This window comes from Sapajus apella, unplaced genomic scaffold (assembly GCF_009761245.1).
Source record: "Sapajus apella isolate SASKATOON/1434 unplaced genomic scaffold, GSC_monkey_1.0 scaffold3, whole genome shotgun sequence".
NCBI lineage: Eukaryota > Metazoa > Chordata > Mammalia > Primates > Cebidae > Sapajus > Sapajus apella.
Genome location: NW_022436943.1, coordinates 48,962,010 through 49,034,098, shown reverse-complemented (window position 1 = coordinate 49,034,098; position 72,089 = coordinate 48,962,010). Strand labels below are relative to the sequence as shown.

The 72,089-nt window shown below is 46.2% G+C and overlaps 1 long non-coding RNA gene across 1 annotated transcript; it reads right to left on the bottom strand.

The window, feature by feature from the left end:
• Positions 1–26,610: 26,610 nt before the first annotated feature.
• On the bottom strand, positions 26,611–54,327 carry LOC116533530. The gene is made up of 3 exons (XR_004261336.1): positions 54,317–54,327; positions 47,586–47,664; positions 26,611–27,055 (listed from the first exon to the last, which is right to left on the bottom strand). It is a non-coding gene; the product is annotated as an uncharacterized LOC116533530 (long non-coding RNA).
• Between the last annotated feature and the right edge of the window lie 17,762 nt (positions 54,328–72,089).

Below are 72,089 nucleotides of genomic sequence, written 5' to 3'. Positions count from 1 at the left end.
ATGACCTGAGCATGGTTCTGACCTCCTATCTCACCCTGTGACTTAGAATGCCTTAACCATCTGGGAATGCAGCCCAGTAGGTCTCAGCCTTATTTCACCCAGCTCCTATTCAAGATGGAGTTGCTCTGGTTCACATGCCTCTGACAATACTAAACAGCCGACACACTCAGTGTATATATATACACTTACATACATACGTGCATATACACACAGAGACACATATACAGTCAGCTCTCATTATTTGCGGCAGTTATGTTCCACAAAGTCGTCATGGACATTGAATTAGAGAATACTGAACTATTCTTCCTAGAGGAAGTAGAAGATTAGGTTCCTGTGAGTCTGGTCAGAACACTGCCATCAAATCATCCAGCGCAACCTTGTTTTATGTGTGTTTCTGTTTAGACACCTTATTTAGCAGATATTGTTGATTCATCAACATTGAGCTCATAACCAACAGCACTATAGCTTACACCTCACTGAAGCTTCTCTAACACATGTGTTTTCTTCATAAGACACATCACAGCCTTCTTGCACTTAGGAATACTAGACAGCACTTTCGCTCTATACTTGGGGGCATTGGAAACATCAAAATCACCCAAAAAAGCACAAAAGTGCCCCAAACATGATACTAAATAGGCCTCAAAAGGGAGACTTGTTTCCAGTATGAGCTGAAAAAAAAGAAGGCAAAGCCTCGCCTTGTTACACCTCTGCGGGGAAGAGGGGTGTTGGGTAAGTCCTTTGTTCTGCTGCTCTGCATGCGTTTATGACTGACTGAGAAAGTGCCGTGAGTATTGATTTGAGGGTTGCAAGCAAATATTAGCAAGTAGGCAAATTCACAAATACCGAATCTGCAAATAAGCAAGATTAACTGTGTGTGTGGGTGTGTTTGTGTGTGTACACATCTATCTCTATATATTTATCTGTGTGTGGATATGTGTGTGTGCACTCTATTTAGAAAACACTGGAAGGTGGTCCGAGGGTCCTGACCCACCTGCCCCTTTTCGTTCTTCCTGGGGTCCTCTAAGGAGAGGGGAACTGTAGCTGTGCTCAGCAACTCCTGAAGGGCAGAGCCCGAAAATCACTCTGGGCAGCACTGAAGCCACAGCTCATGCAATGAGCTCTTGGTCCACCAGTCCTCTGAGGCCCACATTCCAAACAGCCAACACCGCCCTCTCCCCAGAAGTCATCCCCACACACATCTTGCTGGTTAAGGACAGCTGAGGCCCAAAGGCTCACGCTACAGGCTCACCCCAACACCCTCCTCCTTGAAGCCCTGCCTGCCGCCTGTACAAGCTCCTGACGGATCCTGCCTTAGCACTTCCCCCGTGGGCCTTATGTGACAGCCCCATTCATTCACCCATCTGTTTCCACATTGACACTGCCAGGCCCAAAAGGCAGAACCCTGTTCTATTTTGTATTCCCAGCCCCTGGCTCAGCGCACAATGGCCGGGAGCTCTTGAATATTTTGCATCACTGAACGGCAGAACAGGGGGGAGCATTAAAGATCATCCACCAAGGCTACTCAAAGGGAGGTCGATGGACCAAAGGGCAGCATCTGCCTCACCTGGGAGCCCCTCCCCAGACTTCCTGAATCAGAATTCCTAGAGCAGGGACCCAGCAATACATATTGTAACAAGTTTTCCAGAATGTTCTTGTGCCTGCTAAATTTTAGAAGCTCTCCGTCTATTTTACTCCACTCATCCCTGTACTTTTACAGATGTGAACTGGTGACTTGGTGAAGGAATCTGTTTCCCCAAAGCCACACGAGTGGCTAAGGGCAGGGGCAGAACTAGAACCCATCTCCCAACTCGAGGTCCCATATGCTCCGGAGCATCTCACAAAGAGGCCAGCAGGTGCCCGCACTGGAAACAGCCCTTCCCGGTGTTTCTCCATACCACAGGTATGGTTTTTGCTCCTCTCCTTCCCTCCCCTCTCCATCCTTCTTCCTTCCCCTCCCCTCCCCTCCTCTTCCACTCCTCCTTTCTCCTTCCTCCTCCTCCTCCTTTTTCTCTCTCTCCTTTCTCCTTCTGCCCCTTCATCCTGGACAAATAGCTTCAGCCATCTGAGAGCCATTTCCTTTGAGGGTCAAATGAGAATCATCTTATCTCCCCTGGCCGGCTTAGTTCCACACAAAGAGAGTACATGTTGCCTCCAAGCGGATGTGTTCTGTCGTGGCTTGAATAGAACAATTTAGAGAAAAGGCCTTGCGAAATTAAAACAGTCCACTTAGAGCAGGAGTCATTTTCAAACTCTTCCCCCATTCAGTGGTCACCCCACCCCATTCCCATTCCCACCACCAGCCCTCACTGCCCCCACCACCCCTCCTTCAGCTGTGACAACAGGATTTGTTTTCCTCTGCAGTGCGCTCTGGGTTATGCATACAAACAACTAGGTGAACGTTCTGAGGCTGTCAGGGTTTCTCAGAATGAGTCATTTTTTCAAAAATAACAAAACCTCTCGACATCACTTGATTTCGGCATTCTCGCAGGGCTCTTGTAACCGCTTTTGCAATTGCATTCCAAGCACGCCTGACTTCTTTCTCAGGCCTGATGGTGAGTCCCTCTCCCAGGAGAAGGGCTTTGCCAACAGAAACCAAGCCTAGGAGCTACAGGTCCCGGTCCAGAATGCAGTTAGGTTTCAGATGATGGGAGGGAAATGTCTGAAGGCAAAAAGGGCAGCGGGTGTGAGAGACATAAAGTCAGAGAGACTGGCCTGGCTTCCAACCCACAGAACCCACTGGACTTTGACAACTGCCCTGCTACCTTACCCTCCCTATGCTAATGAAGACTGGCTAATAATCCCAAGAGTGATAACTGGCATTTGCTCAACCTGTCACAGTTTTACAAAGCACATTTCACTTCCATCACCTCACTGTATGGTGAGAGCATTCAAAGCTCCCACAAGGTTGAGGAAGTTGAATGTCTCATCCAAGCCCTTACACTTGGTGACGATGGTCCCAGGTTATCGACCCAGGTCCTTTACCAGTGGTATCTTGTTTACTCCGTATTCATCAGTGCTGATAGGTAAGTCATCATTTTCCTTTATCTAGATAGGAAAACTGAAGTTCCGGGAGGTTAAGAGACTTGTTCAAGGTTACACAGTGAGCGGCAAAACGGGAATCAAAACCTGGGTGTCTGGCTTCAAAGCCTGTGTCTTTTCCAACACCACATGCAAATACTGATCTCAAAGCGCTGTGCACATTACTCCAGTTGCACTGTGTGTAATTAACACTTCATGTACCTGTGTCCTTAAAGCAAGGAGAGTGCTCTGTTTCTCTCTATACCTCAGCACACAGCTTACTGACGTATACACATGTAACCATGATTGGATGAAATCAGTCATGGATTTAAACCCTGGCCCTCAGACTACAGGCCTCTAGGCCTGGCCTCTGCACACACCGCTGCTCCCATTCCAAAGCCCCCGGAGCCTGTGATACCCAAGGAGTCCCCAGATCTCAACCTGACTCCTATACTTCCTGGCCTTGGTAAAGATACCTCAACTCTCTAGGTTCTAGATTTTCTTATCTGTGCATGTGAAAGGAGAAGTGAAAGCTCACAAGTCCTAATTTTGGGTGCATAAAACTGTGTGAATAAAATATATACATACAGACTCAATGTAATTATTTTTGCTCCCCCTTGAAGATCCATGCCAGACGTCACTTTCCTACCAACCCCACTCTCTTCCTGTCACCCCAGGCTGGGTCTGTGACCCTCCGCCATGCTTCCCTTTGGGTAGTCATCATTTTCTCATTGACACTACCAGGTCATTTACCTATTTCCCAGGAGACTGCCAACCCTTGCTTCTTATTTTCCACCAGACTGTGTGTCTGGTGGTTCTCTGTATCCCCAGCCCTTACCAGGATGCAACTCAAACATGCCATGCAAGAAATCATTGATGATGACACAAATTCACTAATCCCACACATCTGCAGAATCCTTTGCTCTTCTCAGGGCACGTTCACATACACACTCCACACGATAACCCTGCGAAGTAAGTAGTTTCTGTCTCCTCATGCCCATTTTACAGGTGGAGTGAAGACTCAGAATGCTGACCAACTTCTCCAACACTATATAACCAGGATGCAGAAATGCTCACACTCCAATTATAAGACCAATGAGATTTAGGGGAGATCTTGAAGGTCACCTAAACAGAGCTCTTCCAACTTGCTCTTAACAAAAAATAATAATATTTTATTCTCTCTCCAATGAAATCTTACTCAAAATCCCAATTTAAAAGGTGGGGAAGGACCTGCTCTTGAGAAAGAAAAAATGGAGAAACTAAACATCCATCGGATGAGCCCCTCGACCTACCCTCAGGAGGAGGGGAGCGAGCTCCTGCAGCCCAGCCACCTGCAGCTTCACGACCGCCACTGGAGAGCCACTGATTCAAACAGACATTCCAGAACTCTTAGGTCTGCATTTTAATCGGCATTCCTTCAGCCGCTACACGTCACTTTCTTCATTCAAACACTCTTTCTTGGCCACCACTGTGTGCTTAATGCTGCTAATCGTGCCAAATAGCTCGGGTCTGAGGTCCAATGCTCCAGCTTGATCTCCATTTACAGTGTTTCCTGGCTAGGGACTTTGGGAAAGTCACTTAATCTCTCCTTAACCCGTGGCTGCTTCATCTGCAAACTGTCCCGAAGGCTTGGATTAAATCAGAGTGACTTGCTGCACGCACGTAAACACGCCGCACATGGATCTCGACGCCTGTACACGCTCCCCAAGCACTGACGACACTTGCTGTCTCAGGGCTTCCCGAAGTGTGGTACCTACACTGGAAGGACATGAAGTTATCATTCTCCCTTATCTAGATAGGAAAACCGAAGTTCAGAGGGGTTAAGAGACTTGTTCAAGGTTACACAGTGAGCGGCAGAACGCGAGTCAAAACCCAGGTGTCTGGTCTCAAAGCCTGTCTTTTCCAATACCACATGCAAATACTGATCTCAAAGCCCAGTTGCACTGTGTGTAATTAACACTTCATGTACCTGTGTCCTTAAATTTCTTTAGGATGTACACGATTTTTTATTTTCCTAATCACATATTTATTCTTACAGCAACTTGTTACTCACAAGGGAGTTGGGCTTACATTTAAAACAGAGAAGTTTCTGTTAAACATAGAGAGAGGGTGCGGGCGGTCTGGCTGTCACTCAGGCTGGAGTGCAGTTGTGTGATCATGGCTTACTGCAGCCTCCACCTCCCAGGCCCAAGCGATCCTCCCACCTCAGCCTCCTTGCATAGCTGGAACCACAGGTCTGCACCACCATGCCTAGATAATTTTTTTTTTTTTTGGTACAAATGGGGGTATTCCTTCATTGCCCAGACTGATCTTGAACTCCTGAGCCCAAGCTATCCTCTCACCTCAGCCTTCCAAAGTGCTGGGATTATAGGCATGAGCCACTGTGCCAGGCCAAAGATACGTATTTAAGAATGAAAAATCAGATTGACTTCAAATATCCGGGAAGCAATGTTACAGATGGAAGCCAGGTGAGCTGGCATCATGAGAGAGTGCCTGAATGACAGAGTTCACGAAACTCCAAGCATCAGTGAGTGAGTCGCAGGTGCAGAGGAGCATAGTGAGGGGAGGCAGGGCTCGGGCGGCAGCCTTGTGTGCAGCTTGTTTTCTACCTCCAGCCTCTTGTCTCTCAGGAGGTGATGACAGGTGCCCAGCGGCACAAATTGTTCTATCAGGTAGCACTGTATAAGTTGGAAGCCACTCAGATCCCCTGCAGGTCTCTAATAGAGAGAGAGAGAGAGAGAGAGAGAGAGAGAACCAGGAAGGAAGCCTCCAGGAGCAGCATTTCCTCTCTGCGTCTTATATCTTTATCTCAATCTGTAAGATGGCAGCTCACTGGCAGGGCTAAACACTGCTGGTGCCTCCAGGTTCCAGCTTTGAAGCCACTGTTATTTTGAAAAGGAATAATAATCCTCCCACATGAGTCTTGTCGACCAAGTCGTTTCACCAATTGCTCCACTGCCTTTTAAATCCTGTGCCTTATAAAAGAAGAAGGCTGGGCAGCAGCCATCAGACCTCCTTTCCAAATGAGAAAATTGAGGCTTACAGTTGCTAGGACCCCTTCACCCATAGGTAGCTGCATCTGGACTGGAATCTGGGGTTCTTGACTCCAACTCTGGCCCTCCTTCTAAAAACATTTTCCTTCTAGAAACACTCAGTAACCTGAGTGCTGTGAGCGGGTGGCAGGGAGGGATGCAGTGCTCCTTGCCTCACAGACAGCCCTGGTCAGCCAAAGGGCTTCTGGCCAGCATGTGGCCTCACTGCATGACGACATTGCCCAGGGCATCAGAACAGTCAGGCTCAGCCAGGAGCACCCTTGCAAAGTCTTGGCCTGGCATGCTGGTCTCTGGCCAATACACTGAAGCCTCTTTCCTTTCTTCTGTGGGAGAGTCACCGAGGGCAGTTCCCCTAGGACAACCCCTGCCTCTCCCTTTCTCTTAGTCCTGGAGCCTCTTGAATTCCCACGTGTTGTGGGTGGGACCTGGTAGAAGATAACTGAATCATGGGGCCAGTCTTTCACGTGTTTTTCTCATGGCAGTGAATAAATCTCACAAGATCGGACGGTTTTAAAAAGGTGTTCCCCTGTACAAGTTCTCTCCTTCCCTGCAACCATCCATGTAAGACGTGACTTGCTCTTCCCTTACTTCAGCCATGATTGTGAGGCTGCCCCAGAAATTTAAGTCCAATTAAACCTCTTTATCTTTATAAACTGCCCAGTCTCAGGTATGAATTTATCAGCAGCATGAAAACAGACTAATAGATGAGGCTAAGTTCAGAGGTCTGGAGGCCAGAGTGGAAGGGACTTCACACAATATTTTAAAGTGATGTGAGGCTGGAGTTCAGTGCTACCTAGGGAGCTTGTTCAAAATGCACACACCCACCATGCTTTCCTGCAGGCACATCACAATTTCTAGGTAAGCTGGGCATGCATTTAGAATGCCCTCCAGCTAATACACTCTTGCTTCACTGCAGAGCCTAGAGCCAAAGACGTCACTTCATTTTACAGAGAGAAAAACTAAGTCCTACAGAGGAGAAGTTTCTAGTCAGGGATGTTAGTATGTGTTTGCATGGATGCACTTTAGTTCTTAGTTTAGGAAATGGCAGTATCAGAGGAAAGGAAGGCTCTGTGACTCTGTGGCCCAGGGATTCTCCTGTCTGAGCCTTAGTTTCCACACTAGGACAATGTGACCTTAAGTCCCTTCCAGTTTTTGATCTGCTTCTGTGAGATATATCTCTAGCCTCAGCCTCCTAGAGGCCAGAGTCCCAGAGGGAAGAGGCGGGGCCCCCAAAGGAACAATTCTTTGGAGTTTTTCTGGCAGGAGGACAGGGTCTCACTCTATCGCCCAGGCTGGAATGCAGTGGCACCATCATGGCTCACTGAAGCCTCAGCCTCCCCAGCTCAAGCGTCCTCCCACCTCAGCTTCTCCAGTAGCTGGGATCACAGGCATGCACCACCATGCCCAGATAATTTTTGTATTTTTTGTAGAGACAGGGTTTCACCATATTACCCAGACTGTTCTCAAACTCTTGGACTTAAGTGATCCTCCTGCCTTGGCCTCCCAAAGTGTTAGGGTTACGGGAGTGAGCCACCATGCCTGGCAGTAGAGTTTTTCTTGTCCAGAACAAAGACCAAGCTTTCATGCCCAGCCCAAAGCCCAGCTTAACAGTCTTCATTACTAAAACAGGCATAGAGAACACAGGAGATAATAAAGATGATGAAGGAAGACATGAAGTGGGTAATGAAGAGTAGCTCTTCAGAACCTTCCTCTGTTCTCCCTTCCTGCTAATCTCCATCATGAGGTTCAGGGAAAGCTATTCCACCCCTATTCAGCTCCAGGAGTGTGGCCTTGACTAAGCTAATCATTGAGTTCCATCTACTTTCAGACAGTGATTGGTCCACGAGTAGTCATGCCATCTAAACTGGTCCAATCAGAGTGAATTTCAGGATGTTTGCCAGAAACAAAAGAGAAAATCATTTGTTTTTATCTGGCTAGGAATGAAGAGACACATAACCAAGGAGCTTCCAGCAGTTGTCTCACAACCATGGAAGGCAAAGAAAAGAAGTAAAAAATAAAAAATAAAGAGGTCATCAGAAGCACCTTTATGTGGCTGAACCATGCGCTGCCTAAAGCACACACTCTAGACTTTTATTTACATAAGCCAATGAACTCTCTTCATTACATAAGTTAGTTTGAACTAGGTTTTCTTTAGGTTTTATTTTCAACTGACACATAATTATAAATGTTTATAGAGGTGACTATGATGTTTTAGTACATGCAAACATGTGTAATGATCAAATCAGGGCATTTAACTTATCTATCACTTCAAACATTTATCATTTCTTTGCGGAGAGAATGTTCAAAATCCTCTTTTCTAGTTATTTTGAAATATATAATATCATATTGTTACCTATAGTCACTCTCTTATGCAATAGAAAGCCAGAACTTATTTATTCTATATCTGTAATTTGTACCCCCTGTCCAATCTATTCCCATTTCCTTCACCCCTTATCCTCCACAGCCTCTGGTAACCACTATTCTACTGTGTACTTCTATGAGGTCAACTTTTTTTATATTCCACAAATGAGTGAAATCATGTGATATTTGTCTTTCTGTGCCTTTTTTTCACTTAACGTAATGTCCTCCAGGTTAACCCATGTTGTCACAAATTACAGGATTTCCTTCTTTTTTATAGCTAAATAGTATTTCATTGCATATATACAAAACATTTTCTTTATCTACTCATTCAATGATAGCCACTTAGGTTGACTCCATATCTAAGTTGCAAATAGATCTGCAATAAACATGGCAATGCAAATATCTCTTTGACATAATGATTTCATTTCCTTTGAATAAATACCCAGTAGAGGGATTGCTGGATCACATGGTAGTTCTATTTTTAACTTTTTGAGGAATCTCCATTTTGTTTTCCATAATGGCTGTACCAATTTACATTCCCACCTATATAGGACAAGGGCTCCCATTCATTTCTCCACATTCATGCCAGCACTGGTTATTTTTTTTATCTTTCTGATAATAGTCATTCTAACTGGGGAGAGGCAATACCTCATTGCAGTTTTGATTTGCATTTCCCTAATGATTAGGAATGTTGAGCATTTTTTCATATGCCTGTTGGCCATTTGAATGTCTTCTTTTGAAAATGTCTATTCATATCTTTTGCCCATTTTTTAATCAGAGTATTTGTTTTTTGTTATTGAATTGAGTTTCTTATATATTCTGGATATTAACCCCTCGTCAGATGCATAGTAGTTTGCAAATATTTTTCTCAAATTGTGTAGACTGTCTCTTGACTCTGTTATTTCCTTTATTGTACAGAAGCTTCCTAGTGTGATATAATCCTATTTTCTATTTTTGCTTCTGTTGACTGTGCTTTTGGGTTCTTATCCAAAAAAATATTTGCCCAGACCATGAAGGATTTTCTCTATGTTTTCTTCTAGTAATGTTAGAGTTTGGGATCTTACACTTAAGTTTTTAATTCATGTTTAGTTATTTTTGTATATGGTGAGAGATAGGAGACTGATTTCTTTCTTCTGCATGTGAATTCTGCATGTGAATATCCAGTTTTCCCAGCACCATTTATTGAAGAGACTGTCCTTTCCCCCAATGTGTATTTTTGGCATCTTTGTAGAAAATCAGTTGGCTGTAAGTGAGTGGATTTATTTGTGCGTTCTTTCTTTTGTCCCACTGGTCTGTGTTTATTTGTATGCCAACACTATGCTGTTTAGATTACTACAGTTTTATAGCATACATATTTTGAAGTCAGGTAGTATGATGCCTCTAGCTTTGTTTTTATTGCTCAAGGCTGCTTTAGCTATTCTGAGTCTTCTATAGTTCCATAAAAATTTTAGGTTTTTTCTATTTCTGTGAAAAATGACACTGGTATTTTGATCAAGATTGCATTGAATTATAGATCACATTATGTAGAATGAACATGGTAATAATATCAATTCTTCCAATCCATGAACACAGAATGTCTTTCCATCTATTTGTATCCTCTTCAGCTTCTTTCATCAATGTTTTATATTTTTATTGTAAAGATCTTGCACCTTTTTGTTTAAATTTATTCCCAGATATGTTTTGTAGCTGATGTGGACGGGATTGCTGCATTGATTTCTTTGTTAGCTAGTTTGCTATTGGTCTATAGAAACACCACTTATTTTTGCACGTTTATTTTGTATACCACAGCTTAACTAAATTCATTTATTAGTTCTAAGAGATTTCAGTGGAGACTCTGGAATTTTCTACAAGATCATGTTATCTGCAAACGAAGACAGTTTGACTTAATGCTTTCCAGTTTGGATACCCTTTATCTTCTCTAATTTATCTGGCTAGTACCTCCAGTACTAGTTTGAATAAAAGTGGTGAAAGTGGGCATCCTTGTCGTCTTCCATATTTTAAAAGAAAATCTTTCAATTTTTCCCCATTCAGTATGATGTTAGCTGTGAGTTTGTCATATATGCCCTTTATTGTGTTAAGGATATGCCTTCTATGCCTAGTTTTTTGAGAGTTTTTATCATAAAGAGATACTGAATTTTATCAAATGCTCCTTCTGTATCTACTGAAATGATATGGTTTTTGTCCTTGATTCTGTTGATAAGACATATCACATTTATTGATTTGCATGTGTTGAACCATCCTTGCATCCCTGAGATGAATCCTACTTGATCATGGTGAATGATCTTTTTAATGTGCTGTGGAATTTAGTTTTGCTAGTGTTTTGTTGAGGATAAACTAAGCTTGTATTACTTTCAACCAACTGATACTGTTCTAATAGTACCCCTCTGTCTTTGAAATGTGATATAATAGCTTACCTGTTTATGGCATGAAGCAACTTCATATGCAGTGTCTGAGCTATCAGCCATGTAAGTGTTGTTAACCTCATTAAAATCAGTGCAAAATAAGAATGAGACTTTACTTTATCTTCCCTACCGCTCATATCCACCACCATCTGACTCATTGCCTGCCACATGATAACAACTCGCTACAACGAAGGGTATGCTGGTTTTAAAACATGGTTTTAAAACAAAGTTCCATCTTTTGATGGGAGGAGCACCTAACCAGCCTAGGATGCAGGAAGCACTTCCTGCAGAGTGACATCAGAGCTGAGTCCTCAAAAGGATGCAAGTTTGCCAGGTAGAGATGTAGTGGAACCACCTCCCAAGTCAATACCCAAATCCCCAGCTCCGTGAGTGTGACCTTGGCTGAGCCAACGAAACTCATTTCATCAAAAGATAGAGTATAATTCTCCTCCTCATGAATGTGGTCCAGGCTTGGTGACTCTTTTTTAATAAATAAAATTAAGTAGAAGCCACGCTGTCTAATTTCTGGAACTAGGTTATCTTATTGCCTCTCCCTGGTGCTCTCTCAGGGTGCTTCTGGGAATCCAGCTGCCAAGGTATTAAGGGAGCCACATGAAGAGGCCGGATGAGATGTTCTGCCTACAGTCTCAGCTAAGGTCCTAGCTGATAGCTGCAGCAACTACTGGACCTAGGAATAAATAAGCTTTCGGATGACTCCAGCTCATGCCTTTATGCTGCCATAGCTGAAAGTGAGTAGAGCAGAGATGAACAGTTCCCTCCCAAGCCCTGCCAAAACCGTAGTCTCAGAAGCAAAATAAAGGTTGTTTTACAGCATTAAGTTCTGAGGGGTTTTTTTGGTTTTTGTTTTTTTGAGATGGAGTCTCGCTCTGTCTCCAGGCTGGAGTGCAATGGCGCCATCTTGGCTCACTCCAACCTCCACCTCCCAGGTTCAAGCGATTCTTCTGCCTCAGCTTCCCAAGTAGCTGGGATAACAGGCACATACCACCACTCTTAGCTAATTTTTTTTATTTTTCCTAGAGACAGGGTTTCACCATGTTGGCCAAGCTGGTCTCAGTCTCTTGATCTTGTGATTCACTTGCTTAGGCCTTCCAAAATGCTGGGATTACAGGCATGAGCCACCACGCCCAGCCCAAGTTCTGGGGTCTTTTTATGCAGCAACGGGTAACCAGAACAAAGAGTTAAACACGAAATAGTTAAGAAGTATGTGTATGTTTTCATCTCATCTGATTTATTCCCTAGTACAACTTTGTGATGACATTGCTATTAATACCCCTACTTTATAGACAAGAAAACTGAGATTTAGAGAAGAGACCAGCCCAAGATTCCCTCAGATAACAAGTTATAAAGCTAAGAGTGAACACCCATCTTCCATTCTTTCAGAAACTGCATCCTTTTGACAATAAGAACCTCAGGAGGCACTTTCTCACTCACCCTAGGACTTGTAGGGAGGAGGGAGCAGACTGAGGCAGTGTGGCCTGAAGTCTACTCCTGCTTTACAGAGAATGAATATTTGTCAGGTCACCTCCTCCAGCCATAACAAAGGTCATAGTGACTATGCCCGTCTTCCCCAGCCTGGCCTGACTTTGTCCACCTGTCAATCCTCATGTCCCATCCTTCTCTCCAGTCAAGCTGCATGTCAATCATAAACAACTTAGAGAGTCCCAGGTCCACCGCACGCTCTCTCACCTGGTGTGTTGTCTATGTCCTCCCCTCTCCCTGGAAAGCTCTTCCTCCCCTCTGTCTGGCAAGGTTGCATGCTTACTGAGGACTCAGTTCTGATGTCACTTCTGCAGGAAGTGCTCCCTGCAATCCTGGGCTGGTTAGGTGCTCTTTCCCCTCTGGTTTCCCAGAGTGTGTATATGCATGTGTATGTGTGTATGTGTACGTGTGTGTGTGTGATGGGGGATCAAAGCAAAAAGCATTTTTAAATGAGGACATGCATTCTAGCTCCTAGCTGTGGCATCTCAGGATTTTACTTGACCTTTCTGAACCTCAATTTCCCATCTACAAAATGGGAATAGAAAAGTTTCTCATGGGGTCACTGGTAAGATTAAATAAAATAATCTATGTAAAATGTTTGGCTCACATGTTACTGTTTATTAAACTATCACTTTTTTTTTTTTTTTTTTTTGAGAAGGAGTTTTGCTCTGTCCCCCAGGCTGGAGTACAGTGGCATGATCTTGGCTTATTGCAACCTCTGCCTCCTAGGTTCGAGCCATTCTACTGCCTCAGCCTCCTGACCAGCTGGGATTACAGGGACACACCACCACACCCAGCTAATTTTTGTATTTTTAGTAGAGACGGGGTTTCACTGTGTTGGCCAGGCTGCTCTCAAACTCCTGACTTCAAGTGATCCGCCCCCATCAGCCTCCCAAAGTGCTGGGATTACAGGCATGAACTACCGTACCCAGCCCTAAACTATCACTTTTACTGTTGTTACTTATGGTAAGTTCTTCTTTTTCTTCCCAACAAAATCCTGAGCTCCATGAGGACAGGGCTTATTGTCTTTTTCATCAGATTTCTCACTGCCTGGGTCCTAGTGGGCACTCAGTAAATAAGCACTAAATATATAACAGAGCAAAGTGGAACTGGGCTTTATATTCAGATTAAAACATGTACACCCACTGGAGGCACTTGATTTCATTGGTCAAGAAGGCTTTAGCTACTGAGATGCCTTGAGGCCTAGAACCACCAGCATAAGCATCCAGTTAGCTGAACATCGCACCTATTAGTCCCCAAGACCCTCCTCCTCCTGGCTTAAGGGATTACCATTGTCTCACCGTAATCTTTTCCTCTTATAAGAATATCCAGGAAAGCACTTTAATGACCAATGAGTTCTATTGATTCCATGGTCTGTGCCCTTTCAGAGGTCCAGGCTCTGCTCCCTCGAAAGCCTAAGATGCTCCCCATCTTGATAAAGGAAAATCATAATGTCCCCAGAGGCAAGGCCAAGGTGAGACCTTGAGTGGGAAGTTCTATTCTGGGATATGTTGGGAAGCTGGAAGGATGAGGAGGAGGAGAAAATCTTAGGGAGCCAAAAAGACTTGTCTCCCTTCCTTATGAGGAGGGATTTTACAGAGAAAAGGATGATGGGTGGAGACAGAAAGATTGGAGGGAGGAGGGAAGAATTGAGATTAATCTAAGAAGATATTTTCAAAGTATTAACTATGTCCGCAAAGTACATGGACAAAGTCCACAAAGACTGCTCAGACAGTAGTAGGCTTCCCATCCCTGGAAGTATTCCAGCAGAAGCTGAAAGGTCCTGTATCAAACATTTTGAGTAGGGCAAAATAGCAGGTGCTGAGTCTGTGTGCTACGTTCTCTACAGACAGGGAGGGTCTCATTCACTTCTGATGACAACCACATGTAAGATACTCTGTGTGTTATCCTGGTGTATGACTTCCTGCCTGCTTTCATTCTGCAAGGTCTTCCCTTTCAGCCTTTTACTTCAATTCCATTTCCATCTAGTGTCTTCCTTGGATGATAACAGCAGCATTACAACTAGTCTCTCTACCTCCAACCCATTATGCTCAGCCCAGCCTCAGAGTAGTGACCTGTGAAAAATGTAAATCCATCCATGGCTCTCATTGCCCTGCTAACACCCTCAATGGCTCCCCAGTTCCTCAACACAGACTCCCAGTCTTCACATAATATAGTGAAGTGGTTCCATTAAATCATTAAAGTCCTCAAATGGAAATTGTCCTGCCTATGATCATAGAGACCACGACCTCTTCTTTCCAGGCCATAGCTCATTGGACCAGGAGATGACACCTGACTAAAGGGCAGTGAAGCCAACCCATTCCTGGAAAGGGGCCAATGAGATGTCCCCGTCAAGAGCACATTGCCCAGTAGAGATGAGGGTGACCAATGAGATCCAGCAGATTCATAGCAGGGAGCGTTCACAATTATCAAATACTCTGTGTGATTTCCTCTTTCCCAGCTCCCTTGCAATTAGGTAGGGCCATGTAGCTACTTCTGATGAATGGAATGCAAAGATAAGAATTAAAATGTTAAGGACTTGTGTGCCTTTGTCCCTGTCTTCTCTTGCCCTGGGGAACTTTGAGGACACATATTTCAGGTGGCACTTCATGTGATTATGTGAAGCCCTGATGGTTTTAGTTTATCTGTTATCACAGCAGAGCCTATTTCATCCTAAAACACACTCTCGAGGATTTGAGCTAAGGATATACACAGAGAATTGAATACAAAAGGGTTTCGTGTTAATATCAGACTTTTAGAGCAGGAACCATTGAGTTTTTGCTACTGAGAGGAAGACAAGGAAAGTCAGTTACTAGAACTGGGTTTGACTCTGAACAAATTTATGTTGTCAAAGTCCATTCCAATCTCCATAAGGTCTGAATGTTCTGAAGTTTACATTCATTCTGTGGTGTTGGTTGTAGTACAGTCCCAGTTCACTAAGAATCTTTGCCCTAATTCCAGAGCCTCCTTTATTCCCATATGTATCTTCACAATGACCTCATTACTGGAGCTCACCTGGATGACTCTGTTCTCTGCAACCCAAAGAAACTGCTAGTGTACCGACCCTTCATGACCTGGCCCCTGCCAACTATTCTAACCCTGCTTCGCTTACATGCTTCCCAAGTTCTCTAGGCCCCAGCCCTGAGCACCAACCACATTTCCCAAACTCACCTAGCCTTCCAGCATTTCCAGCTCTTGCTTCAGCTAGAATGGTCCGTCCATCACCTGCTGCCTTTCTCAAATGCCTGTTCATCCTTCAAAACTCAGCTCAAACCACCCCTTTCATGAAGCTCTCACAGTTTTAATTATTCTCTTAGCTTGATGCAAAAGCAACTGCGGGTTTTGCTATTAAAAGTAATTAAAAGAAATAGCAAAAACCACAGTTTCTTTTGTACCCACCTAATCATTTCCACAGTACTTAAACTCTAAGACTTTTTTAACCTATAAATGCGGATAATAATAATTCTTATTTTACGGGATATATGGGAGAGTCAAAAGAAAACATTGTGGTCGGGCACGGTGGCTCTCGCCTATAATCCCAGCACTTTGGAAGGCCAAGGCAAGTGGATCATGAGGTCAGGAGTTCAAGACCAGCCTGGCCAAGATGGTGAAACTCTGTCTCTACTTAAAAAATACAAATGGTGGAAGGTACCTGTAATCCCAGCTACATGGGAGGCTGAGGCAGAGAACTGCTTGAACCTGGGAGGCAGAGGTTGCAATAAGCCGAGATCATGCCACTGCACTCTAGCCTGAGTGACCAAGAGAGACTCCATCTCAAAAAAAGAAAGGAAGGAAGGGAGAGAGGAAGGGAGGGAGGGAAGGAGGGAAAATACTGTGAGAAAACTTAAAAATGTAACAGACAATGTCTACATGAACTTGCATTGTGACCATCCTCCTCCCCGGAGAACATACTTTATTCTGTCTGGTGTTGTGGTTTGCTTTGTATCATCATCATATTATTTTCCTTTCCTTATATCAATTGAGGTTTTTTAGTTGCAAACAGAAACGCTGCCTACCTCAAGCACACACCCTGTTTTTAAAAGTGCAAAGAAAGTGTGCAGATCATGTATCAGTGAAGAAAGAGGTGAATTTGGCCACAAGTAACAGAAACCACGACGGAGGTCTTCAGCAAGGAGCCCAAAGGGAATTCCATGCCTGCCTGACGTCACTAAGCAGTGTCAGGCTGGTGCACGCAATTCTCTTAAGCTTTCCATCATGCTTTACCTCATACCTTAGTATCTGCCACAGCTGCAAGCATCAGGTCCACATCCCAGCAGGAAGAAGGGGAAAGGGGATAGACAGCCCCAGCAGACTTACACTTACATCCCACTGGTCAAGTCTCATGGCCACTCCTAGCTGCAAGGAAGTCTGGCAAAGTGAACTTTGAGCCTTCCACGTTCTAGAGTAGAGAAGGCATGGCTTGAAGGGAATTGGGATGGGTGCTGAGTGAACCAACCTACAGTAGCTGCCATAAGGAAGTTCTCAGAAAGAAGGAAAGCTGAATAGCCAGATGGCGAGAACCAATGGGCAGCTATCTTTAGGATGCTGCTAGCCGGGTTAATCAGCTCTAGCCATTTTCCGATTTGGGGGGCATTATTTACTTCCCTATAGCCTGATTTTCCAATATGAGTCAAGCATTCACTCCTTGGCCAGAGGAGTGCTGGGATTTGGTCTGGCAAACCTTCCACTTGGCATGTGAATTGAGAAGGGGAGATCCCAATATGAAACGAGGAAGATGGGCAGACAAAAAAACAAGGTAATCCTTACACCTCCCTTGTAAGGACATGAGCATCTCCAAGACAGAATCTGTGACATTCTCATCTGTGAATCTGCCTCTGTACCAGCAAAATGATGTGTTCCACCTCTGCCCTGTGGCTTGAGCAAGTGAGCGCATTCTTTAGCCTGCAGGCCGAGGTTGCCTCCTCCTGTCTGTTTTGATTTTTTTCACTATTTTCATCCTCATAGAGAGGTTGGGTCTTGAAGCTGGCAGACAGGGTTGGAGTTGCAGCTCTACTCTGTCTTCTCAGTGTGGCTGTGGAGAGCATACTTTGTTTCTATGCCTCAACTTTCTTATCTGCTAAAATCTAAAATCTTCTGTCTAAAATAGAAGAATTAAACCAATCTCATGAGGTTGCTGTAAGCATAGAACGATAATGTACATGTAAAGAATTCACCTAGTCCCTGGCACAGAGAAGACACTTCATCACCAGGGGTCTCTTATTATTTTTTGTGGGAATTTTAAGCAGTAAGAGTGCAACAAATAGCTCTCTATCTCCGATTCTTCAATAGCTCCTCTCTGGATGTCCACAGGTTGGAGGTTTGATATTTGAGAAGAGAACAGACTTCCAATCTTTCTAGTTCACCCTAAAAATAGTTAGTTCTTCTCTGTACATTCTGTTGGCTCAGCAAGTCCCATCTAGAGAACTGGGAGATTGTGAAAGGCAATCTTTCTAAACAGGGGTCAACTGCTCTTTACCCGAGAGGAACTCACAGAGGATGCACATGAAGATAGAGAGTTGGCCCAGTGGCATGGGGCTCTTCCCACCCAGGCCAGGATCTGGTGTCTAGAACCTCAAGAATAAGCAAAACTGGTGCACTGAGTTTCCTAGAAACAATGGATGTTTATCTCATATTTATTTACTGAGCCATTCAAGTCATCTGAAAGGCATCTATCAAAAGTTACCGGCTCACAAACTGGCTGTGCAGAATATGCAGAAATAATTAAGTGTGCCTGCCCTTAGAGTTCTCATGGTCAACTATTTGCTGAAATCCTCATGTATTCCAGAATAGCAGAAATAATGATAAAAATGACTAACATTTAATAATCACTTAAGTGTCAACCACAGTTCTAAAGCTTTATATACATCATCTACTTATAATTCTTAACCTTATAAATTAAGTACTTTGTCCCCCTTCTGCTGATAAAAAAAAAAAATGAGGTACCAAAAGTTAAATAACTTACCTGGGTTCCTTGTTTAGAAACTCTTTACCTAGAAAGCTTTCCATTACCGTCAGATGTTAAAAGAGCATCTAACATAGGAAAGGTCCCCAGTTGTCCTAGAAAAAACCAGGGAACTTAGATTTAGTGCCACTTTGCCACTGACAAGCTAATAACACCCTCTAGACATCCTCAAGTCCTTCTCCTTGCTCAGGAAGTTTCTTCTACCAGGTCTTTTCTACCAAATTCTCTGTATAGCTACATCTTACTCATCTTTCAAAGCCCAACTCAACTGCCCCTTCCATCAAGAAAACTTTGCAGGCCTACCTATCCCAGCACATGGTTATGAGCTCTCAAACCTCTGTATTTCTCCATCCCTGTCAACCTTGACTGCTAAATTCTGCCAGAAGCTTAGATTGACTTATTGGCTTATTCCTGTCTGTTCCATTGAGTTCTCCTCCAAAGCAGAGATCATGCTTCATTCATCTCTGTATCTCCAGGACCTTATGAATGAATGAATGAATGTGTGAATTAGAAGGATTACTAAAGCCACAGTGCCTGACTCAAAGCAAGACCATAGGAGGTGCTTAGTAATCATAGACAGAGTAGAATTGAATATGAAAATTAACCAAATGAGATTCTGCAAGGAGAAAAACCTTACATGCCAGAGTTAAAGTAGACTGAGAAGATCTCTGCAGGGGCTGTGAGCAAGAAAATCAGCAGATTAGACAACCAAGACTTCTAAAGATTTATAAGTTAGACTGCACCTCCCCACAACTTAACCAGTTCTGCCCTCTCACCAGGTGCTGGATTCCCCACTTGCCACCCAGAGAAGAAGAAGAAGTCAGCCAGGTGTGGTGGCTCACACCTGTAATCCCAGCACTTTGGGAGGCCGAGGTGGGCAGATTCCCTGAGGTCAGGAGTTCGAGACCAGCCTGACCAACATGGAGAAATCCTATCTTTACTAAAAACATAAAATTAGTCGGTCGTGGTGGCACATGCCTGCAGTCCCAGCGACTTGGGAGGCTGAGGCAGGAGAATCACTTGAACCCGGGAGGCAGAGGCAGTGGCGAGCCAAGATCATGCCACTACACTCCAGCCTGGGCAACAAGAGTGAAACTTCATCTCAAAAAAAGAAAAGCAGAAGTCATATTATTCTTTTGAGCAACTTTTAGGAAAACCCACGCTTTTATCCTATGGTTTCCACACCCTATTCTGTCCTTCTCGCCCCATCCAACATTTCCTCCTGTCCATAGGAAAAAATCCAAATGTGGCCTGCTTTAATAGCCTATTTCATGAAAATCCAGACTTACCAAAAGTATGGATCAGTTAGGAGAAGTGATTTGCTTTAACAGAAATCATCTACTTTGGGAAAAATTCTCGAAATGGCAAATTACCAGTTTGGCGCACTGAAGTGCACTGTCCTTTCTGGAAACTCGGTACATATGTTAGCTTCTCCCTGAACGTATGTCAGGTGTGTAGCAGAGCCAGCACAGTCATCAGTAGGGTGATGATGGGGTATTTGGAGGACAACTGGAATGGAGCAAGAACTAAACAGAAACTAGAGCTACGAACCCTTCCTCCAAAAACCTTCCCACCTAGAATGCCTCTAGAGCCAATTTCCACAGAATATGTGCCCTGAGATGATGCACCGCAAGGAGAGAGTCCCCACGGTCAAATGAGCTTAATGCAAAGGCCTGCTCCATCCTGCTCTTGAAGATCCTGATAACCATTTGGCTCTTCGAGAATCTAGGAGGCCGGGTACAGTGGCTCACACCTGGAATCCTAGCACGTTAGGAAGCCAAGGCAGGCCAACATGGCAGAACCCCATCTCTACAAAAATACAAAAGTTAGCCAGATGTGGTGTCGTAAGCCTGTAGTCCCGGCTACCCAGGAGACTGAGGCAGGAGAATCTCTTGAACCCGGGAGGCGGAGGTTGCAGTAAGCTGAGATCATGCCACTGTACTCCAGCCTGGGCAACACAGCAAGACTCCCTCTCAAATTAACAACAACAACAAAAAAAAAAAATTTCAGGAGTATACAGACTTTAGTTTTATTTATTTAACCTTACTTGTACAAACTTATTTAACCGTGCAACCCTTTCATTACAGAGTCTCTAAATCATTATGTAGAATTACTATGCAGAAGAGGCAATCTTGAAAAAGACAGTAAAGTGAAGTGAGTAGAAGCCTGATGTCTGCGGGCAGACAGCCTGGGTCTGAATCCCAGCATTGCCTCATCACGTTCTCTGTGTGACACGGGCACATTATCCCAGCCATGCTCTGTGGTTTCATTTCCTCATCCGCAAAGTGCAATGAGAGGAAGGCCCACCTCATCAGACAGGGTTGGTGTGAGAAGTAAAAGTGTTAGCACACATCAAGTTTTTTTTTTTTTTTTTTTCATAATTTCAAATTTTATTTTAGGAAGCCAATGCCTTATCCATGAGGCGACTGAGGCGTCTTCAAATTTTATTTTAGATTCAGGGGGTGCATGTATAGGTTTGTTACATGGGTACACCGTGTGATGCTGAAGTTTGGGATATGGATCCCATCACCCAGGTAGTGAGCATAGTACCCAATAGGTAGTTTTTTCAATCCACACTCCCCTCCCTCCCCAACCCCCAGTGGCTACTGTTTCCATCTTTATGTCCATCACACACATAAAGTTCTAAGGATGGACCCAGTGTATAATAAGAACTCAATAAATATCAGCCATGATTGGAATCACTTAGAATATGGGACCCACATATCATCCAACAATATGAAGACATGAGTATTAAGCATCTCTGAATATTCTTCCAGCTCGGCTCTAGATTTCCAGAAACATGAAAGTGTGACCTGATGATACTAGGAAAATAGAGTTAAATCCACAACGAGATGGGTGTAAGCAAGAGATGACCAGCTCTTCGTGATGACTCAGGATAACCCAAAGGGTGGAGGAGAGAATACGGAAATGGTCCAATGCTCTTGGTTATTAGCGTGGCCTGTGAAGGATAACTCCTGAGGGTGAAGCCCCACCATGCCACATTCATGCTGTGTGACTGAGGCCGGACACCTCACCTCTCTGTGCCCGGGAATAAGAGCAGCACTTAACTGTTAGGGGATTAAATGAGCTATTAAATGAACAGGGTCTGGTTTCTAGCCAGTAAAGGTTATCCCTTATTATTCTAAGGTAGTGATGTCATCCTTTGGTTTTCAGTTTTGTTTTTGTTTCAGGGTTGGGTTTTCTTCTTGGAAACACACAGACCCACAGAGTCTTACAGCTAAGGGATATCTGAGAGGCTGTCAGAGTACATCTTTATTTTGCTGACAAGGAAAAGGGACTCAAAAAGAAAAAGTCATTTAGCTCAGGTCACATGGCAAGTGAGAGGTGAAAGAAAAGAAAAACCTTCCTCAATGACCTAGTAAAAAAGTGAGCAACCTTTCCCTCAATGTGCAGCTAGAGAGGTGCAATGGCAGAACACAGCTCAGAAGGACCCAAAGCTGGTGATTCCCGACTCTAAGCCCTGATCTGGGGAACCAAGCCATCTGCACCCCATGGCCCATGCTCCTCTCCCTCCATTTTCAAAGCTCGTGATGGTCAGGTGAGTCTTTCTCTGAGTCTTATTCTCTCCTGGCATCTCTCCCTCTGACCACAACCAGGAAGGGTCTCTACTTATAAGAACTCGTGTGATTCAATCGAGCCCATCAGGGTAACCATCTCATTTCAAGATCCATCGCCTTAATTCCATCTGCAAAGTCCTTTCTGCTACATAAGATAACACAATCACAGGTTCCAAGGATTCAGATGTGGACATCTCTGGGGGGTCTCTAACCTGCCAGCCACTTTGCCTAGGACCACATTGCTAGCAAGCCCAGAAGTCCCAGCCTCCTTCCAGACCCATCTGATTCCAATCAGTCATTCTTTCCCTGAGCTATTCTACTCTCCCCATGGTGCCAAGTCAGCACCATTCATTCAGCCAAATAAATTAATTAGTCATCTAATTAATTAGTTATTCCATGCATGAATATTTCATGACCAAGCTGGAAACAGAATAGAAGAATAAGCAGGGGATATTCGCAGAGGGAGCACACACCTGGGTTACCAAGTCCTAGATTCAAACCCCGGTTCTGCCCTTCACTAGGAACATGACCTTGGGTTTCTAACCCTCCATTTCCTCACCTGTAGCATGCAGATGAGAATATTAATCTCATAGAATTGCTGTGGGGTTCAATGGGATAGCATGTCTAAAATGCTTTGCATAGTACCTGACTAGAAACTACGGAATCAATTGCCATTATTATAGCGTCTATTCATCGCCACAATGCCTCTGTGAGAAACGGAGCACAGCGAAGGTGAATCTGTCCCTCTTGATGTGATTAACTGATTTCAGAGCCAACAGGATAGACTTGTGAGTTTGTAATGGTCAAAGAAGTAGGCTTCTGGGCCTTCCTTGGTCACTGGGGTAAGAACCTAGAATCTATTGGACTAGAACAAAAGGATCTTGAGCTCACCTTAGTCACAAAGGAACAGAAAACACAGACATGATACATCTCTAGGTTAGCCCTAGATTTGGGGGTGTTCCCTTCTGATAGGCCTGAATGTTTAGAATCAGATGAGCAGGGTATAACCTTGGTTAAGTGATGGAGCCTCAGTTTTCTCATCCCTAAAATGAGAATCATAGTTATCGCATTCACTTTCTGTGAGAATTATATACCTGAGCAGCAAAAATCCTCACAGCAGCCCTAAAAGGTAGATATTATTCTCCCCATTTTATGGATGAAGAGCCTGAACCTTGGACAGAAAAAATAACTTCCACAAGTTCACACACGGCTGGGGTGATGACGATGCTGTCAATTACAAGAACAGCAGCAACCCACACCTCATGTGAACCCTGCGTTATGTCACACTGTGCTGTAGCTATGCCGCTGCTGGCAGGGAGGCAGGTCTTACTGTCCTCAGGACAGTCCCTTTCTGATTTTCTGCTTCTGCTCTTGCCTACCCTCCACCTTCTCTGCACAACAGCCAGAGTGATCCTGAAATCTTTATTGCTTCTCTATTTCTGCAAAGGCCTCCATTTCACTCAGAATAAATTCCAAAGTCATTCCCATGCCTCTGAGGCCTTATAAGGTCTGTTCTGTGCCTCTGGGATCTCATGACCAGACACTTCCCTCCTCATCCTTCCTCCGATCACTCTTCCTGCAGTCCCCCCACAGGCTCCCACTTCAAGGCCTCTGCACCTGCAGCCCACTCTGCCTAATGCACTCTCTCTTGGACATCTGTGGGCCTCTCCCTGGGGACACACCTCCCAGTCTCGGCTGAAATGTTACCTTCTCCATAGGCCTTCTAAGACCACCATGCATGAAACAGCTCACATACCCTATGCCAGCATTTTTTATCTCCTTTGCTTTTTTTTTTTTTTTTTTTTTTTTTTTTTTTTTTTTTTTTTGAAACAGAGTTTTACTCTGTTGCCCAGGCTAGAGTGCAGTTGTGCAATCTTGGCTCACTGCAACCTCCGCCTCCCAGGTTCAAGCGATTCTCCTGCCTCAGCCTCCCAAGTAGCATCACGCCAGCTAATTTTTGTATTTTTAGTAGAGACAGGCTTTCACCATGTTGGCCAGGCTGGTCTTGAACTCCTAACCTCAGGTGATCCCCTCGCCTCAGCCTCTCAAAGTGCTGGGATCACAGGTGTGAACCACTGCGCCTGGCCACCTGTTTCATTTTTCATCTAAGCGTGCACCACCTGATCTATTAGGATTGTGCATCTCTCTGTTTACTCTCTGTCTCTTCCCACCAGAGTACAAGCTCCATGAAGGCAGGTTGCTGGCGATGCTCACTGCTGGATCCTCAGTGCTCAGAGCAGGGCCAGGCACAGAGCAGGTGCTCTACACATATCGACTGCATAACACGATGAACTAGAAGGCTCCTTTTGGCTCTCTGGCAGTTGGGGGTCAGGAGGTGCTGAAGAGATGATGCAGAAAGCAGCTGAGTAAGTGGGAGGAGGCTGGGGGAGGCAGAGCAGTTCTGAAGGAGGAACTGCTGGGGCTGCTGACAGCTGCCCGTGGGTGCCCCTGGCAGGGCACAGCTGGATGCAGATGCTGATCTTCCCCCTCCTCCCCCACAAAGTGAAGAGCATTCTGGAACCACCCAGGGCAGAGCCCCCACCCCAGAGCAGGCAAGGGAACAGAAAGCCAAATCTAGAATTTTCAAAATTAAAATAAACCTCAGAGTCTCCTGTCTGGTGATTTGCTGTTTTTATGACAAAAAAAAAGAAACGAAACGAATAAAGAAAAGAAAAGAAAAAAGAGAAAAGAAACAAAAAGGAGGCTGGGAATGCATCCTGAGAAGAAGACACTCCAGCCTGATTGAACAAGCAGCAGTAAGCACATTGCCAGATGTGTAAGGATGCAGCAGAAAACAGAATTCACCTGACTGTGCGAATGAACACCATTTAAAGAAACAACAATTCTTGATGCTGGGGCTCCCAGAACTAGCAAGTAGGGGCCCCTCACTCAGCTGGCGGAGCAAGGGGAGGGGATGGCGTTACTGGAGGCTTAGAAGAGGGGCCACCTGGCAGGAACCACAGCTGTGGAGGAGGGGCCCAGATGCTGCCCAAGATGTGAGCCTCCCTCTCCTTTTGCCCTTTGGCGTCCTGCCAGAGCCCTCCACCGACCGGACTCAACCAGAAGACAGTGACAGGGAACCCGGGGCGCAGCTGGCAGGGTCAGCCCCAGGGCTCCAAGCAGGGGGAGGAACGAGGTTGCGGCCCATGGAGGAGAACTGCAAAAAAAGGTGCGCAGTAACCAGCGATGTCCCCACGCATGGCGCAAAACCCAGCACAGACGAGACCTCAAATATGTATTTGCTGAATGAATGAATGCAGCTTGTCCGGCATCCCCTAACACCTCCCAACGCATGCTCAGCAGACGGCTCCGCCCTCAACACACGGCACCAGCAATCACCAAAGGCACCTAAAATCCTCCGCGCTCACACTCACAACAGCCCCCCACACCTGACTCACACACACACATGCACACACAGCCCCCTCACACCAAACTCTCACACACACTTGCACACATTCATAGACACCTATGTCCCCCCACACACACACACAAACTCTTCCTCACACATACACACAGACCACACATACTCAACTCATACACACACACATGCACATACACCACGTACATGCAATTCTCTCACACACATACACACTTATGCTCAACCCAACATGTAGACACCTACATTTACACACACATGCACACACCCAACACATGCACACCCTCACACAGATACCGATACATTCACATGCACCACACTCAACTCTATCACACACATATTTACACACCTATGCTCAGACACACATCTACTCACATACTTTGGCTTACACCACTCAACACATACACATCCTCACACACACACACACACATACACACACACATCTAAAAGTAAGTTAGGACTCTCTTGTTTTCCAAAAACTCCCCATGTCTACCTTCCCACAGACTGTGAGAACCCTGACAGGGACCGTGTCATCGGATTCTTGGCATGCACCTGTGTGAACACAGTCTGGGCCTGTGTAGTGTGGTCATGAACACAACATGCACGGAGCCGCCTCTGGAGCTCTTACTGTTCACCAAGGTGTCTCGAGCACTTTACAATCGTGGTATCACTTACTCCCTATGAGGTGAGCAAGGGTCCCATTTTTCAGATATGGAAACTGAATAGCTTTCCCAAAGTGACACAACTAGCAAAGGGAGAGCCAGGGTTCTCAGGGGGGCAGGGGGAACCCTAAGTCAAAGGTCATCCCCTCAGCCATCATGTTGCTCATCCCTGAGCCTTGCAAAGGGTCTGCCAGGCAGCAGGGGGCTAATGGCCATTAACCAAAGCCAGCTCTTCCTGCAGGATCCACGCCAGTGGAAGATTATCAGCCCAGCTCTGAATGTCAGCTGTCTCCCATGCAAAAATCACTAAGAATAAAAAATTTCTCTCTGCTGGTTTGAAATGGCCTCCACAAGTCTGCATGGAGGCAGGAACGGAGTGCATGACATTTTTTTTTTTTTTTTTTTTGAGACAAAGTCTCACTCTGTTGCCCAGGCTGGAGTGCAGTGGCATGATCACAGCTCACTGCAACCTCCACCTCCCAAGTTGCTTGAAGCAATTCTCCTGCCTCAGCCTCCTAAGTATGTGGGATTACATGCACCCACCACCATGCCTGGCTAATTTGTTTTTATTTTTTCTTTTTGCATTTTAGTAGAGATGAGGTTTCACCATGTTGGCCAGGCTGGTCTCGAACTCCTGACCCCATGATCCACCCACTTCAGCCTCCCAAAGTGCTGGGATTACAGGCATGAGTGCATGACTTCTTATGTCCTGGGTCACTCTGCCTCTGGCATGACTGGGGAAGCCCTTGACTCCCTCCTCATTCCCTACAGATTCATCATCAGGGAACTCTTTGATGCCAGCCCAGACCCTGCACAAACTGATTCACTGAAAGTTCCAACTCCTGTGATGAGAGCTTGGGGAAGCTGGTGACCCGGGAGCACAACACTGTATTTGTAGAAACCAACCTCTTCAAAAGTCAGAAAATGAACCCAGAAGAATGCTGCATTGATGGTGCAACTCTTGTTTGCCTACCATTTGACTTCTAGCAGGAAGTGTTTGTAAAGGGTATTTTTCTCCCTTGCTGGTCAGTTCCTCATTGAGAAATCCTCCTTTGTGACACTTGGACATCTCAGCTCCCAAAATGATGATGGGACTTTTTTAAAAATATCCACTTCCAGGTTTGGATTCACTTCTTCATTCATCTGGAAGAGTAGAAAGGATTTCCAAATGCTTACCAAACATCTCCTCTGAGCCCAACGCTGCCCCTATCCCTAGACCCTCACGCATATACACAAACCACACGTGCTCACCTGGAGCCTGACTATCACCTCCTGGAGTCATGCAGCACAGGATAGGATGTCCCCATCTCCTCTTCCACTCCCCCATCCCCTGCTTACACACTCAATAAAGTTTATCAGCCTCCTCTGTGTCCCACCATGCGTTATGAAGCAACATGATAAAATCTCCTGTTAGCTTTGGTAACAAATAGAATGTAACCTGATGGTGAAACCTTAGTGGGCTTCAGAATTGAACAGACCCACACTGATGCTGGAAACTTCCTTAAGCTCTCCCTTCCTGGAGGCCAAGAAAGCAGAAACCATCACCTGCTATGGTGACCCATGGCCAGGGTCATTGAAATCTCTTACACCCTACATCCACTCTACCATCCACCTGCCAGGTCCCTCTGTGCCTCAGTCCTTTGGATGACAATGTGGTCTGCACTCCTGCCTACTCTGCTGGCTTCACCTTTTCCTCAACTCAGACTCCCCGCGCGGCAACACCAAGCTCCTGGCATACACTGCCCAGGCTGAGCTGTTTCCTCAGCCTACCTTTGCTCATGCTGCTCCCTCCATCTGGGATGCCTTCCCCACCCCCCGCCCCCCGTCTTTATCTGGCAAGCTCCTACTTATGCTAGAAGCCTCAGCTCAAAATCACCCTGAGCATCATTTCCTGACTCCAAAGCTAAGCTATGCTTCCCTGGAGCCCTGGGCTTGCTCTACTGCTACATTCTCTATCTTGTGTTGAAAACATCCAGCTGCAGGTCCACCTCCCGCAGCAACCTCTGAGTTCTGGGAAGAAAGAGGAACATGGCTGGCTCATCCCTAATTCCCAGAGACCAGCACAGGGCCTGGCACATCATAGGTGCTCAGAGGAGAACTTTCTTAAATCTGGCTCAACACCCTTCATTTTTTTCTTATCATCTAAATGCGCACGTGGATGGGCTCAGTCCCAGCCTAGAGAAACAGGAACTTAAGAGATATGCACAAAGTGGCCAGATACCCTCAGCCCACAGGCTCTCCCACCATTTGCAGTGGGTTGTGAAATACAGAGAAAGCAGCCCAGAGTGGGGGCCCCAAGAAGCTGTTGGTGGTGGAAGTCTCTGGGGTGAGATAATTCCAGAAGGGAAGCAGGTGGTCTCCACAAGATATAGGGTTCTTGGGTATACATGTCTGATGCCCAAAACCATCCCATCCCACTAGAAATTCAGCAGTAGAGCAACCAGCAAAGGAGGCAGATAAAACTTCCTTTAGCTGAAATCTCCCACCCTGATTAAAACAGAAAGCCTCATGGCAAGTATTTCTAAGCTGTCTTTATCTCTACAGCATTCTTTTATAATTATAAAGCAGTATACCAGAGCCTCTGCCCATCATCTCATTTAATTTCACAACTCTGTGAGATCAATGTTACTTTCCCCATTTTATGAATGAGGAAGCTTAGGTACAGAGAAACTAAGTTGCCCAAAATCATCCATCTCAGAAACGGTAGAGCTGGAATGTGAACCCAGCTCTACCTGGCCCCAACGTCCTCGTCTCTCTTACCTAAAAGGTTAAATTGTCTACCGGGGCAAAGGAAAAAGTATCCCCGAACAGGAAACAGGACACCTGCCACGTGACCTTGGCCTGATCACAATCATTCTGACCCTTGAATTCCTCAACATTCATTTCCCTCTGAGCCCAAGTCTACACATGGCTTAAGACACATTTAGCATCGCTTCCTCTACAGAACCTCTCCCAACCATACCATGTCATAGTCAATGGAGAGTTAACCAATCCTTCTTCGTGCCCTCACCTGCCCCTTTATTCCAGGACCTATGCATCAGGCAGCTAGCACTGTGTAACAGGCTGCTCCAAAAACTGAATACCTCTAAACCAGGGGACAGCACACATTTTCTTAAAAGACGGCATTTTAGGCTCTGCAGATTACATGATCTCTGTTGCAACTACTCAGTTCTACCTTTGTAACTCAAAAGGAGCCACAGACAATACATAAATAAATGTCACGACTGAATTCTAATAACATTTTATATCCAAAAACAGGTGGCTGGTCAGCCCACAGGCTGTAGTTTGTCAATCCCCGCTTGGAGAAATAAGCATTTATTATTGCTTGCAAATCTATGAGCTGGCTGAACCCACCTGCTGACTGGAGCCAAGCATGGCTGATCTTGGTTGAGCTCACTCATGCATCTACAGTCAGGTGGCCAGATACCCAGGGCTTAATTTGTCTAAGATGTTTACTTTGCATATCTGGTATCTGGCCTGCTCTCCGGTAGAGTAACAGAGATGGCTGGGCCATGTGTCTCTTAGCATCAAGAAGGCTTACCTGGGTTTGTTCTCCCAGAAGCTCTGCAAGGTTTGTAGACATGGTAGACGCACACAAAGCCAACTGAGGCCTGGGCTCAAAACTGGCATACATCACTTCTACTAAATTATATCAACAGAAGCACATTATAAGACCAGCCCCCATCCAAGGGATAGAGAAACAGCTCCAGTCTCTTGCTGGGAGAGCTAGGAAGTCATATTGCAAAGAGTGTGGGTACAGCACAGACCAAGATATTGTGGCCGTTTCTACAGTCCTCCATCACAGCCAGTTGCATTTGTATGTATGTGTCTGTTACACGTGTGCCTCCCTCTTGGTAGACTGTCAGCCCCTTGAAGATGGGTTTCTATATCCTATGCATCATTGTATCTCCAGTTCCTATAGTGCCTGGAACGGGAAACAGTCTATTTAGCTCCTGAAGAGCTCACAAATCCATCTATCCAGCACCACCACCTCTACCTTGGCCCCAGGTATTGGCGGCCCTTACCTGGCCCACATCCATCCGTAGCCTTCTGACCTGTCTCTTTGCAGCCACTCTAACCTCCTTCCAATCCACTCTCAACAACAGCCAGAGGGATCTTTTACAAATACAAACTCAATGGTATGAATACCTCATCCTTGCCACCTCAAATTAAAACTCTCTAGTGGATTCCCTGCTCCCCTATTATTGAAACTCACTCTCCTAAAATGGCCCTGGCCCCCTCCAACCTGATATCACATGTCCATCCCCTTTGCCCTCTGCATTCTCACCCAACTAAAATGTCAGTTCCTCCACAGGGCCTTTGCACCGGCTGTTGCCAGGCCTGGAATGCTTTTCCATCCTCCCTTCACTAGCTCACTCTCACTGCCTTCCAGAACGCAGCTCAAACACCACTTTTGAGTGGCTTAAGGAAGCCTTCCCTGACTCCCAAGTTGAGATCATTTTTTCTTTATTACTCAGTCTCCCCAAAGCTGCATTTGTTTCCTTCAGATAACTTACCTCAGTGTGTAGCTGCGCTGTGACTCTGATTACTATCAGTCTTCCCTGCTGGACTCCAAACCCTAGGAGCTGCAGGGCTGTGTCTGCTTGGACCCACCATTGCATCCCCAGCAGCTAGCACGGCAGGGACACTCAGAACAACCACCCAGTAAGTACACAGGGAATCCAAAATAAATCTATCAATGGGAATATTGATCATCCCGATGCTTATGGAATCCTATGGGGGGAGAGTTTCAGTGCTTTGTCAGCCCCTCAGGTCCCCCTTGCTGAGGCAGTGATTCATTAGCAGGTCTTGGAAATAAGTTCACATACATCGGAGAGGAAGAATAAGTCAGATGCAGAAGAAGGGCACCCAACATCTTGCAAGGCAGGTTGGAGCCCCCACCAATATGGGACATGGGGCAAAAAGGAAAGCCTAGGAACACTGACACTCCTGTCATGACTCTGCCCAGTGTCAGTCCAGGCAGCATCTAACAAGACACCTGGGGGTCAACAATAGCAAGAAAGTCCAAGGACTTGGGCATATGGAACCAACATGGCACAGCCAGGAGCAATCCAGATTTGGCATCGGAAGCACTGGGTCAAAGTCCCGCTCTGCTTCTTTACCGGATTTGGGACAAACAACCTCTCTGTGCCTTGTTTCAACATCTGTAAAATTAAAATTAAGATTTAAAAATTCCTCTCAGCATAAATATGAAACCCAAAATGAGTTTACATGAAAGGATGTCGCAATAAGAGCTAACACTCAGGGTGTGCCAGAAGTGACTCTAAACATTTCACAGGCTTTAGCTCACTAACTTCCACTGCATCTTTACAAGGCAGGTCCTACTGCTATCCCCATTCCACAGATGAGGAAACCAAGGCTCAGTAATTTCAGAAACCTTCCCAAGGTCACACTGCTAGGAGGATCTGGATCTGAGGCTTGAGCTCATGCTCTTTTGTTCCAGAGTCTGTCCTTGTTACCACACAAGGACACTCAACAAACCCCAAGGTGGTGTTACAGTTAAAGCTCTCAGCCCTCCCCAGGGTCAGGCATGCCTTCCCCCTTCCTTCCTGTCTGCATTCACCTGGCTAAATGGCAAAACAGAGGCCCATGCCCTGTGCTTGCCTCTGCCATTCCCACTCCACCTGACCTTGAGCTAGCAAGGCTACCTTTCTGAAACCCAGGGTATCCCTTTCCATAAAATGGATCTAATAATCCACACCACCTTCACAGGGTCATCATGGAGGAATAATAGACACTGTTATTATTAGACAGCATTGCCAAGCAACACTGAACTTGAAGAGGCTCCAGGGCAGGGCACTGCCAGGCTTGAAGAATGTGGACACTAAAGGGCCCAAGTGCCCGTGGGGGAAGAGCTCTTACAGAGCGGGCTGCCCCCACCCAGAGGCCACCTTGTTTATGCAATGATCAACTCATTCTGAAACCCAGGAGGCTGCCATCTGCCCTCAGAGCAGGCCCAGACACTGCTTTCCTGTTTGCTTCGTTGGCTTCACATCGGGGTGGTTTTTTTTTTTTTGAAAAAAAAAAAAAAAAAAAAGGATTTTGGCAAGAGATGTTGTCCCTAAAATTTTAAGTGGTTTGTTTTTCTTTTCTCCCTGCTCCCCCCGTCCAAAGCCAACCCCTGATTTTTTTCTTTCTTTGATTGCATGGAACCTCAAACAATGGCGTCATTTACGGACTCCAAGCAGCCTCCTGCCAGGGGTCCCACGCTGAGCTCTGCTCTCTAAATCATTGGCTGCTGTCACCCTGACTCTGAAACCGCAGCTCTCCTTTGAGGTTGGGTCATGTGGCATCTGAGCGCTCCATAGCCTTGGAGTGGCAATGTGAACTGACCAGGATTCTGATTTTGTATTTTAAACTCATCCACTGTTATTAAATGCTGGTGACACATCTCCCCCTCTCTTACCAATATGTCTCCAAAGTTCTTAGCATTCTGTTCAATGGGTCTAACCCTCACACTCCTGACTCTGTTTCCTGGGACACCTGATAAATAGGGCTGGCCAATGTCTGCTGCACTGAGAGGTGCAGAGAACCAGGGCCACGGAGAATATTGACATGTATAGCATGTGGTTTCTGCCCTCCTGGATTCCCTAGACTAATCAGGACACTTCATGTTAAGACAATCATTTTGGAGAAAAAGCACATTAGACTCTATCAGTCATTTACACAAGAGTATGAATCGGCCTTTTTGACAAATCCAAAAGCATTAGTTGTTAGATGGTGAAGAGGAAGATAAGACTTCACAGGGCAAAACACCACAAAAAGTGAAAGGCGGCATAGACATGGAAGGTGGGAACACACTGAAAATGAACTTTACCTTTGTCTTGAAGTTGCCTTGTGCTAGAACCATGCCAATGCTTTACTCCAAAAGGAAGTAATCTTCTAAGACACTACCACACTGTTTATGAGACTTATTCCTGATTTACTTTATCTGGCACATTTTATATAGTGCTTTTATGTGTTTAGGGATTATTCAGACTAATTTAATCCTCACAACATCATTAGATAATTTTTATTAGAATCTTAAGGATGAGGAAACCAAGGCACAACAACATGATTTGCCCAAAGTCATACAGCTTTGAGTGACAGAGCTGGAACTCACATATTCAGACAGTCTGCCTCCAAAATCCATGCTATTAATTTCTATATTATAACAGCAAAAGAATACAAAGCTATTTGTATAAATTTATTTTTTGGACCAATAAAAGAATAAACTCCTGTGATGAGTAAGCCATTTTCAACACTCAACTGAAAGAACACTCAACTTAAAAAGCATTACCAAGACTGTCACAACCAGCAATCTGAGGCTGACTTATGAACTTGATGATGACATTCATTAATTCACCTTTTTGACTCATCCAATAAGCATTACGTGGAGGACCCTCTATGCCTGGGGCCAGTCACTGAGTATACAATTGTTCACAAGACAGTCCTGGTCCTTCTGGCCTGGAGCTCACCCTCTGAACAACAGCTGGAGACCCAGCTGGTTACTGGTGCTTTCAGGAGGCAGGTTGCAGGTGTGGGCCAGCTCCTGTGGGAGGACAAGATGCACCTAACTCAGACCAGGGGACTGGGGGCAGGTTCAGAGCAGTGACATCTAAGCTGAGGCCTGTCAAAGGAGGAAGATTCAGTTAGATGCCAAGGCAGGGGCAGAGTGAATGAGGAAGTGGAAAGAGTATGTGCAAAGTCCCAGAGGTGCCAAAGAGCCTGGGCTGCAAGAAAACAGAAAGTTGGGTGAGGCTGATGTGTAGAGTGTGAGCAGGTGATCAGCGGAGGCTGAAGATGGCCTGACAGCAGGACCCAATGCCATTAGTCCACGTGGGCCTCAATATAGATACTAGATTTGTGCTGGGGTCAAAAAGAAGTGGGTCGGAGGAGCCAGAGACTCTGATATAACATCACATGGCAGGTAACAGTCCCTAAAGGAAATCAAAGTATTTCACCTCCAAATATATTTCTTTGACATATTTTGAAATGACCCTTGCAAAGCCACCCCTTGTGAGGAAAATTTACATTCTGCAGAGAATCCTCTTCCCTACGTCTTTTCCTGATCCAGGAGAGATTTAACTAAGAGTCTGACACCTTTTAAGGTCTAATAAGATATTTACCATCTGTTCTGTCTGAAGTCTGCTACCCGGAGGCTTCATCTACATAATAAGAACCCCAGCCTCCATAATCCCCCTTATCTTAACCCCAAGCGTTTCTTCTACTGACTCAAACTCTTTAGGCAAAGCCTAATACTTTCAACCAATTGTCAATCAGGAAATCTTTGAATCTACCTGTGATCTAAAAGCACCCACTTCAAGATGTCCTACCTTTCTGGGCCAAACCAACATGTAACTTACAAATATTGATTTAGATTTTTCCCTGTAACTTCTACCTCCCTAAAATGTATAAAGTCAAAGTATAACCCAACCACCTTGGGTATATGTTCTCTGGACCTCTTGATGCTGTATCATGGGCCATGGTCCTCGCACTTGGTTCAGAATAAACTTCTTCAAATTTCAGAGTTTGCCTTTTTTCATCAACAGAATGAACTGAATGCTTGTGTGTGTCCCCCTAAATTTATCTGTTGAAGCCCTAACCCCCAACATTATATTAGGAGGTGAGGCTTTTGGGGAGTAATTAGGTTTAGAGGAGGTCTTGAGGATACAGCCCCAGTGATGGGATTAATGCCCATAGAAGAAGAAAAAGAGACAAAAAATCTATTGCTCCACGATGTGAGGACATAGCAAGAAGGCAGCCATCCGCAAGTCAGGAAGAGAGCCCTCACCGGAGCCAAATCTGCCAGCACCTTGATCTTGGACTTCTCAGCCTCCAGAACAGCGAGATATAAATGTCTGTTGTTTAAGACCCCAGTCTATGGTATTTTGTTATGGCAGCCTGAGCCAACTAAGATGACCTCAAGTTAAATCTAAAACTTTGCCTCAGACGTCAACACTTAGGAAGCTACCACTTCTCCTTGAAACAATACATATGCAAAGAATATGCAAAGAAAACACACTCACAAAAGAAATAATCTCCAGTGATAAGGGAAGCCAAACTGAAGACTCTTTAAAGTGACCAACCCGAAGATATTTCTTTCTGGTTAACTTTCGTTTCCTCAGGACTTATCAGTCCAGACAGCGTGGACACAACAGAAACTAAGGGATGCCCGTGGCTTGCCCACCCCTGCCAAGGATGCACTGAAACCTCAGCCCTTCCTTTCAGATTTTGGGAGGTCTTGGGGAGTCTCCCATGCACAAGACAGTTCTGCCCCTTAATTCTTTGATTACCGTTCACATTCCCTCTGCCACTCAACTTGTGCTTCCTGTCATTTCCCCGGGGCGCTGCCATCATTCTCTAAGGCTGCTCATCCTGCCAACATTTCTGAGGCTCATACCTCCTGGCCATGGACACAGACCTGTTTCCTAGCTGCTCTTTCTTCCATGCTGTAAGTCATCTGGTATTAGAAATGCTTTAAGGTAGTCATGGGGCTGAGTGAACACACTGTCTTAGACCCATGCAAACCTTCATTCCCCAACAAGTTTATTCTGAGTGCTTACCAAATGCCAGGCACTGGGGAGGCAAGGATGAAGGAAATCCAGTCCCCGCCCTCATAGAGAGGCTAGATTCAAGAAGAAGGAGGCTCTTATGTTGGGCTCTCCCTTTGAAAAGCTTCTTAAAGCCTGTCCCACCAGGCATCTGCACAAGGAGGGTGTCACCAAGTGAAGGTCTGCAGGACAGCATTCCAAGAAGAAAGCAAATGCAGGGTATGGACTCTCAGCCTGGGCTGCCACAAGGGCAAATCTCCTGCTGTAGTCACGTAGAATCACCCTCCACCCTGAGTGGAGAGACAGCGGCAATAACAGCAGGAGTAACTGTAACTGTAGGAAGACTAACATCACAGAGCCCTTACAATATTCTCCACCAGCTCTGTCTAGGAGAATTATCTGTGATGATGGAAATGTACTATATCTGTGCTGTCCAATATAGAAGTCGCTAAGAACTTGAAATGCAGCTGGTCCAATGGAAGGATCTCAACTTTAATTTTAGGTCATTTTGGTTATTTTAAATAGTCATCTGTGACTAATGGCCACCATATCAGACAGCACAGGACAAGATATTGTGCTAAGTACTTTATGGGTAATATGTTAATCCTAACGATAAGCAATGAGATAAGCATTTTTGCCTCCATTTTACAGATATAGAAACTGAGTCCCAGAGAGGTTCAATAATTTGTCCACGTCACTCATTTAGAAACCCCAGCAATCTGACTCCAGAAAGAAGTGAATTCTGCATCATATATTCATTCATCCTCCATTCCAGAACCGCACATTTGTTGTACCTGTTATGAGTCAAGCACCGCTGTAGATGATGGGGATATAGAGATACATGGGAAGGGGTCCCTGGGCTCAGGGAGCAGACACTTTATGAGGAAGACAGTCAAACTAAAGGAGCCCTCAACACCAAAGAATAGCCATGTTAAGGTCAGCTCATGGTAAGGCCCTCTGCTAAGGCCATTAAAACTTGCATAGGAATACTGGGCGGTTGCGGGGGGGCATGTCTTAAAGATGGTCAGAACTCTCTAGTTTACAAGTCCTTCCTCCTGCCTGAGCCCTGGCCAGGCCCCCCAGCTTTCCCCTAAAGGTGTTCCCCATCCCCCAACTACAATGAGAAATGTCTGCAGGGGTTATGGGTGGACAGTCCCAGGAAAGGAGATCAAGTTCCCTCTCTCCCACAAGGCTCATGGGACACTTAACAACTTGAAACCTCCCCTGACATGCCCTCAACTGTCTGAATTGAACACTAGTAAACCACTTGGACCACAGCTTCTAGAACTTTCCTAGTTTAGCATGCCCAGAGGGCTAACAATAGGCTTGCAACAAAGCCACTTTGTTTTAGAGTCCCCTCAACCATGGTTCAAGCCCCACCTTCATCACACACCACCCCAGAAACCTCGGGCATGCTTTTTAACCTTTCTGTGCCTCCATTTCCTCATCTGAAAAATTGGAATAATATTTACTTTCCAGGGTTGTTGTGAGGATTTAAATGTGTATGAAGTCCCTGATACATCGTAGACATTTAACTGATGGCTGCTCTTCTTCTTAATAGTTATTATCAATTAAAGCTAAAAGGAGACCATGTTCCCTTGCTCCTCTACCCTTTCCACCCGGGCACTAAGGCAAAAGAAGGCAAGCAGAGGTGTGGAGTGAGCGTGTGACTGAGTGTTAGGAGGCCTGGGATCTCATCCGAGCTGGGTCACTCACATATGTAAAATTGAATGAGTCATACCCCCACTGTTTCCTCATCTGTAAAAGGAAAGTGTTGGGCTAGACTTGGCAACCTTACATACAAATGCCTGCTGGGATGGAGCAGAGAAAGAAAATGACCTACTGCTGTGGTTTTTGTTGAATTGTTGCTGATGGTTGCCACATGGGAATGCCAGCTACTGTTCTCAGATACTCTGTGTCCACCAGAAGCTGGACATCTAGATTTTTTGTAAGAAGTCTTTAATTATAAAAAGAGGGTATCTGTGTCTGTAGTCCCAGCTACTCAGGAGGCTGATAGGAGACTCGCTTGAACCCAGGAGGCAGAGGTTGCAGTGAGCCAAGATCATGCCACTGCACTCCAGCCTGGGCGGCAAAGCGAGACTCCATCTCAAAAAAAAAAAAAAAGAGGGTAACTATTTGCATCTTTTTATCATATCAATGTAAAATTAAACAAAGGAGATCTTCAGAGAAAGTCCAGTCCAACTACTGTCATTTTGTCATCCAAGAGCCCGATGATCCCTCAGGGCGTCCCAGCCCTGACAGCCAGCAATTCTGCTCCTCCTCCCCTGCTGCCTCTTGTGCCTGTTACTGAGAAAACATATCTTTCAGGTCCCCTTTTCAGTTCCTTCCCCCACACGCGTCACAGAGTTTTGGGGCCACAAAGGGTGCCCCGTTCAGCAGCAGGCCTCCCGGAACCTGCTGAAGTGCTTTCTGGCAAGTTCTCCTTGCATTTCCAGGAGCCTCTCCATCTCTCAGTTCCCAGTTCTAGCTGATGAAGATTGATTTTCTACTGACCTCACTCCCACTGTGCCCAACCAAAAGGGCTGATGAAATGATCATCTCAGCCACTCGGTGGGAGAGCAGGTGTGAATAGCAAGCCTGAGCCGACAGCCAGAGTTGCTGAAGCGCCATTCACAAGCAGAGTGCTGTTCAAAGCATGCTGTAGAAATTTACCGACTTAGTCTCTGAGGCAGTCCTCTAAGGAAGGTACTATTGCCATCATCATTTTGCAGATGAGAACACAGAGGTTCCAAGAGGCTAAGTAACCTGCCAAGGGTCGCCCAGCTGGTAAGTGGCCCTGCTGAGTTCCAATGGGCTGGCTCCAGGGTCCCCATGTGTATCAGCTGCATTCCCTCAGGGGCTCCCCAGCTCTGCTCTCCAGTCATTTCCCCCAGGGAACTGTTTGTGCCTCTGTGCCTTTGCATATGGTGATCCCTCTGCTGGGATTCTCTTCCCTCCATTCTCTGATTGCTGTATGCCACAGCTGACCCTCCCAAGCTCTCCTCCATGAAGTCATCTGGACAACGGACTATTCCCTCCCTAGGCCTGTGTCTGTGTTGTGTCTGTTTCGTCACTGTGTGATTCACACAAGCATTCCTCACTGTAAGTCTGTCTCCCCTGTGGAATCAGGGGCTTAAGGGTAGGGATAGGGCGCACTCATTCGCCCCTGCTGCAAAGCAGGCTCAATGCACATTGTTCGAGATGATCCACGCTGAGCCCCTCCCCTCACCTCCCATATTCTTTGTCTAGTCTGACCCCATAGGAACCAAGGTACTGTGGCGGGAGGACACCGCAGTTGGGTCAGCCTATGGTGTCACCTTGCACTGGTTTCCTGGGGCTGTCAGAACCAAGTACCACAGACTGAGCAGCTTAAAGAACACAGATTTATTTTCTCACAATGTTGGAGGCTAGAAGTCCAAGGTTAAGGTGTCAGCAGGCTTGGTGTCTTCTAAGGCCATTCTCCTGGGCTTAAAGATGCCCGTCTCTTCCATGTGACTTCATGTGTCCTTCCTCTGTAGGTGTCTATGGCCTAATATTCAATTCTTGCAAGGACACCAGTCATATTGGATTAGGACCACCACAGTGACTCATTAAACCTGAGTCACCTCTTTAAAGACCCTACCCAAATACAGTCACATTTGAAGATACTAAAGGTTGACTTCAACATATGAATTTTGAATATATAAATTCAGCCCATAACATATCCCAATTTCCCTCCTGCCTTCTGCTCCCCACGATAACACCTATGCAGCTAGAATTATTAAAGAATACACATGCTCACATGGCCTTCGTTAGCATCCAGTCCAAGCTTTACATTTCACAAATGGAGAAGCCAAGGCCCACAGAGGGGAAGTGAGTTGCCGCTGAAATCACTCAGCACATTGAGTCGAAGTCCCTGCCTGCTAGTCCCGGGGTCTTCTTGTGAACCCCTCCTCCATTTGCAAGCCTTGTCTGGATAGCCTTTGTCGTCTCCCTCCTCACTGTCCAAGGTAGAGCAGAAAGGAGGCTGGTGCAAGACAGAGGAGCAGATTTCCTGGCAGGAAGCCTCATCCCTGGCCCTGCCTGATGAAGGCCAGGACCATACTCATGGCCCACCTGAAGCTTGGGCCTCTAGAGCTGGAGCCCTTCAATGGTCCCTGCGGCCAGATGTCCCGGATACCTGCAGGGTTTCTGAAAGCTGCTCTCCTCAGCCCAGCTCAGTCACAGAGCTCCCGAAGGGAAAGTTGATTTGCCAGTATCCCAAGTGAATTAACGCAGAAACAGAAAAACAAATATCGCATGCTATTGCTTACAAGTGGGATCTGAAGCCTGAGTACACCCAGACATAAAGATGGGAACAAAGGATTTTGGGTATGCCGAAAGGAGGAAGGGAGGGAGGCGAGGCCTGAAAGACCTCCTGTTGGGTACTGTGTTCACTGTCTGGGTGACAGGATCAATAAAGGCCCACACCTCAGCATCAAACTATACACCCATGTCAATAACCTGCACATAGACCCATCAGATCTACAATTTAGACTAAAAAAAAGAAAGGAAACACCAAGCAATTGATGTTCTCCATCTACTCCACAGCATTGATTTAAAAAGAAACCTGCCACCTTCTCTCCTGCTCGGCTTGGAGCAACAAATCCTGTCTCTAGCACTGTAACCTTGGACAATTTACTTCATTTTTCTGTTCCTCAGTTTTATAATCTGTAAAATGGAGCCAATGACAGTACCTTCCTTCTAGGATTGTTATGTATATTCAATTAGTACATATGGGTACACCATGTAGAATAGTGCCTAAAATATACTAACCTCTATGTAAATGTTTGTTGAATAAATACTTACATGACTCCCGCCCTTCCCAATACATCCAGGATAAGCTTTCCTAAGAATTCACAATGTACAAAAGCACAGTTCCTGGAAGAGAAGGGCTTATGGATGCAGATGTATCTGATACAGGCCTTGAAGGGCGGGGAGAAAATCCCCAGCAGGGTGGAAGGCCAAGGGGGAAGGGGAGCCATCCAGGCAAAGGGAAGAGCATGGCCTGAGTCACAGTGGTTGAGAGCACAGAATGTGTTCGGGGCAGGGCAGATGCTGGTGGGGTTGCAGCTCTGAGTTGGAGGACAGGATGAGGAGCTGATGCTGAAAAGAAGAGAGAGACCAAATCTGGGAGAAACTGGACACTGGAGCAAGGGACCTTGAGAATGTGGTCCACTTGTCAATCCGGGAACCCACCAGGCCACCATGCATGTGCCCCTCTCTGGGCCTTGCTTAGCCCGGCCCTGTCCCTACCCCTTCTGCCATGCAACAAACACTGAGTTTCCACTACGTCCCAGCTCAGTGCTGTGCCCAGAATCTAAAACCAAATAGGGCGTGTGTAGTCTCTGCCCTAAAAAGAAGCACAAGTCAAAAAGGAGCAAGAGGTGGCTATGTAGACACTTCAGGGATGGTGGAAAGAGGAAGGGGACCCTAGGCAAGGGGCAGCTCCCGCTGAGCTTGGGATGAGCTGGGGCGGGGGCGGGGAAGGTAAAGAACAGATGTTCCCGTCTGTGAGAAGGCATCAGACCGTGACACTGTAGGGCCCTTCAGAGAACTGCTATGGCCTGGCATGGCTGGAGCAAGGGGCACACAGCAGGGCTGAGGGCACGGGACAAAGCAGCAGGGAGGAGCTGACCAGAGGCAGCAGCCAGACCAAGGGCTCCCATCATCACCCAGGAGCCTGTGGGCTCCAGAGGGACTTTTGGAGCGGAAGGGCTTGGATAGAGCTACATTTCCACTCCCCAGTGGCAGAACCTGAGATCAGAACATTTGTGGAGGTGGCTTATCTGAGAGTTGACTCCAGAAAGCAGCAGTGACAGTGAAGAGAACAAGATGGGGGTGGGAGAAAAGATTGGAAAGGGTGTGTGGTTGGGCTAGTCACCTCTGTGGGCAGTCAGAGCCCAGTCCTGCTGGGACCCTCCGAGAAACCATGAATGAACTCCGTATCATCACAACTTTCATCTCCCGTTCCTTGAGGGCTGGCTGTCGAAGGCATCAACTCTCCCCTAGGACTCAACGGGAAATCTTTCGGCCCTGCCCCTCTCCCCACTCCTTTCTTTTGGGCTCCTCGTTTCTCTCCTGGCTGTGCCTGGGCAGGGGCTGACTGTGGCTTTGAACAAGCCCTATATGTTTGAATAGGACACCCACAGCATACACGGAGCTGCCCTCACAGCTGTGCTCAACTCAGTGGCCCAAAGGGCACGCGGGGCGCAGACACACCTGCAACAATCCCCTTGGGTACGACAGTTAGAATTTAGAATTTCGTGTAGCTAAAAATAACAAACAAAAAATCACAGTGGCTTAAATAAATTCAAGCTTTATTTCACCTTTTATTTTTATAGACAGAATCTCACTCTGTCACACAAGCTGGAGTGCAGTGGCACGATCTCTGCTGACTGCAACCTCCACCTCCCGGGTTCATGCAACTTTCCTGCCTCAGCCTCCCTATTAGCTGGGATTACAGCCGCCTGCCACCTCACCCAGCTAATTTTTTTATTTTTTAGTAGAGATGGGGTTTCGCCATGTTGGCCAGGCTGGTCTCGAACTCCTGACCTCAGGTGATCCACTCGCCTAGCCTCCCAAAGTGCTGGGATTACAGACATGAGCCACCACACCCAGCCAGCTGAGATACTACTTAAAGTTCATCCTTTCAGCTGTGGAAAGTGATTACCTTCCACATAGTCCAAGGAAGTTGCTAGTGCTCCGGCCATCATCCATGTTCTAGGAAGCAGACAGAGCCAGGAAAAAGAAAAGTGTGCCCTTTCCATTTTAAGGAGACTTCCCAGCATTTCCACAGGACATTTCTGCTTATATCTTTGTTTTTCTTTTTGTTTCTTGAGACGGAGTCTCACTCTGTCATCCAGGCTGGAGTACAGTGGCACAATCTCTGCTCACTGTAACCTCCGCCTGCCAGGTTCAAGTGATTCTCCTACTTCAATCTCCCGAATACCTGGGATTACAGACACATGCCACCACACCCAGCTAACTTTTGTATTTTTAGTAGAGATGGGGTTTCACCATGTTGGCCAGGCTGGTCTCGAACTCCTGACTTCAAATGATATACCCACCTTGGCCTCCCAAAGGGCTGAGATTAAAAAAACCTGGCCCATATCTTCTGATAGAACTTAGTCATTTGGCCAATTTTAGCCACAAGAAAGTCTGGCAAATTTGTCTTTTAGATCACTGAGCACATACCTAACCAAAAATTGGGTATAACTAAGGAATGGAGAAAGAATGATGGGCCTTAAGAGACAACCAGCAGCCCCTGACATAGGATGTGAGATAGGAATCGGGAGGTTAATTAGGAAGTGATTGTGGTGATCCAGAGTGCAGGAGATGAGAAGAACTTAAGCAAAAGCACACGGAGTGAGGATGGGAGGAAGGGATGCATCTGTCATCTCTGGGTGTGGATTGGACAGGACTTGGCAATGGCTATAGAGAGTAAAGAAGGTACTGGAGCAGGAATGAGTCCCAGCTATTGACTCAGATGACAAGGAGAATGGCCATTCACACCGACAGGGAACACAGGAGATAAACAGCCTGGGGAAAAACCATGACTTCTGCGGGAGACTAGGCCTGTGACATATAAGGGACAGCTGCAGGGGTCCAGTGAGTAGAGAGTTGGGTGTTCAGGTAGGTGGTCAGGAGGGGAGTCTGGGCCAGAGCTAGCAACTCGGGGGACATCAGCCACTGGAGTAAAGGAGAGTCCTCAGGAGAGAATGTGAGAAGAAAGGAGGGGCACTCTGAGCCAGCAGCAGGCCAGTGTCACAGGAAAGGACACAGCAGGCTGACCTCAGGGAGTCACATCACCGTGGGGAGGAGAGTCGAGTCCGGTGTTTACACCCCTTGTTGGCCGTGTCCCCAGGCTGAAGGACCCAGCTCCCAACGGTAAGCCCTCTTATAGCTTCACGCTCTGGGTTCTGAAAGCCACTTGATCTTCAGGCCTAGGGCTGCAAATGACTTTCTAATATGGTCAGTACTGGAGTGCTGCACTATCTCTTGTTAGATTCCCTTAATTCTGTCACACTTTTATAAGTAGCACCTTCATTAAATTCTCCTTAATTACAAAGATAAGGTAGGCAGGTAGGTAGGTAGAATAAGTGAATGGGTGTGTAGGTGGATGGATGGATGGATGGATGGATGGACAGACAGACAGGTAGGTAGGTAGATCAATAGACAAGTGGATGAATGGATGGGTGGGCAGATGGATAAATGATAAGTAACAGAGAAAGGTGAGATCACAAGGGAAACTAAGAAGGTAAGAGCAGAACCAGGAGTCCAGGGAGAAGTGAGCTACAGCGTCAAATGTGACCTACCCCCATATTAGTTAAGAGCAGAACCAGGAGTCCAGGGAGAAGTGAGCTACAGCGTCAAATGTGACCCCCACATTAGTTAAGAGCAGAACCAGGAGTCCAGGGAGAAGTGAGCTACAGCGTCAAATGTGACCTACCCCCATATTAGTTAAGAGCAGGACCAGGAGTCCAGGGAGAAGTGAGCTACAGCGTCAAATGTGACCTACCCCCATATTAGTTAAGAGCAGGACCATGATGCGCCCTTTGGATTGACCACAGAAGGTCACTGATGACCCTGACAAGAGTAGTTCCATGTGTAAGGGAAGCTAGATTGCAGCTGGTAGAGGTGGAGACATGAGGTGGGGATGGGGAAGTGGGGACAATGACTTTCTTCCCCATCTCCTCCTAAAGAGCCTGGCTTACATGTTGCCTCTTCCACAAACTTTCTCTGAATCTCTCTCCTTCCTCTGTGGTCCCTGAGCATCCAGCTGGCCATCCGCCATGAGTTGATGGTGAGCTCCCAGGGCAGGGGTCCATGACTCTGGGCACACATGATGTCATTGGAAAGAGTGCTGGACTCTTTGGGGCAATGGAACCCACACTCTGTCAGCTCCCTAGAAAAAAGCGCATCTTGTCTGCCTTAGCCATAAGCAGGGTCTGCAACATCTGCCCAGTGCCTACTACCCCACACGATGAAGTTGGAGTGTTTTCCCAGCTGCCGTCCAGCTGTGGCCTCCTAGGTGGTCCACTAAAAGACTAAAAGACGTCCACTAAAAGACCCCCATCTGCTCTGCTGTGGTCCTCATCTGCTTCCTCAGCCATGACAAAATGTAGGAGCATCCCATTTCCCTCTGGCCTGATGGTCACAGGCATTCCTTTTTCCGGCCTTCCTGGAACTGGCCAAGACCAAAGGCAAGCTCTATTAGAAAGTAATGTCCTAGCTGTTCCCTGAGGCACAGTAAGGACCTGGCTGCCCCTGCCCAACCAGCTTCGCTCGCCACTACCCAGACCTGTCACTGCAGGGTGAGTCACCTCAGCCCCGATCACTAGGGCCAAGGCACCAGCCACGGCTGCATCACCAGCAGAAAGAAGAACTATATATAGCCAGCCATGAAGCTGACATTTATGGGACACTTCCTGGTACTCATATCAACTCAATTAGCCTCGCAACAACTTTATGAGATATGTGCTATTCTCATCCCATTTCCTAAACTAGGAACCTAGGAAAGATCAACCTCCGGAATAATTTGACATCTTCAGATCCAACTCTCTTTTCTCAGCAAAATCGTGAGGAAACGAGGCTGAATGGAGAAGACAATTAACACTTTTGCTGGTTGCCTTATACAGGCCAAGAGCAATATCTTATTTGATCCTTACAGCAGCTCCATGAGGGAGCTGTACTTTATAACTGATCAGCCTGAAGTCAGGAGGGGTAGGATTAGTCAGAGGGTTAGTGATGGAACAGAAGGCTATGGTTTAAAGCTGGGCTGCCTTGGCTGGGCACAGTGGCTCATGCCTGTAATCCCAACACTTTGGGAGGCCAAGGCGGGCAGATCACTTAAGACCAGGAGTTCGAGACCAGTCTGGCCAACATGGCAAAACCCAGTGTCTACTAAAAACACAAAAATTAGCTGGGTGTGGTGGCAGGCACCTGTAGCCCCAGCTATTCTAGAGGTGAGGCATGAGAATTGCTTGAACCTGGAAGGCAGAGGTTGCAGTGAGCTGAGATCACACCACTGCACTCCAGCCTGGGTAACAGAGCAAGACTCCATCTCAAAAAAAATAAAAAATTAAATAAATAAAAATAAAGCCAGGCTGCCAGATGATAGACCCTACCCTCCTAGCCCTCTTCTATTTAATCTGCTTAATAATTCACAACTCTGAGAGGCAGGTAATGTTATCCCCATTACACAGATGAGAAAACTAAGGCTCAAGCAGGTTGGAATGACCTGTCCAGGTTGCTCTGTAAGTATGAGATCCAAGGGCTGGGGAGGTGGGAATAAAGGGGGAGAGCTGAGATTGGAACCCAGATGTCTGACTTTGAAGCCTGTCTACACCAAGCAGGAAAGATGAGATTGGGGAACAAAAATCTTGTCTGCCCCTCAGATTGTGCCATGGCTTCCAAGGCTTTTATACACACACCCCCATTCTGTGCCATAGGCACAGCAATCTGCCCCATGCCAGTCTCGGTACTCAGCTGTGACCTTGTGACAGGTGGATGGGGTGGGGAGGGTCGGGCATGTGTGATGGGCTGTAACCCAGTCTAATGCACAAGCTCTATGCTCCCTACGGAGATGGAAAAGACAAAGTGTGACGCGGTTGTCACTGGCTCCTCACCTTCCCTTCTCTGCTCCACCCTGGCCAGGCCACTGTGAGCCTGCAGGAGGAACCAGAGATCGGCCTGGCTTCTGGGAAAGGTGACTCACTCACAGTACACGGAAAAGAAGCTGACTTTCTCGTTTTCTGGGCCCAATTAGAGCTCGTCCTTGCGCAATCCTGCCCTTTGAATCTCCTGAGTGATACCTGGTCTGGAAACCTGTGCCTTCTGAGATTTCAAGACCTGTCCACCCTCCCTGACTAGTTGCAAAACAATCACCTGTTCAGGGCCATCACCTGAGATCCTGCCTGCGGAGGCAGGACTTCTAGCTCTGGCTTAGGTTCCTGAGAAGGAGACCCATTTCCCACTGGGAATGACAGGGGACAGCGCCCAACGCCTTTGACCCCATCACGTGTTGCAGCCCCTCCCTTCCCAAACACTGAGAGTGATCTGTTCCCAGGAAAGGGAAGGCACCTGCCTCACCTGGGAAAAACATCTAGAGAACCACTCCAGAAAGAATCTAAATAAACCCAATGCTTTGAGATACCCTTCTTGCCCCAAGTCAACTGTAGTGGGTGGTGGTAGAGTCAGACAGATGTGGATTCAAATCCTGGCACCACCAAGTTACCATGAGACTCTGGGGACCTTCACCTCTCTGAGCCTCAGTTTTCTCACCTGTAAAATGGTTTGGTCATGATGAATGTTGACTAATGACATGATAATATCTCTTCAGATTCCATGTAAACTAAAGAAAATAGTATGTGAGAAAATGACTTACACTGTGTAATCCCCACTCCCCATTCACTGCTACCACTTTCAATTCTGTAATGCTAAGGTCTCCTACAAGCCTCACATCCAGACTCAGCAGCCCCAGTGGTCCATGACTCCCAGCTGGTACTGTGGACATGGGCCTTTCCAACCTTCCATTGTTGACAATTTACTGCTCTCCTGCTTGGGACAAATTCCTTTCTCTACTACATCAAATTCCTTTTCAGGATCATAAGCCTTAGAGAAACAATTTCAGCTCATATGTCAAAGCAAGGCCTGGGGAGGCTCTCTGGCCCATACAGAGTCACACAGCAAGCCAGCAACAAGTCCAGCCTGGACCCAGGCCTCACAACCAGGGCTCCTTCTGCATTGCCAACCCCTTGACTTATACAGAGTCTGCCTTTCAATGACTGGAGATTTCTAAGTCCCTGATTCAGAAAGAAGGCCTGCCGGGCACCCCAGTCTGCATAGAGGTCCCTTAGGGGTCTGTCAGATGCCAGCTGGAGTTCTAAATGGTTATAAACTTGCATTTCTATCTCTAATTCTTTGTAAACTTGAGAAATTCTAGCAAAGGCAAGCAATGCCTCGCGACTCCCTTGACTGATGGTCATAGAGTCCACAGAGCCCTTATGCCACCCAAATCTGGTCTGCAAATGTAAAATATGGAGAATGCCTACTGAACAAAGTGACAAGATGAAGTACGGAGAAGGTGGCCAGCTTACTTGAGTCACAGGGCTAGTGTCAAGGAGGCCAGGGTGAAATTCCTCTCCATTCCATCTGCTTCCACGGGCAAGGGTGGACCTGCAGAGATGAGACAGGAAGAGAAAGTGCTTTGAGCTTTTGGACCCCCCAAGCATGCCACCTAGAAGAGGTCACTTTACCAAGGAGCCTATTCTGTCCCTTCACTAAATCCTAGAAATCAGAGAAATCAAGGACTTATGTTCTACCTTACATTCAATCATATGTTTGATTTTCCAAACATTGAGACCCTCCAACATCAGAATAACCAAGGACCCTTTTCAACAGACAGATCCCAGCCCCACCCCAAACCCACAGGCTCAGAATTTCCCAGGGGGTTCCAAGTATGTCTATTCCTGAGAAGGGCAGTTCTGATGCCAAGCCAGTGCTGGAAACCACAAAATCTATAATTAATCATAGGAAATGAATACCGAGCCCGTTCGAGTTGCCAAGCAGTGCCACCATGATAAGCCTTGCCACACCCAGCAAAGTGGGTTTTCTTAGCTCCATTTTATCATGAGGAAGGGGAAAAGCAGCACATGCTCAAAGAGGCTAAGGGATTTCCTGAGCAACACTGGAACCCTGTGTGGTAAGAGGCAGAAACTGCATAGGAATCTGGGTCTTTCTGACTTCAAACCCCAGCCTTTCCTTTACCTCCCTCTGCCCACCCTTACTATGTGAGATGTCCTGTGCTAACAGACCCTAAATATATGAGACAAATTACAGGTATTGATCAACTTACGACCTATGCAACTTACGACCATTCGACGACCGCAATCGCTAGCCACGACTGCTCCGCGTCTGGCAGCGGAAACGTTGCCCAGCTGGGCGTATGACAGTGCGGACCAGCTTCCGGCAGCACTACCATTTCCGTGTGCACCATTTCAACTGTACATACTGCCTACTCAACTTACGACCAAATCGTGTTACGACCAGTCTGCCAGTCCCAATCATGGTCGTAAGTAGAGCTTAGACTCATGCCTGGTCCAGGAACTGACACCCAAATGGAGCATCTGACACATAGATGTTAACTCTCCCACAAAGCTGCCTGAGGAGGAGAAAAAACAGAGGCTCCCAGGGTGATGAGTCCAGCAGCGGTATGTTGGTAGCCTGGGGGAAGGGCCAAGTAAAGCTTCTCAAAGAGGTGATCTTTGAATTGGGTCTTGAAAAATACAATGGCATGTCCACCTGTCATCTGACCAACCACATATCTGGTCTATGTACCTATGCCATGTCATGCACTGGGCTTCATCCTAGGGATAGGAAGGCAAACAGGACATGGCCCCTGACCTCAGGATGCACAGTCTAGTGTTCTGAGTCCTCCAGACCTTTCATCCCTCCCCCGCCCTCAGGTCCTTCCTCCTCCACCTCCCTCCTCTCTTCACGTCCCCTGCCCCTCTGCTTTCCATGGTGTGGTTGGCTCCCATAGACTGGCAGTTCAGAGCACCCTTTACAGTGAGCCAGGCCTTCTTGGTCATCCAGGAAGTAAGGGTGCTCCAGGCACAGTGCTCAGAGAGGAGGGAGTCATGTGGGCCCCACCCAGGCTGGGGGACAAAGGGATGAGCTCCAGAGGTGCGGCGTGAGTCACAGCACACAGGCACCTGAGAAATGGGGATAATCAGACCGACTTCCCTGGGAAGTCAGAAAGAGAGATGAGATAAGAATAGAGTGCCTTGAGCTCCTCAGAAGAAAGACGCTATAAACAGATCCAGGGTGTTATTACCACCGCCATTACCTGCCTCCACTAAAGGGGCACATATCTGACTACATGAGAAATCATTAACTTGTCCTGCAACCCACACATTGTTGTATTTTTCATATAATTTCATTTTTATTATTAACAGATAAGCCTGTGAAATACTCCTAGAGCCATTCCAGCATGTTAATACCCCTTTTCAGGTTGGGTGGGGTCTCTTCCTTCCCATACGGCTAGGAAAGAGTGCAGCTCAGGGAAAAGAGGCTGGGCCTCCCGTGGCTTCCCCAGCTCCCTGGTCCAGCTCCCCACCACAGAGTTTTGGAACCACATCTTGGGTCCTGATCTCATTGTTCAAATTCTCCTTCTCCTGGGTCATTCGTACCCTTCCTTGCTTCACCTACCTGCACGCATCTGCCTCATCTATCCTTCAATTATGTGCATGGATAATTTAGTGAACACCTACTGGGTGCCAGGCATTGGGGAAACAAAGATTAAATTGGACATGGTCCTGGCTTTCATGCAGACAAGTACACAGGCTATTCATTCATTCACCCAACAAGTTCTGAGCATTTTACTACGTGTGGGACTCCATGCCAAGAATGCACAGCAGTGAGATGAACACCCATCCCTGCCCACAGGAAACTCACACCTGTGCGTGGAGACTGACCCCCAAAACACCCATAGAAATACACACTGAGGTGTGCTATAATAAAGAAATACCCCTGAGTGCTGGGAAAAGATGAAAGAAGGGGAATTATTCCTTAGCCTTAGAGTGGGGAATGGCAGGTCATGATGACTGTGGCTAGGGGAGGTTTCCCAGAGAAAACAGGACATGAGCCAGGTCTTAAGATGCTAGGGAAGAAACGGCATTGCAGAGAAGAGCATGAGCAGATGTAGAGGGAAGAAAAAAAGGTATGCTCAGGTCACGGGGAGGAGTCCAATATGGCTGGGGAGGTCAGGGAATTAGGAAGAGGGATAGACATGAGGCTGAGGACAGAATGCACAGCAGATTGTGTGGGGCCTTGTATTCCATGACTATAATTACAGGTCACATCTATGGAACTATGAGCAGCCAGGCGTGAAGTGTTTTCCTTGTAGTAACATGTAAATCTCACCACAGCCCTAGGCGGCAGCACAGTTATGATTCTCTTTTATACATGAAGATGCTGAGATCTAGAGCCTTCAGATGCCCAGCTAGTAAGAGGAGTAGCAGGCTCAGAGGAGCCCTGGCTCTCAATGCCAAAATCAGGGGTTTGTTTGCAAACGGAAGTAGAGAGTTTTAGGCAGAGGAGGATGAGCAGCAGGTTTCTCCTGGTAAGAATGGGAGTAAAAAGGTGCAATTCCTGACCAGACGCTAGAAAACCAGGAGGGCTCCCTGAGAGGGCCTCAGCCTCCTCTACAAACATCAGAGGTCAGCACAGAGTACAGCTGCAAAAGACAGAACTGAAAACAACCATACAGAAAGTTCTCTGGTAGGTACAACATCTCTTACTTAGGTATTCATCCCTTCATCTGATAAAAGCACAGTGCTTCTTCGTTGAAAAGCGCCATCCCCTTCCACCCCATTCTAACCCACAGGGTTTGAAAGGGCTGACCCTGCCTGCTCTCCCACACTTTATACTGCCCAGCCACTATGGGCACATGACCAAAGCCTGGCCAGTCAGAACCTTCCACCCACCTGTGGGCACATGACCAAGGACTGGCCAATCAGCATCTTCCACCCACCTATGGACACATGACCAAGGCCTAGCCAATCAGAAACTTCCACTTATCTGAAGCTTGCCAGACTCAATTCTGGGGATTTAGGTAGGAGAGGGAAGATGCTTGAAATCCTTGGATCCAACCAGGACTGAAGCTGTCTTATCTCAGAACTTCACAGTGACAAGAACCAATAAGGCCCCTTTCCTGAAGAAGCTTATTTGTGTTTCTGACACTAGCAACCAATATAATCCTCTTTAGTTCCCACATGGGCTGATTGGAACATGAATGATTTGCTCAGACTACACAGCAGGTCCTCTTGGTACAGTGCTTTCTTCACTAATGCAATGAGTCGTCCAGGGCCACCGAGAATGAAAGATAAATTCCCTGCTTCAATCTGGGATCTTGGATCTTTCCTGTTCTATGTGCAAACACGGTCTCCCTCAAACTCCAATATTCTGGAGGGCCCTGTATTTTGTTTGCTTTATTCACCTACCACCTGTACCATCGTTTGCTAAAATACCTTTAAATCAACCCAGTCTTTTAATGTAAATGCACTTGTTTCCAAATGAAATTTTTATCACTATCAAGTAGAAATGCAGTATCATTTGCCATGAAAATGCAGGAGCAATCCAAACAACTGCAGTCTTAATTCAGTTAAGGCTAGGTAGACTCCATTGTCTCAGATTTGTCCTCCCTTTGTTAGAAAGAGAAATTCATGAGTGTTTAAAGATGTGCTAGCACCAGATTGGGGCCTCGCCCAAGATCTCTTTGCGGTCTTAGCCAATGCACCCACCTGCAAGCTGCCGTGAGCAATGCGCTCTTCTCCCAAGTATTACCTTTGTGGATAGTCGGGAACCATCTCACAGGGAAATGCCTAGGAGTCACACACCCCCAACTAACTGGAAGTAGAACACCCAGCCCCTTTGCCCAAGGAGGGGCCAGCTCTGTAGGGTCATTCGTGCTTCAGACTGCCCATGGAATCAGATTGCGGCTGCTCTCCGGCGGAAACCATGTCTATGCTGAACCCTTCCATTGCCCCCTCCCAACTCCTACACTTCCATACAAGGTTCTCCTATACCTCTTACTTAATAAATCAATTACACAAGAAGCTCCACTTAGTTGCTATTTCTAGGGTGAAAGCAGACCCAAAAAATAGCCCACCTCCAAGCCCATGATGACAGGGTAGTAGCAGTGCAGGGGGTGAGATGTGGTGAGTCAGTCATGCTTTATAAACACTACTCAATCCACAATATAGGCAGATGTTGGAGGCACTGTTATTAGTTCCAGAGGTACTATTATTCACTTTAGAAATAAAGAAACCATCCAGGCGCAGTGGCTCGTGCCTGTAATCCCAGCACTTTGGGAGACCAAGGAGTGTGGATCATTAGATCAGGAGTTTGAGACCAGCCTGACCAACATGATGAAACCCCATCTCTACTAAAAATACAAACATTAGCCAGGCGTGGTGGTGCATGCCTGTAATCCCAGTTACTTGGGAGGCTGAGGCAGGAGAATTGCTTGAACCAGGGAAGCAGAGGTTTCAGTGAGCTGAGATCACACCACTGCACTCCAGCCTGGGCGACAGAGCGAGATTCCGTCTCAACAACAACAAAAAAAGAAATAGAGAAACCAAAGCTTATTGATAACTTGCCCAAAGTCACCAATATCAGAGCAGGAATTTGAACCCAGAATTGTCTGACTCTGGAGCTAGAGTTCTTGCCTATCAAACTCTCCTACCCTGTGTGTCATGTCACTTAGGGAAAGACATGTCCCAGTAGGAGGCCTCATACAACACTGAAAAACATGGACTCAGGACTGGGTTCCAGCTCTGCCTCTGCTTTTAAACACTTTGTCAACTCAGGGGAGTTTCTTCACTTCTCTGGACCTCAGTTTCCGCTTCTGAAAAACATGAGGAAATGAGTTCAGGTATCTCTTGACTCTTCCAGAATACTTGGTCTATGCTTCTAGAAAGTATAAAACTTTATCCTGCATGTCTGCCTCCCCATTGGTCATGTTTACCCCATGAGCCTGTGCTGGGTACAGGGCAGGCACATAGAAAACACTGGTTGAGTTGAAAATGAATGGGATGAAATGGAATGGAATAATTTCTATCATTCCAACAGACCTCCCAATGAACCTTCATACACTGGGAGTAGTGCTTACCTGGTGATATAGTTTGGATCTGTGTCCCCTTCGAATCTCATGTTAAAATGTAATGATCCCCAATGTTGGAGGTGGGGCCTACTGGGAAGTGTTGGGGTCATGGCAGGGTGGATCCTTCATGAATGCCTTGTTGCCCTCCCTACAGTAATGGGTGAGTTCTGGTGCTGTAATTCACAAAAGAACTGGTTGTTTAAAAGGGCCTGGCACCTCCTCCTCTGTCCCTCTCTCTTGATTCCTCTCTCACCATGATATGCCAGTTCTCCCTTCACCTTCTACCATGAGTGAAAGCTTCCTGAGGCCTCAGCAAAAGCCAAGTAGATGCTGGTGCCATGCTTGCACAGCCTGTGAACCGTGAGCCAAATAAACCTCTTTTCTTTACAAATTGCCCGTCTCAGATATTTCTTTATAGCAAAGAAAAATGGACTAATCCACCTTGGAATAGATACTTAGCAGTCGTCCTCTCCTCTCACAGCCAACCAGGGCTAGTGACAATATAAGATCTTGCATATTGAAGAGACCCAGGCCCAGGAAAGGAAAAGCAGAAAGAAAAAGAGGAAATCTTCTCAGGGGTTCCAGTTGGAAATCTTCAGTATCCCATACAGGAATCTCATAAACCCTCCAACCCACATTTGCAAAACTATGTCATCCCCTAATACCTGTCCCCCACAAACCTGCCCCCCTTCCGTGCTCCTTACCTCAGTAAACAGAAGCCCCACCTGACCAGTTACTTAAGCAAGGAGCCCCAGACCCATCCTCAATGCTTCCCTCACCCTTCACTCCCCACCCTAGAAATTCCTGTCCTGAATATTTCATGGGGCTACTGCATCTTTACATGGTTTGTACTGCTTTCAAGTCAACAGCATCACTTGCTTGGCTTATCTTAAAGTTCAAAATCCTTATCATGGCCCAGAAGGTTCTGTATGACCTCTGCCTGACCTCATCCACCCCCTACTCCTCACCTTTCCATCCACCCCTTGCTCACTCACTCCTCCCTCTACCCCACTGCCCTTCCCTAAACTTCCTACACTCTGGCCACACAGGACTTCAAGTGACGTTTGAGATCCTAGCTTGTTCCTGTTCCTGGAACTTCATGCTTGTCACACTTCTTGCTATTCCCCATCCCCTCGTGTCACATTTCCAGGCTGCCCCCTTTACCCTTCAGCCTTTGTTAGCCCTCCTGCCCCTGCCTATCCAATGCCCTTAAGACACCCAGTGCTTTTCTAGCAAATGCTTTTTTCACTTGTAATATTTGTTAGTTATCTTTATAAAATTTATGGACTAGACATGCCCAGAGCTCTGTCCCTAAAGACTGGAACAGTGCCTGGCACAGAGCAGGGCTCAGTAAGTATTTTTGGATGAATGAATGAGTAAACAAGAGGAAGACTAAGCAAACGATTCTGTGAGCCCAGCACTGTCCCTTTCCTCGCACCATTCCTTTGGCCTGAACCAGCCTCTTCTCTTCCTTCCCACAAGGCCACCCCTTAATCTCACTTACTCCAAGGATGCCTCCCTGGCAGGTCCTCTTAATGGAGGAGATAAATGCTCCTCTTACTGGCTGTCACAGGACCGATGTATTCTCTAAACCTTACATCGCTCCAGTGAATCCACTGTGGCCTGTGATCACATGCTGCTCTGTATGTATAAATCTTGCCACCCTGCTAGAAGACAGCTCATTGAAGTCTGATGCTGTTCCATATGGTAATAGGTGCCTTGTAAGGGAGGGAAGGGGATCACATGCCTGAAAGTGAGCTCAGCAACCAGAAGGGGCTAAGTCAGGGGAAAAGGTTTGAACATGACAGCATGTGATATAAATGTAGCCTAAGCTCCTTTCCTTTCAGGTAGTTATTCAACCCTGTCTATGCATAAGCCTCTGAGTTAGGGTGAAACAGGAGAGGGAAAATAAGCATGAGCCCTGATCCCCACCCACTGAGAGTTTATGGTCTAGTTACAACATAAGACTGGATCGTAAGTAATCACCATATAAGACTATCGGCTCAGTGCCCAGGAAAACCCCATCGGAAGTCCATTTCTTTATCACTAAACTATCCCAAAGTCTGGCCCCATGCCCATGAGGCACCTGGTCCTGGTTTCCCTATCTCTTATGGGGCGCTGTTCTCTTCCACAACATCATCTTCACTAGAGCTCCTATTTCCATCTTCCTGTTTTTGTCTTCTCCAGTGGGATATGTGTGTGTGTGTGTGTGTGTGTGTGAATATGTGTTTTTGAGTGTGCATGTAATACAGGGAGCTTGCCCAGACGACGTGCATGCTGCTAAAACCATTCCTAGGCTATCTGCAGAATTGACTGTACCTGCTGCCTGCGAATTGTTTACAAGCACTTGAACTCAACGACCTGCCTCTAGCAAATGCATCCAGTTGGGCAATTGTGGCCAGTTGGGTAAATGCTAGACCCTGGAGTCCAACGGTCCCAGTGAGAACTTGGAGTCTCTAACCAGGCTTTCAAGATCCTTTCATGGTAAAAGCAAAGGCGATTTAGATTTATTGGGTGAGAGATGTCCCTGATACCAAGGAAAATAGATGAGTTGGGAAAGGTGACTCTGTTGGCACTCTTCAGGGACTGAAACATGGGAGTTGCCAAAGTTTCTCAAATTCCACCACCCCCACCTTGAGCTGCTGGGATGATGAAATACTCTGAAGAGTTTGACTGCCTGTACTGATCAGCTGGACTGAAGCCCAGCGACCTGGCCTACCTCCAGGTGGCCACTAAGGACTCCAGGTTGGACTTGCCATGCCCCTACAAAAATGCTTTATGGACCAGAGCACAGCTCCCCATAAAGCACGGCTTCCATGTTGCCAGTAGCAAGATGAGTTACTTCATGTATTAGCTGGCAAATGAAATGCCAGGTGGAAGCAAAGTGTTGAAACACAGAAATAGATGCATCCCCACCCTGAGGGGTGATGAAACTCTTGGAAGAGGCCTTTGCAGGCACTTGGCACATGCACGGGAGAGCAGGTAGGTGGGTGCTGGGGCTGGGAACACCCAAGCAAGAGCTTGACTTGAACCTGAGCATGCCATGCCTGGTGGTGGGGAGGGATTTCTGGGGATTATGCAGCTGCATGGGGGAAAGAACCAAGGCAGAATTAGGCAAACAGATTCAGCTTTTGGTAGCCTTGGAGGGAGTCTTTACTTTCTGGTTGAAAATTCCAACCTGAGTCTGGCAGTCCTGATAATTCCCTAAGATTTCATGGGTAGATCAGGCACAGTGGCTCATGCCTGTAATCCCAGCACTTTAGGAGGCCACGGAGGGTGAATTGCTTTGAGTTCAGGAGTTCAAGACCAGTCTGAGCAACATGATGAAACCCTGTCCTACAAAAAATACAAAAAAATGTAGCCGGGCATGGTGGTTCACAGCTGTGGTCTCAGCCACTCAGGAGGCTGAGGCTGGAGGATCACCTGAACACCGGAAGCAAGGGTTGCAGTGAGTCAAGATCACACAACTACACTCCAACCTAGGCAACAGAGTAAGAGTCTGTCTTTAAAAAAAAAAAAAAAAAAAAAAAAAAGATTTATTGGCTAGAAAAAGGAAGAGAAGTCTGGTCTCAGAATCGGGAGGGAAAGAAGAAAAAGGAGGAGGAAGAGAAGAGATGGGGAGGGAGAAAGAAAGGAAGGAAAAGAAGGGAAGAAAGAGAGGGAGAGAGAGACAGAGGGAGGGAGGGAGCTACAGAGAATAAAATCTTTGAGACTGTGTCTGCAATATTGCGGATCTGAAGCATGCCAAAAGTTTGAAAACTATTTTCCCCAATAAATGGCATAGTGCACGTGTGTTTGTGAATATGTGTTAGAATAGTATATGTGGTATGCATCTGTGGGCATATTCATGCATGCGTATTTGTATGTGAGCATTAGTGTGTGTGTTAAAATGTGTGTGTTTGCATGATGTGCATGTGCACGTGTCTGCGTGTGCTTATGTGTGTGCGTATGCAGGTATGTGCACATGAGGGTGGATGTGTTTGGGTGTATGTACATGTATGTACATATATGTGTGTCTGTGTCTGTCCAGCACCTGGAATGAAAACAACCTTGGAATAAACCCCAGGAGAGGTGGGATTGTATGCAGATTGGCCGCACGGCAGCTATGTGACCTTGAACAAGTCCTCTCACCACCTTGGACCTCAGTTTCTCATATGCTCTACTTCCTAGAACAATAGCTAGCAGACAGTAATCACAGAACAAATATTTACTGAATGAGTAACTTTTATTTAGGGATAATACTGACTACTTCTTAGAATGGAGGAGATGACAAAATGAGAAAACACATGCAAAACTACTCTCTGTGTGCTTGGCACATAATAAAAGCCTCAAAAGCTGGGCACGGTGGCTCAAGTCTGTAACCCCAGCACTTTGGGAGGCTGAGGTGGGCAGATCACCTGAGGTCGGGAGTTCGAGACCAGCCTGACCAACATGGAGAAAACCCATCCCTACTAAAAATGCAAAAAATTAGCCGGATGTGGTCGTGCATGCCTGTAATCCCAGCTACGCAGGAGGCTGAGGTAGGAGAATTGTTTGAACCCTGGAGGCGGAGCTTGTGGTGAGCCAAGATCACGCCATTGCACTCCAGCCTGGGCAACAAGAGCAAAACTCTATCTCAAAAATAAAAATAAAAGCCCCAAAACGGTTGGCCCCTCCCCTCCGCAACTTCAGTTTTTTTCCCTTTGGTAGGAGGTCAATGAAGGAAGTGACACCCAAGGCCTCATGTCCCTTGCAGCCCACTTTCTTGGGCACAGAACCACGGACTAATCCTTAGCCAATTTTCAGGGTCTTCTGAGTTCCCATGATGTTATATATTAGCCAGGCTTCTTCCTGCTCTCAAAGGTTGACAGTAATTCATTTGCAAAAATTAAATGCAAGATTGAATTTTAACAACTTGGAAATCTGAGGTCACACTTGCCTTTAGTGACCTATAGGAGCAGGAAGCCTGATTCCCTGACTTTCCATCTGTATACCATCTGTGGGTCATAGTCCTGCAAAGTAAGAATTAGTATCCTCATTACACAGTTAAAGGAATTAAAGCTCAGAGAGATTGGGTGACTAGTCCAAGGTCACCCTGCTTACTCCAGGCCACCAGAGCTGCCTCCAAGTTCAATAAGTGTTATTCAGAAGCTTTGAGGAGGTAAAATTGCCTCACCCGAGCAGACACTAATGAGGTTTCTATGTTTGAACCCACAAACATCTCAAAATCTCTGACCAGTCAGCCCCGGTTGGGTATTGGCAGATAGAGCCAGGGCCGTGTAGCAATCAGAAAACTAGTCAGGTGGCACTGGAACAGTGCCTCTGAGGTATTTCACAAACATGGGGAACAAACACATTTAGTGTTGCAATCCTGGCCACCCGGAGCTGCCGCGTTGGCTGTTTTTTGAGAATGAACTGTGGATAAGGAGTTTGAGAGCTGATAGTGCTGGGATACCCAGACGGGTGGCCATCTTGGAGACTGTGTCAGCACTCAGGAGACGGAGCTTTTTCAGCCCCAAAACCCCTTAGAGTTACAGCCAGAGAGACCCACTCCTCCCAAGTGGCCAAAGCTGTACCCCAAACCCTTTAGTGAGGCATTCAAGGCCCTCCACGGCCCAGAAGTCACCTACAGTTTCATCTCTTCCCCCAACTCCCCTTGACAGACTCAGGACCCAGGCTAACAACCTCTGACTGGACCCCAAATGTACCTCATTCTTCACCACCCCCCTGCCCAGGAAACAGACAATCTCCTCCCATCCGAAGAACCAATCCTCCTGTAATCCTCAAGGCAAAAGTTAAGACCAAATCTCACTCAGGATCTCACGACCCCCTCTGGAATGATTAGTATAACGGGTATGAACTGCTCCATAAACTCAGAGCACAAATACCATCACATTACACTTATTTTTCCGATCCATCTCTTAAGCACTCACCCGTATTAAAAGCAAGAAATCCAGAATTTTCCTTTGGAAGTTTCCTCAGCTCCCAACAAATTGTCCTAATACCCCGGGGAGGCCAAATGAAAACAAAAATGGGGCCTCTTCAGACATCAGGCACAGAGGAACTGGTGTCTGCTCAATCTGCAACTGTCCCAGGTTCTCACTGCCGTAGAGTGTCACTGCAGAGGTTACACCTACATAATTTCTTGGATATACGCAAATGGCAAGACCAAATCCCTGACCTGCAGCCAGGAGTCCCATGTTGAGCTGTTGAAGCATAATTCTAATTCCTTTTCTCATACTCAGCTATTTCCCAGGATACAACAGAATACCAAGAACTCTAAGTCAGAACTTGGTCTACTTTCCACCACTCACCAATCCCTTTTTACCTGTCCTATGACTACTGCAGGAAACACCTTCTCTTTGTGAAATCTCCAGAAAGGGAAACATCTTTTTTTTTTTTTTTGAGATGGAGTTTCGCTCTGTTGCCCAGGCTGGAGTGCAATGACCCCATCTCAGCTCACTGCAACTTCTGCCTCCCAGGCCTCCCACCTCAGCCTCCCGAGTAGCTGAGACTACAGACATACACCACCACGCCTGGCTAATTTTTGTATTTTTAGTACAGACGGGATTTCATCATGTTGGCCAGGCCGGTCTCTAACTCCTGACCTCAAGCGATCCTCCCGCCTTGACCTCCCAAACTGCTGGAATTGCAGGTGTGAGCCACCATGCCCGGCTGGGAAACATCTTTTAATACCTTTCCCTCAAGAGAATGCGGGCTTCCGGCACTGCACCTGCCCTTCTCAGCGAAACCGGCCTTGGTGCCTTTCTTTTCCTGCCTGTACCTTGCTGTAATTGGCAACTTCCTCACCAAAGAAAAGAACAAAAACTCAAGTTAAATCTCCAGCAGGGCACCTCCTATGAGGGCACCTGCAACATTTGCCATACATTCCAGGGCCATAAAATTGCTCCCAGGCATAACCAGAGGAGAGTAATCATATTTGGGAAAAGCCTACTGTCTGCCAGGCATTTTGACACAAACGATCCTGTTTAATCCCAACAACAAGGACAGCAAAGTAGTGTGAGCTGCATTTTACTAAGGAACAGGAGACTTAGGGTGCCAAAGGGCTGAAAGCTACGCAACTGAGGTGCTTGACCAAAGTCTTTCTCCTGCCCTGAAGAAAGTCACAGCTTGCTCCTTTCGCCCCCAATCGTTCACTACTAGTGAGACCAAAGTAAAAGAAACACCCCGAGCAGCCTTAAAGAGGTAAAGGCATCACAAAAGGGCAGCCTACAGCTTCGCACGAGTGCTCTTGCTCTATCAACAGCTGTAAAGGGCATGGTGGGTACTTGTCCTGTTTTGTGCCCACATGGGACAGACCAGTGAGGCGTAAAGGCTGATTCTAGCACAAAACCTCACCTCTGAGCTTTCTATAAAGGAGAAAATTCACTTCTCAACTATTCTAAATCAACATTGGAAGGGAAACATGCTATTTAAAAAAAAAAAAAAAAAAAAAAAAAACTAGAGAAACAGTGAGAAGAAAACCCAGGAGAAGAAAATGCTAACTTCCTTTTTTTTTTTTTTTTTTTTCCCTCCAGTAAAGAGACAGGGTCTCACTATGTTGCCCAGGCTGACCTCAAATACCTGGCCTCAAGCAGTTCTCCTGCCTCTGAAACCACCATGCCCAGATCCAAGAATGCTAACTTCCAAACTTCTGCCTGGAGAAGCTTGGGAGACTTCCCAGAGGAGGGAGCATTTCAGCTGGCCCTTTGCATGTACAGAACAGCAACAATAGCCGTAATGCACTAACTATAGCTAACCACTTGCTCTGTGCCAGGCACTATATAAGCCCTTCCCATAAATATTGCCTCATTTGATTCCTCCAAGAAATCTATAAGGTAGATACCATTGCTATTCCTATCCTACAGATGAAGACACCAAGATACAGTAATGACAAACCAGGAATTGTTAGAGAAGGGATCCAACCTCATGTGTATCTGAAATTCATCTGTCTAGTCAGAGATGAGCCTGTGACAGGGAGAAAAGGCATTTCCTCCTTTAATGGTACATTCCCCTCCAGTGGACTCCCCTATGGAGGCAGGAAGGAAGCACAGGCCAGGCAAGGGGGATGGTGAAGTCTGTCCCTGCCTGAGGGTGATCCTCCCTGCCCACTAGTAAACAGCGACTTCGTAAATCACAGACTCTGTCTAGCCAATTAGATAAGAAGCTTGCAGAAGAACAATTAAAGAGAGAAGTTGGGATCCTTTGCTCCAAAGTTTCCCAAGGGTGAGCATGGAAAGAGAGTAAATGGACAAAGGACCCATTTTCCCAACAAAAAGAGCTATCCCTTACTATAGGCAAGGCACGTACTAGGCTTTTGCAAGCACTGTCTCGTTTTAATTTTCATCAACACACTCTAATAACTGTAGATAACATCCACTGATTGTGAATCCTGTGCCAGGCATTGTTCTAGATGTTTCTACAAACTTAAACATATTGGATCAGCCGGGCGCGGTGGCTCACGCCTGTAATCCCAGCACTTTGGGAGGCCGAGGCGGGTGGATCACGAGGTCAAGAGATCGAGACCATCCTGGTCAAACATAGTGAAACTCCGTCTCTACTAAAAATACAAAAAATCAGCTGGGCATGGTGGCACGTGCCTGTAATCCCAGCTACTCAGGAGGCTGAGGCAGGAGAATTGCCTGAACCCAGGAGGGGGGGGGTGGGGTGACCCGAGATCGCCCCATCGCCCCCCCCCCGGGAAAAAAAAAAAAAAACCCCCCTCCCAAAAAAAAAAAAAAAAAAAAAACATATTGGATCCTCACAACTCTGTACTCTATGATTATTATATATGTTTATTAAATATAACATGTACATTCTATAACACAATATTATTATTGTAATATTATATAATATTATTAGGTTGATGAAAAAGTAATTGTGGTTTTTGTCATTACTTTCAATTTAGGTTGCACCAACCTAAATTATATTCTTAGTATTATCATCTCCACTTTACAGAATTGGAAACTGACACATAGGGCAATTAAGCATTTTTTTCCAAGGTAATGCAGGTGATTGGTGGGGAAGCTAGGTTTTGAACTCAGGCAGCCTGATGCCAGATCTCATACTATTCACCAATATCTATTTTGCCCTATGAAGTAGGTATGATTATCCACATTAAATAAACAAGGAGGTGGAATTCTACAAGATGCTATGAATCGCCTAGTCTTTTTTTTTCTTCCTGAGACCGAGTCTCACTCTTGTTGCCCAGGCTGGAGTGCGGTGGCGCCATCTCAGCTCACTGCAACCTCCGCCTCCTGGGTTCAAGCGATTCTCCTGCCTCAGACTCCCGAGTCACTGGGATTACAGGCACCCGCCACCATGCCTGGCTAATTTTGGTATTTTTAATAGAGACGGAGTTTCACCATCTTGGCCAGGCTGGTCTTGAACTCCTGACCTCGTGATCCACCCTCCTCAGCCTCCCAAAGTGCTGGGATGACAGTTTTTTGGTGACAAAATCAACATTTGAACCCAGCAGGCATGCTCTTAACCACTTGGCAATAGCAGCCCCGGTCCTGCCCAGCCTTACGGTGTGCTGTGCATATCACTTCTGTCCGTGCCTTTTCCAGGTGTTGTAACTTGGAAAAGAAGAATATGAAAGCTGATAACTCCCAATGACCTGGCCAGCTCAGACTCCCCAGGACACACTGGAGAAGTTTAACACTCCAGGTTCTATCACCTGAGTAGGAAACCAGCTGCTTTCTGGCAGGCAAACTACAGCCTAATCCTTAACAGCTCTTTGTTTGCCTGAGAATAATTTGGGGTTCCTGCCACTGTTCCTCTTCTACCTTTGTGACAGAGAGTCTCCAATATTGCCACCAACACTTTCTCGCATCTTTCTACACACATCTGCTCCTCACAACAAGAGGTGAAGTCTGTCTTTCCCTCGCCTTGAATCTGGTAGGGCCTTGAGATTTACTTTGCCCACGTGAATGTAGTAGAAATAATGTCCTAGAGTTTCTAAGCCTGGCTTCAAGAGTTTGGGAGGCTTTCTCTTCCTGCTTCTTAGAATCCAGCTGTCGAACTGTAAAGAACCTTCAACTAGGCTATGAAGATGAGAGACTACATGAGGAAGAGAGGGCCCAAGGATGGGAAGCCATCTTGGATGCCCTGGCCCCAGGCAGCTCCCAGCTGAGTGCAGCTACATGGCTAACGTAGGCTACACTACATAGAGCAGAAAAACGCTCAACTGTTGGGAGAAAGAATAAATCATTGTTGTTTTAAGACATTACACTTTAGAGTGGTTTGTTACACAGTAATTGAAAGAACTCCATTTCCTTTACCTTATCTTTATTTTTTTAACCACGAAAGATTACTCCATAGCTTACTGGTGTCAATGTCCATTGGATTACAGCATTTAAGTGTGCTCATGCTTTCGTGACTAACGGCGACTTCTGACCTAAGACAAAGGGCAACCAAGTGGCTTTATTCATTCAGTGTGAGCATCTTTCTACGCCAGGAATATGCTGGGAGAGACTGAGAGATAAATAAGACACAGCCCATGCCTTCAGAAAGCCATGTTTGGGGAAGAGCTACGCCAGTCTCACCAGAACATGGAGTGATGGGGGCCAATTTGTTCATTCATTCAGCAGAGCCTATCGAGTGCCTACTATGTGTCAGGCACTCTGCTAGTCATTTGGGCTATTAACAATGAACAGGCAAAGATCCACGTCCTCATCTAGCTTACATTTTAGCGGGCTTTCATTCCAAGTGTGGCAGAAGTACAAGTGAAGCTCTGTACAAATGAGCTGACCAGGCCATCAATACAGGTTGAGTGGGAACACAGAGGAACTAAACACTGATGTGGCCAAGGTAACAAGTTCTATCCTTATCTTACAGATGAGGATTCTGAAATCCAGAGAGACCTCAAACTTAATCCACGTCTTATTACCTGTGTTACACTGAGCAAGTTACTTACCATTTCCAACCTTCATTTTCCTCATTTATAAAATAGTTTTAATGATAATACCTATACCACTGATTATTGCAAAAGTTAAATGAGTTAGTATTTGTAAAGCATATGAAATCACTCAAGACACTTATTTTAAAAGTATATTAATCTTTAGACAGGCGTGAAAGCTCACGTCTGTAATCCCAGCATTTTGGGAGGCTGAGACGGGCGGATCACCTGAGGTCAGGAGTTCAAGACCAGTCTGGCCAACATGACAAAACCCCATCTCTATTTAAAAAAAAAAAAAATAGCTGGGCATGGTGGCAGATGTCTATGATCCCAGCTACCCAGGAGGCTGAGGCACAAGAATCACTTAAACCCCAGAGGCAGAGGCTACAGTAAGCCAAGATCGGGCCACTGCACTCCAGACTAGATGACAGAGCAAGACTCTGTCTCAAAAAAAAAAAAAAAGTGTATTAATCTTTGCTAAATGAATTTTAGAAATAAAACACAAAATAAAATGACATGATTAGCTCAAGTTCACAGAACTGGGTGGGTATCAAAGTTGGAACTGACTCCTGATCCAGTGCTTATTTTAGTTTGTGTTAAGTAGGACTTGAAGGGTTAAAATGCACCATCCTGCAGTAGGGACTCCCTGGGACTATGACTTCACAGATATTTCTGCTTTCTATTGTCTGGCCATCCTAGTGTTCACCTCCGTGACTGTCATCTAATGAAATTCAGTCCATTCAGGGCAGATAGCACCCAGGCTCTCTGCAGCTAGTGTTGTCCTTCCCTTGAAGTGGAAAGCAAGGGCGATGGGAAGACTAGTCTAGTTTGCAGCCTGGCTTCCATCCACGTACCAACAATGACACAACTCCCTCCTCCAACAAGCACTTTCCAATCTCCACTGAGATCTGTTCAATGAGAAGCCAGTTTCCATCACAGCCACACTCAGGCAGCTATGGGTGGGGGTGTGGAGATATCTCTCTTCACCCCAAGGTCTGGGAAGAGAAAGCTCATCTGTTCACCAGCCGGAAACCCGGCCAAGCATAACAAGGCTGCTGCTAGGGTCTTTGAGGAACCAAAGGGGAAATGACCCAACAGCCAGGACTGTGAAAGCCATGGTCATAAGAGAAGCATGCTCCTCCAGCCCTGCTGATGGAATTGTCCCAAAGGGAAAGATTTAACTTGTTTTAGGAACTAGTCAGAGCCTGGCTCAGGCAGGCTGCCAGTGCATTACGAGAACAATCTCTGGGAAATGAGGAATGAATGTATTGCCAAGCAGATTGTAGCCTGGAGACTAACCATCAGTGGCCCCTGATATTCAGCCAGACCCCAATTCCTTGGGACCTCCCTGACCACTACCAGGGCCAGACAAGCTGATCCCTGATTCTCATTCACTCAACACATGCTGAGTCCCTGTTATGGTCAGGTACCAGGCTAGGAGCTGGGGAAAGAGGTGTGATGACACAGCCTCTGCCTCAAGGACTTCGTCTGGAGCCCACGGATAATTACAATACAATATGATGGATGCTGCAATGTGTACTGGTTCCGGAAGCCCAGAGGGAGGAGTGACTCGTCCTGTCTGGGCAATTCCAGGAGGATTCAGAGGAGGAAAAACATGAGCCTGGTCTTGACGCACGATCCTGGTTCAACTAATGTTTGTGAAGCACCCTGGGTACCAGGCAGAAGACCAAGACTGGCCTGGGAGAGTTGGGTGTTCCAACAGAGGGGGGTTCCAACAGAGCTGCTCCCCAGCCTTCCTGCCAAACTAAGCCCTTCCTGCCTTCCTTTCACACACCAGTGCAAAAGTATCTCCCCTGCAGAAATCATTTTCCAGTTAATTCAACATCTCTCAAATAAATCATGGGCTTGGTCAGCCTCTTCATGAACCAACCCAAAGACATTGTCAGAGCCCAGAAGAGTGGCTTAGAACCCTTAGGAGAACTCTCCAGCTTGTGCTAGTCTCCAAGAAGAGAACCACCATTCCTGTCCACAAGCAGTGAATAGTCAATGTATGGAGGAAAACCAAAGACCAACTGGGTACCAAACCAAAAGATCATATTTAGAAGTCCATAGAAAACTAGGATTAAAATTGGGAATAAAGAGAGCTTTTGCCCTTCTTGAGAGCCCCAGTTGAAAGGTTCTTGGACCGTTTCTGGTGGGAATAGATGTTCCAACCCCAAGAAGCTGCAAGCCCATTGAGAGCAGAGGTTTCTGTTTGCTTTGTCTCAGTAGTCATCTCGCTCCTTCCCTACCGTTTCTTAGCAGAGACACCCATAGTCCCAGTGCAGAACGTATTAAAACAAGCCATCATGAACGGGGAGGCAGACACCCCAACAGAGCCAAATCTCACCTTGCCAGTGAGATATGAAGGGGCCTCCTAGCTGGGTCTGGGGAAGCATCTGAGGGATTAAGATCAGGAGACTAGATATGCCATCCCGATAGAAAAGGAAGGAGGGAGGGAGGGAGGGCAGGCGGGAGGGAGGGAGGTTGGTTGTTACATTTCCTTTTCCATATTTCCTTTCTGCTTCCAAACAACCCTGTGAGAGAGGTTTCATTGACCCTACTTTGCAGACAAGAAACTGAGGCTAAGGGAATTTAAGTAACTTGCTGAAGGTCAAAACTCTAGTAAACAGGGATTCGATCCAAAATCTGAGGACTCCGAAGCCTGTGCTTTTCTAGACAGCCTGAATACAAATAACTGTCATGTATCAAGAATCTGCCACTTGCCAAGACCTGGGAAGGCCCTTTACAAACACAGATTGCACAACTCTCACTGAGCAGATTCTCCTAACAGGAGGCCCCCTGCCCGGCTTCTCCTCCTGCACAGATGGGACACCAGGGTAGCCATGGCATTTAGCACCCAAACAAGTATGGTTTGAAGAGTAACCAGGGCACACTGTTAATGATTGTGGTGAGTAGCAGGTACAATTAGGACTGTCCCATGTGGTCACCCTATTTGTGGCCCACCTTCCAACCATCCATGCATCCCTTAAGCAAATATGTCACAAGACACTTGAATCCAACCCTCGAGTCCCTCTTCACTTTTCCCGCAAGGGGCCATCCAGTCATGCCAGGGTTTTGCAGACACTGGCCATACTAGTCCAGTGTGGAATGTAAAAGAAATTAAAGCCATGTATTTTGTTGTTTAGCTTTTTTGAGACAGAATTTCACTCTTGCTGCCCAGGCTGGAGTGCAGTGGCACGATCTCGGCTCACTGCAACCTTTGCCTCCCGAGTTCAAGCAATTCTCCTGTCTGAGCCTCCTGAGTAGCTGGGATTACAGGCGCACACCACCACACCTGGCTAATTTTGTTTTGTTTTTTAGTAGAGACCGGGTTTCACCATGTTGGCCAGGCTGGTCTCGAACTCCTGACTTCAGGTGATCGGACTGCCTCGGCCTCCCAAAGTGCCGGGATTATAGGTGTGAGCCACTGTGCCCAGCCTTGTTCAGCTTTTCTATAATGCTAAAACTTTTCCATCTAAAGAATTATCCTATGTCTTGAGAGCACATCCTTTCTTTGGATGGCATAATGGTTATAACAGACTGTAGTTTGGTTTTTAATACCAGTAATGGACAGAACTAAAAGTGGGCTAAGTTATGATGTTAGTCTGGTTAAGTTAGTTTTCTTTTCACCAAATTTTACCATTTTGAAGTGTACGGTTCAGTGTGATTCAGCACATTCACACTGTTGTACAACTATCACTACCATTCATCTCCAGAACCTTTTTACCATCTCATCTGAAACTCTATAACCACCAAACAATAGCTCCTCCTTTCTCATCTCTTCCCAGCCGCTGGCAACCACAATTCTACTTTCTGATTTCTGAATTGAAGGTACCTCTTATCAATTGACATACAGCATTTGTCCCTCTGTATCTGGCTTATTTCACTTAGCATAATGCCCTCAAGGTTTACCTATGTTGTAGCATGTATCAAAATGTTCTTCCTTTTAAAGGCTGAATCATATTCCATTGCACGTGTATACCAAGTTTTGTTTTTCCATTCATCCATCAGTGGTGCTTAGTTTAATTTTAAAGGTCACTGTGATCCAAAAGGCTGAGAATCGCTGATCCAGCCTGTACATATACTTCAGTGATGGGAGCTCACTCCTCTCCCCTTGCAGGCATTCCTTTGTATTTTACATTTAATCCTGGAGGACAACAGAGTGCGGATCTAACTGAAGAGGAGCAGGGTGGGAAGGCAGAGAACGATTTTCAGGTCTCAATAGCCTCCCTACACTTCAAGATTTGTTCCCCACCTCTGTGACTCCAGAAGCCCATTGTTCAACTTTCGTAAGAACGATCAGATCCTGGAAAAAAAGGACTCCAACCACTTACGTTTCCAGCTACTTTTTTTTTTGTGAGGGATTCTTATCAATGCATATCATTCCCTCATTTACTGAGATGTACCCTGACTTTAGATACTTGGAACCAAAGTTTTGGAGTTATCTTCAATGCCTCTCTTTTCCTCACACCTCACATCCAAACCATCAGCAAATCTTGTCATCAGTAACTTCAGAATATAACTCAAATCCAACCCCTTTGCAGCGCACCACCATCTCCTATTCCAAGCTATCAAATCTTGTGCCTGGACTACGGCAATAGAGTCCTAACTGATCTCCTGTTAGTAGATCATCCTCCTTATAATCCCTCTCCTCCCACCACCTAGAATGGCCCTCCAAAATGTAAATATGGCCGTGCAATTTTTATAAAATATACCTGAAATCCTCCCAGTTTAGCACAATAAAAATCATGAATAAAATCTTTTTAAAACCATATTCCGGCCCGACGCGGTGGCTCATGCCTGTAATACCAATACTTTGGGAGGCCAAGGCAGGTGGATCACAGGGCCAAGAGATCAGGACCATCCTGGCCAACATGGTGAAACCCCATGTCTACTAAATATACAAAAAAAAAAAATTAGCAGGGCATGGTGGGTGTGCCTGTAGCCTCAGCAACTTGGGAGGCTGAGGCAGAAGAATCGCTTGAATCTGGGAGGCGAAGGTTGCAGTGAGCCGAGATCACCCCATTTTACTCCAGCCTGTATGACAAAGTGAGACTTCGTCTCAATTTAAAAAAAAAAAAAAATCCTTTATGAATGGCTGAGCTAGCAAAAGAGAAAGAGAATCCTTTAAATGCCAGAAACAACAAAAGAGCTTGAATCTATATGATAGACCAACAATGGAGTGAATGTGGGCCTGGGGTGTATATGTTCTACAGCAGAAAGGCAACATCTTCACAGACCTTGTTCCCTGGGTGGTTGTTGGAAAGAACAGAAAACAAGGCCTGAGGCCCTAGCAAGGTTGGAGATCAGACTGAAAATTCTTATAAAAAGTTAGAACTTCCAAGAATGACACACCTCAGTGAATAAACAAGGAACAACATTCACTCCACAGAATGAAATGCGCTGCTCTGGGCTTTGGCTCTTGGCGGAGCAGAAACAAACAAACAAACAAAAAATCTTCCTTTAAGAATTCCTGACTACAAGCCCAAATCCACAGTGTGTTTGAGACCCCTATTCACATGTCCTCTGTGGTCCAAAGAATCCAAATTGACCTGGGTATTTAGCAGAAGCAAGCCACATATATTCCCTGAAGGTGTACACTTTAAAACTAAACTTCAATGAATTACCACAGATATCATTTATAGGGGCATAAATCACAATCAAAAAACACAAACACACAAATAAACAGATCCTTATAAGGAAGAGTCAGCAAAATCGACCAACGATGATGCACCCCGCCATCCACCAGGACTGCGGATGCTGGAATTAAGAGATACAGTCCATAAAGTAGTCAAATTTGAAGTATTTATTGAAATCAGAGGAAATGAGCTGGGCGTGGTGGCTCATACCTGTAATCCCAGAACTCTGGAAGGCTGAGGCATGCAGATCACTTCAGGCCAGAGCTTAAGACCAGCCTCACCAACGTGGAGAAACCCCATCTCTACTAAAGATACAAAAATTAGCCAGGTCTGGTGGTGCATGCCTGTAATCCCAGCTATTCAGGAGGCTGAGGCACAAGAATCACTTGAGCCTGGGAGGCGGAGGTTGCAGTGAGCTGAGATCACACCACTGCACTCCAGCCTGAGCAACAGAGTGAGACCCTGTCTCAAAAATAAACCAATAAATAAATAAACAGAGGGAATGAATGCATGATGAAGGAATAAGAAGCCAATCATGCATGTCTGAAAAAGAACCAAAAATCTTTGGAAAATGAGATGGTATAATAATGAAAATCAGAAACCCAGTATATGGCTTAAACAAAATATTAACACATCTGAAAGGAAAATTAGTGGAAACAAATCTAAAGAAATTATCTGCACTGCACTACAGAGAGAGAAAAAAAAAACAGCAAATAGAATGACAGGGTCTAACAATGACATATGTCTAAGCGAGTGATCAGAAAAAGAAAACAGAACAGGGAAGCAGTTGAATTTGAACACAGCACTCCCCTGCTCACTCTCTAATACCTTCCCCCTCATTCATGCTGCTGTAGGGTATATCTACAGGGGCATTCTTGGTGGAAATTTTAAATTCTCGGTAATCAAACGTGATCTGTCTCCTGACTACTTCTCTTTGCTGGCCTTCTGTTTCTAGGATGTGCCAAGCACACCGCCATAGCAGGGCCTCTGCCAGGAGCATGCTCCTCCTTTGAACCTGGCATGCCTCACTCTCTTGCTTCATTCTGGTTCTTGCTTCAATGGCATCTCCTCTGAAAGGCCATTCTTGACCACTCACTCTAACATTGCCCCCCAAACCTACCCTTGCCCTGCTTTATTTGATGTCATCGCATTTATTATTACCTAATATCGTATTATGTTATTCTTTTGTTTGTTTATTCTGCATTGCTTCTCTCCCTGATGTGGAGACATATAAATTGCTCCAGGTAATTTATATGCTCAGTAAATGAAAGAATGAATAAATAAATGAAACATATATGTACCTACTATGTGCTCAGTGCTGCCAGGCATATAGAGATGAGTGAGGCAGAGATGGCCTGCCATTGCCCACTCTCTTTTCCTCCCTTAATAACACAATCTTGATTTTGTAGAGGAAGCAATGGGACCAGCTGAAAATGTGTACTTTCCAGGTTCTCTTTCACAGAGATGTAAGCATCAGGCTATATTCTGGCCAACATGATGTAGGCATTCTTTGTTGAGTGGAACTTTCAGGAGAACTCAAAAAAAAAAAAAAAAAAAAAGCAGGGGGGATAGACTCAGCTGGGGGCCTTCTAGCTCTTTCTCTCACCTCTTTCTTGCTACCTGGAATGTGGACGTAGGAGCTGGGACTGCCATGGCCATTTTACACCCATAAGTCAACCTTGAGGATGGAAGCCATGAGCTAAGGATGGTAAAGAAAACAGATCAAATAGATCAAAGGAGTCTGAGACAGCAAAGATGTCACACAGCTGTCACTCTAGGCCTGTCTTCTTGCCCTAGACATCCTTTAAGCAGAGAAAAGAATAAATCCCTGTCTTTTTTCAGCCACAGGCTGCTGAAGGTACTCCTCAACTGATACCATGAATAAGACTTAGTATCTGACTTTAGAAATTTGCAACCAACAGTGGGATTGAGAGGTACCCAGTGACTCCCAGGGCAATGTGCTGGCCAGGAACTCAGCAGGGTCAAGTGTCTTGCCCAGCATGGGACTTGGTGGGCAGAAGGAGAGGCCTGGTATCTCCCCAAGGAAGGATTGGGTCATTAGCTTGGCCTTTCACACTCCCAAATTGTTGGGTTAGGCAAGGACTGGCAGTGTGAGGGGTCAAACCACAGCAATTTCTTCTCCTTCTGAAGTGAACCAGTGGGAGAAATGTCATGGATACTCATGAGGTGTCACCAGCCAATCGGAAAGCATTGACTCAGCACCGTTTCTGTGCCTAGCATCGTACTAGGTGCCATGAGAAAGGCACAAGGAGGAGATGTAGGTCCTGTCTTTGATGAGCTTATTCTCACAGGTACTCAGTAACTCTTATGTCTTAAAGGAGCCTTGGGTGGGAACCTTGGCTTCCTGGCCTCCTGTTTCCAAGTGGAGAGACCTTATCCAGGGTAACACTTCCTG